Consider the following 72089-nt stretch of genomic DNA (forward strand, 5'->3'; position numbering starts at 1 on the left):
TCCAAATTATTAAATTATTGCGTTTGTCCGTGAATGTATCAGATTTTTACAACTGGAACCGTGTAAAGCTGAGATACTGTGACGGAGCGTCGTTCACAGGAGACGCTGTGTTCACTAACAAGGTAAACAACTCCTCATTTACCAGTCTTGCATTCATTCCTCTATCATAAATAATATCTTTCACATTGACTAGACCATTTCTCTAACCCAAAATTAAGGTGGTTCCCCGGTTCAGACTAAATCAGACACCGATTCAGGCTAAATAAGAAAGAATGCCGAATATAAAAAAGGAAAACAAGAGCAAAGTTTCTTTTGAATTTCTAATAACTGATATTACATTTAACACTATACGTAATTGTTTTTGTCATTGATTTATTCTTTATTTTACACACTAAACTTGTATCTTGAAAATACTCTTCTACAGTCAGAAGGTCTAACTTTAAGTTATTTAAGTTTTGTTGTAAAAAAACAGTTTCCAAGGGAAGTTACAGTAAATCAGGAGGATATTGGGTTAATTAACTTTACGGGCATTAATGTTTCATCAGCATTTTTAACATGTCTAAACCAATTTGTTGCATAGAGTAACTCTTGGTGTTTGTGAGATGAATCAGACAACAACACTTCATTTCAAAGGGCAAAAGATTTGGGAAGCCATTATTGACGACCTTCTACCACAAGGTTTGGGAAAGGCACGGAAGGTATACTTCAATTCTGTAGAGTTTGCTTTTGTTCATTCTCGCAACTCTGAACTGAACATGAGTTTGAGTCAACAAATTTTGTTATATGATAGATGGAATTTATGATACATACTATCTTGTGTGTAGGCTTTGCTTTCAGGTTGCTCAGCAGGAGGTTTAGCGACCTTTCACCATTGTGACGACTTCGCCCAGCGTTTGCCAACGGATGCTAGTGTTAAATGTTTGAGTGATGCCGGTTTTTTTCTTGACGAGTATGTTTAGTCTATCTTGAGCCATTCCAACGTATTCTTCGCCTGTATTTCTTCAAAATCTAAGTATTGAAGTTACTTTCCCCCTTTACAGAAGAGACATCAGTATGAACCACACCATGAGGTTTTTCGTCAAGAGTCTAGTTCAGTTCCAGGTAACATTCAATAAATGCGACACATGTACGGCACTTGTCTTTTAAAAATATCTTAAATAATGTGTTCATCAATAGAGAATTGAAGGCCTAAATGGTTTGTGGGTATGTGCATTTGGTTTATATGTTATACGATTTTCATCTTCTTAACTGAAAGATATTTAGGCAGTACAACTGCTATATTGCTTCACTTTTACAATTTCTCACATCTGATGACATTTCCTTCTTCATTTGTCGGTTCATTTTTCTTATATGGCTGTTGAAACTTAACAAATCGCTTTTAGGATTTCTCTTTGTAATACGCATTGCTGAATGGTTCAATTTCGTTGTAGATATCACATGTCATAACACGCCTTGGTTACTTTTGTCATTAAAATTGAGCTTAGGTAGAGGGAATTGTTTATATTTCGTATTTTATATACGCAGGATAGCCGAGCAATCGGTTATGTAAAGAATTCTTAATGAAAAGAAAATTATAGTGCTCAAACATGCCAAAGAAGACGAAGTTATTTCTTATTCATTACTTGTAATCCATCACAGCAATATGTTACAAAATAGACAAAAGAGCTAGCTAGAATGTTTTTATTCTCTACATTCAATTTTGAAATTGCATAACAGAAAGCATAGTATTCAACAGTCTTAACATGACAAAGTCTTGTGCAACAGGGGATAGAGCAGCACCTGAATAGAAATTGTACCAAAGAACTGTACTTTCCAGACTTGGTATGATTTCCCATGAACTTGCATCATTAGCTCAGGCAAATTATAATTATTATATACAATTTTGATGTTTTTCATGTTTACATGCAGTGCTTCTTTCCACAATATGCGTTGAAATACATATCAACGCCATATTTTATTTTGAATTCTGCCTATGATGTATACCAAGTAATATTTTTTTCACAATATTTTGTTCTTTTAGCATCCTATATGGCACAATTGTCCAATTATGAGATGATTACACCTTATAATGTCAACAGTTCCATCATATATTGGCGCCACCCTCTGCTGATTTGCACGGACACTGGAACAAGTGCAGGCTGAACCCGGCTGCATGTACAGCAGACCAAATTGCTATATTGCAAGGTTCCTATTTCAAACTTTTATTTCTCAGCAGTTTATGAAATTCTAATGTATTAAGAAGTCTCTAGTGTTTACAGTTAAAAATGTTTTTATTTTGTGAATGATTATACATAGTTCGCACGTGTTGAAAACTCTTCCATTATGATGTAAATAGAACTAATTTTCCTTAATCCACGTCTATTCAGGTTTTAGGCTCGACATGCTTGCAGTTTTGAGACCATTCTATATGAATTCAAGAAGAGATGGGGTGTTCATAAATTCATGTTTTGCTCATTGCCAAAGTGAACAACAGGATACATGGTTTAGAGATGATTCTCCAAGAATAAACAACAAGGTACGGATCTTACTCATTGACAGAGATATGATGATAATAAACCTGTTTATAGTATGTGGAATTTTTAAGTTTGTCTGGAGAAAAATTATATTGCATGAAAATAAATTAATTGACTTTTAATCATCAATTATATCTAACGTATATGGAGAAGCAGTTTGCAAAATAAAAGATTAACAGTATAAGATCTTTGAACAGTGTCAATATTGTAGTATTTCGTTATTTGATGTTTCATCCTTTGAACTTTTGGCACTACGAATTTTAGTCTGCAATATGGTTAAGGTAAACTATCTTTTACAGACTATTGCAGAAGCGGTTGGTGATTGGTATTTTAGTAGAAACATAAGCAAGGAAATAGACTGTCCATATCCATGCGATGGAACATGTCATAATATTATACCCTAAGCTCAGGTAAATGACTTGTATAAAATCATGTATTTGTTCTCTTGCGTATCTAGGTGGCTTTTATTTTCCATTGTCTGACTTGATTTCAAATGTTGCAGGTGAGATGGAAGATTAAACTGAACATTTTTCCTCAAGATTCTCAATTTCTCACATAGAAGCCCTGATAGTCCAGTAAAACAGAATTAAAAGGCAGTTTTTTTGTAGAAGAGTAGAAAACCATACACATATAGTGAATCCTAGGCAGATAGAAAATTCCTTGATAGGAAGTGATAAAGAAACCAATAGAGAAAATGTGGTTTGAATGATTTCAGTTATTTTTCATTCATTATAAAATATTTTTACTTCAATAAAATTAATTTGAATTTCTTTTTCCTTTTTTTTTCTTATGTCTCATCATATCATATGCACTTGAAACAGGTGATAATTAGTAACTATAAGAACATAATGTCTCGGTAATTGAATCAAACAGATAAATGGCGACTATCTATAACACCAGGAACTTCATGATTCTTCAGTAGCAACCTGATAGAATAAGAAGGTTCAGATTAGTAAGGAAGAATTCCAGGGAGATAGCATAAGTGAATACAGAGGAAAATTGAATGCCACAAGCCTGTCTTTTCATTGTTCTATGAATTTTTTTTCACATAAAACATTATGACCATTGAATTTCATGTCTAAAATATAGATTTATCATTAATCAACCGTCCCATATTCTTAAAAAATACCTCCTTTAAACCTTTAGTATTAAATTCGTTTTACTCCTATTAGGTCTCTTTGTAACTTGAGTTGATTCTTATTAAAATCTTTCTTCTCATTAAGCATAAGTTCATTTAAAAGTTAATTTTAATTATTTCACAAAGAAAGATGATAGTTTAACAAAAAAATTTGACAAACTTTTGACAAATTATCTTTTTAAGTAAAAAAGTATTACAATTATTACTTTATTTTGATTAAAAAATAAAAAATTAATCTATTTAATTCTATTTATAGAAACTTTGTCAAAAGTTTGTTAAAAGAATTTGTCAAAAGATAATTTTCTTTTCACAAAACAAGTTTCTTTAGAGTTGTCAAAAAATTAAGATTTATCTTAGAACTATTATGAGGTGAATTTAATTATAGTAAATCTTATAAATTATTGACAATAGAGTGACATCCTAAAAAAAAATATATCAACCAAGAAATAACTATAGAAAGATATCTAATGATAAATTCAATTTAGAAAAGAAATATGTATACATCAATTATATGATAATAACCATGGAATATAAATTTACATAAAATAATTCTCTTTAAAATAATTGTATTTTTTATAATTCTGAATAAAATTATAAATTTATAAATGTTAACGTTTTTTCAATTAATATTTTTGCTTTATTCACTTATTAAAAAAATACAAATAAATTCAATAAAAAGATATTATATTTAAAATTATAATTAGATATAAAAAAATTTATTGTTCATGGGTATCTTGACGATAAATTATACTCACTCTAGGTTAATAAATGACTAATTAAAATATTAGTAAAAAGGAAAGGAGGGTACAATTTTTACTTGTAAGCTAAAAAAGTAATATAATGTTTGTAGAAAGTAAAAAAGAAAGACTATATGAATTTATTATTTAAAAAAAATTAAAAGGTATTTATTGAAAATAAAAAGTTTATCATCTGTTATCCTTTACTCAAAAACTCAAATCCTAAACATATACCTGAAGCGCAAATACTCCATACTTGTGATCAAGTTTTATTTCATGAATTTTCATAATGAGTTGAACAATTCTTTATGAACATGAATGCTTTATTACTTATTAATACACATGTTTGAAAAATATCAATCTATTGAAAAAGAAAAAAGAGTGAAAGCTATAATTAGTATTTTGTGGATATGAGAAATCAAATTTTAGGATTTGTTCATTATTGTTTGTGAAACCCCTTTTATTATTTCCTTTCTCTTTTCACTCCCTATTCACCAAAAACACACACCAGCTCAACGTTCCTTCTCATCTTCTCTGCACTGGTCTCCTTCACTCCCTCAAACCAGAGGACTACAGCCCCTTCTGACCCATCCTTGTTCCTGATTGCAGCAAACAAGTCAGAAGGACCAGTCCAAGACTTTCCTTCCTAGTTAAACCTCCATCCCCTCAGCGTAAGTAGAATTTGCTTCTCATTTCTAATCATTTTCGAATTCTGGAAGTTCTTCTTTGGCTAGACCGAAATTAGGGCCCTATCCTTATTGTGTGAACCTCCATTTCAGTCCCTTAGGTTGTAAATTGGGGTGCTTCATGTCAGGTTTTACAGAGGGGGTTTCACTGGGGAGAACAACACCAATGAGATCTGAGTCTAACCACATAAGACACTGACACCACTCTCAACCAAAAACCTTAAGGCAATGGGTTTATGGGCCTTGATCCTTATATGGTGCTCTACTTTCTCAATTCTGGTCAATGTGAGACTTAGACTCACACTTGGATTCCTAACACTTCACTATGAGAAGCCATACTTGCTAGTTGGTGACCAGTTAAGGTAAGGGAAGCTAACTCTTCACTCAATTTTCGTGTAAAATGTGTCTCTGAGTGATTGGATTGCATGATCATGTGTTTAATTAATGTTTGGAACTGCTTGTTGTGTGAGATTGAGTTTTGTGTGAATTTGTGTAGCTCTGCATGTGAAGAACAGATGGGAATCCTGGTAATTTTGCCGAGGCGAGCAGCTCTCGCCTAAGCGAAAATACTCAGAGGGTTGCATCTGTCACTGCGCGAGGTCTCGCCTAGGCGAGTTGGGGTCGCTTAAGTGAGAGATCCTCTCGTCTAAGCGAACCAGCTTAGCCTGAGTGAGAATTTGCTCAGAATTGTTGAGTTGCCATTGTAAGAGGTCTCGCCCAGGCAAGAGCAGCTCGCCTAAGCGAGACAACTCTCTAGCTTAGGTGAGATCCTCTAGCTTAAGCGAGATTCATTGCAGAATTTGATTTCCTTCTCTGTGTTAGATTAAATGAAGTTGTGCTAAGTGGATTGATGTGATAATTGTCTATCCTGTACGTGAGTTATATGAATAATAGTCAATGTGATGGAATTGTGTGAATTTGGTCTGTATGAGAATGTGATGGAATTAGGATTTCAGGAGAAATTCTAAAGATGATGGTTATAGTGAATGTAAGGACATGAGGACTCAATTTGGTGGTATCATGACGCTCCTATAACCATTAAGACTCATATAGAGTATAATGGATTATGTCGGGATGAGTAGCAGGAGGTCCTAGTCTATGGACCCGATCCGTCATAGACGTGAAGGAGACTTACCCTGGGAGTGGTTTGGTGAATATCCCTTGTGCCCAAAACTCTACAGAGTTTAGGAACCGTCATAGGTGCAAGCCACCAAGAGCTCCAATATGACTTACATAATCTAGACGGATATCGAGTCTAGAATTGTGAATGCGTGTTATGATTGTAACGATTTGAACAATTCTGATAAATGTGATAAACCTTGATTGGTGCTTAATTATTAAATTGCATGATTTCTCTTTATTTAAATTAGCTTACCCTTCTTGCATATGTTTGTTCTATGTGTCTTTCTCTTTTGCAATGATCGCCATTAATGATTGGCGTGAGCAACTAAAAGTGCAGGTGAGGATACACTCCTCTTGGATATGAATTGAGTAGTGATTGAGCGCTTTCAGCAGTAGCTTTCACCCTTTATTTTGCTTAGATGGTTAGGTGTTTTGTAACCCCTTTCTTAGTTAAGGCTGTATGTATAGACAGTACATGTATGGTTAACTAAGGATGACTGTATTGATACTTTATACCGGCCTATTCCTATCATTTGCTTGAATTATCATAATATAATGTTTTATTTGATAGCATAAAAATTATTAAAACGGACGTTATATTGTTCACGCAGATAAGATACTGATGTAAGGCAAGTAGGTGATTCAGTTTAATACACCAAGGAACTACCATCACATCTGGAGCAAATACACCAAAGAACTGCCATGACATTCCAGCTTAAATTAACAAGGTAAGTAACAAGGCATCGTTCACCTAAAACCAGACGTGAAAGACACTTAAAATACAATTTTGGTAATCTCATATCCCCTTTTTTAAAACCAGATTATTCTGTATAGATTTAAAAAATATATTAATTATATTTTAAATAAAATATTTTTATTTAAAACCAATTTCTTTTTGTGTAATTTTCAAAATATATGTTAATTATTTTTTGAATAAAATAATAACAAGCAAAATGAATCATAAAAATAAAAAAAATTAGAAAATTCAATTATATGGTTCACAATTTGTTTAATTTAAAGTTTATTAATAAATAGCCTTTATAGTTTATATTATTTAGTTACTATAATTGAAATACTTTAAATTATTTAGTTACTATACAAATAAAATTGTAAAAATATACTCTTAACCCTTAAATGAGGTAAGTGACTGTGTAAAAGTAATGCTAAAAGGAGCTCTAACCTTCCTAGGAATGGATATAAATATAACTCTCCGCACAAAATTTACTCCATTCTCACAAGTGATTATCTCGCTCATCTGATTCTTCTGCAAAGCACAGATTCAGTTAACTTTGTAGAAGCACAGATTTAGTTAACTCTGTAATTACAGCATTTCTTGATATTTGAATTTTAGAAAGTTTTAGTCTTTTGCGGATGTTTTCAAAGACACATTCATTCTTTGATTGGGTGTAGGCTTCTTTGATCATGCTTGTCTCAATGTACAAGTTAAATTTTTATTCTTTCTGGCACCTTATAAGTTCTAAAGACAAGAAAGATTGTAGAAAGATCGAAGAAGGAGCAGGGGAGTGAAGAAAGAAAATCAAGAAGCAGCCAGGGTTTGTTAAAGTGGTTAATGCACTGCGCGTTCTTGATTGAGATAGAGTGTTTCAGGTTGATTCTATTTTGTTTTGGGTGTGTTTTTGACAGTTCTGGGAATGTGAAAGCTTTGACCTCTACACAGTGCTTGTGCGCTCTGTTGTTGATCCTGTCAGAAAGTTACTGAATTACAGATATTGATGGTGATTGAGAGTTATGTTTTTGTATTTGCACTTTCTTGCATTCTTTATAAGACTTTTCTGGTATAGATTACAATCTGAACTTTAAGAAGAGCTCTGTTTGCATATTTTCTCTTAGCCTGGTCATCCAAGCCCATGGACTGTCTTTAACTTGAAAATTATCAAACCCAGCAGAAAGATGACACAAATTTTTACAGTAAGAAAGAAAGACAGATAGCGAGAAACAGAGGAGAAAGATAAATAAATTAATGACATGTTTGTCATACAAGAAGACTATAATAATGTTGTTGGAATAACTCTGTGCAAGAACTGGATGTAAAAATATCACGTAAAGGTATTTCTAAACTCTAACTCTAAATTAGTCTCCTTGAAAAATGTGGTGAAAACATTCATGATCCATTTGATTCAACCAATCTTACTTTTGTTGGAACTAGGGATGGTAACGGGGCGGGTACGGGTATCATGATCCCATCCCCATCCCCATAATAAAAATTCATCCCCATCCCCATCCTCAAACCCAACGGGTATACAACTTTTGACCCATCCCCATCTCCACCGGGTAACGGGTATTTTCTTATACCCATACCCATACCCATTTTTATTGTTCCATATATCAATTAAATATTTTTTATAAAAAAATTTAAAAATCACACCAACGGAATCATGATACTATCAAAATATTCAATATTAAAATAACATACTCTTTTTGATTTTCATGATGTAGAATATTAAGAAAAATATTATAATAGTATAAATCTCAAATTAAAGTATCAAATAACAACTAAATAAAATTCAAATAATTATATAAAAGCTAAAAAATTACACATTACTAAAATTTTATAATAACCAAAATATTTATTAATTTTACAAATGATAAGTGGTTTCATTTGCATTCGATCCACCTACACATAGAAAAAAAATGAAAAATTAGATATGATATAATAATTGAAATTGAAAATTTTAATTACTAGAATATAATGTACCTTCTTCATCATATTCATTATCATAAAGGAGTAAAGATAATTAAATGTGTGACCCAAATTTGAGAATATCCATTTGAACATAACATAACGGAAAAAAAAATGTATAATTAAGATTATGATAAAAGGAAAAGTACCTTGAAGATCTGCTTAAACCTTAAAGAACAAGCCAAACAATTAAAAGAGAGTAAAAAAGTGTATAACCAAAGTAACAAAAAGAAGAGCTACAAAATAAGAGTCAAACATTTTCATGAAAATAAATAAATAAATAAAGATAATCAAATGTGTAACCTAAAAATTATTTCATAGAATGAAATTGAGGAACACCTATTTGAACATAACCATGTACAGAGAGTAAAAATTATGTAATAAGAATAAGAAAAATTACCTTCAAAATTAAATCTTGAAAAACAAACCAGACAATTGAGAGAGTAAACAAAGTGTATAACAAAAAACAAAGAGAATGAAAAATATGTTATATATATATATATATATTATATTATATTATATTATATTATATTATATTATATTATATAATATTATTATGTATATATATATTATATGTGTGGATATCTTATGTTTATATATATATATATATATATATATATATATATATATAATTATTTATATATATTATATTATATTATATATTATATTATTATTACTATGTATATATATTATATGTGTGGATATCTTATGTTTATATATATATATATATATATATATATATATATATTTATAGATATATATTTATTTTAAGTATATATTATATTATATTATATAATAATATAAATATAATAATATATTATATTATTATGTATATATATTATATGTATATGCGTAGATATTTTATGCTTTTATATATATATATATATATATATATATATATATATATATATTTCTTTTAAATTTTTATAAATTTGTAATGTTATAAATTTGTTTATAAAAGATCTCACTAGTTAAATGATTAATTTGTTTTATACGTATATATTATATATATTATATTATATTATTATGTATATATATTATATGTATATTATATTATATTATATTATATTATATTACATGTATATGTGTAAATATATATATATATATATATATATATATATATATATATAAGTATATTTTATTTATATGTATATATACTATATTATATTATACTAGTGTAAACACAGGCGCTATCGCGCCTGTGTGCACGCATTTTTTGAATTATATTAAGAATTGATGATATTGTAATGTTATTAATTTAATAAACAAAATAAAAGTATATTTATAAAAAATAAAATAAAATGTACGAAGAAAATAAGAGAAAAATAACTATTGATGAATAGTAAGAGAAAAAAAGAAAAAAGAGATAAGTAAATAATTTTATAAAAACTTATAAAAATAACCGTTAATTTTTAAAAATTTAATAAATAATTAAATTATAAAGGGTAAAGTTGGAATTATGAAATGTGGACACAAAAGAGGGAATCCCCTTTATATATAGTTATAGATTATATTTTATGTGTAAATATATTATTTATTTATATATATTTTTTAGATTATTTAATAAATTATAAATAGTTTAGTAATTTAAGCGGGGACGAGTATTTGGACGGGTATATATATATCCCCATCCCCATCCCCATCTCCAGTTGAAAATTTCGGGTATTACCCATACCCATACCCAGTCAAAGCGGGGATTCCCCGTCAAAACGGGGACAGATTCGGGTGATACCCACAGACACGAGTTTATTTGCCATCTCTAATTGGAACTAGTAGTAAATATAGACCTAATCTAATACACGTAAAACAGTAAAGAAGCGACTAGATAACAGTAGTCTTACTATTAATAATTCAAAGAAAATTATGAGATGATAATATCATGTTCAATAACCATTGATAAAGAAACAGAAGTATAGGTAGAAAGATAAAATGAAATATGACGAGGGTTAAAACTTAGGAGAATGTATATCATATTTTTGGTATCATATATAAATACTTTAAAATTGAATATAATTTTCAAAAGAATTTAATATTATTCTCAAACGAAAATTGAAATTTGCTGCAATAATTATGATGATATTCAATGTAAGTGTTGTGAAATTATAAATTTAATTAAAAATAAAATAAAAGTTATTGAAATCTTGTACGCATAATACCATGTAGCCAATCTATTGAAGGAGTTGATTGTTACTGTGACAAAGGTTTGGAATGTTACGATGTTTTCACTGGTGGATTTGTCAAACAGAAGAGTCATGCACTACCCCATATAGCTGCTGCTGCGGTTTCATAGATATAAAATGTGCTTTGGCTCGACAAGAACATAGTACTCCAACGAAGGGAGTTAAGGTATTTCTTACGTCAGTAGTTGTAACTTAAAAACGTTAATCAAGAGACAAAGCTCTGTAATGTCCCAAAAACATATAAAATGGCACCAATCAAATCACATCTACCAATCTTATCTATGATGAGTCCGTAAATACCACAGCCCCAACATCTTCACCATTCAATTCATTCACTATCACGTTATGCATAACCAACACACACTCTTACTCAGACTCCCCTCGTTGCCCTCTCACTCTCTCACCACCATTCATCTCCCCATAACCAAGACAAAGGTCATCGGCACGAGAAGGAAACGCAATCGCAGTTCTTCCTTCAGAAGAAGCAATTGGGTTGTCCCCAATGCATTGACAATGCATTGTACTTCTCGCTGTGGCAGCGATGATAACAACAACAACCACAACGGTGCCACTTTCCGCAACTCCAAGCTGAACGAGTCAACCTTCCTGGCTTCTCTCATGCCCAAGACAGAGATTGGCGCTGACCGTTTCCTCCATGCTCACCCACATTACGACGGGCGCGGTTCTCTCATTGCTATCTTCGGTGGGTACCCCTTTCTCTAAAGGTTCTCCTTTTTTGTTCATGTTGTGGTTATTGGTCATGAGTTGATGTTGGTGTTCTAATTTGAGTACTGGGTTGGGTGGCTGCGTATTTGGTTGAAGAACGTTTTGTTGGGAGACAGAAATACGAGTTTTGGCGATTATTTTCAGGCTGAATTGAGAGGGGTCACAATGAGTATGTTTGATGAGGTACATCGGGGCTGGAGGGGAAGTATTGTAGTTCTTTAGAGCCTTCAATATAATTGACCTTGCATGAGTATAATTTTTCATAGATGCAATTTTCACCATGTAGTACGGTCACTGGCATAGTGCTGATCTAATTTATTTCCTTAAAAAAATTTCATCGACTAATATCTATTATGTTTGTATTCTGATGATCAATTGATGTACTTGTTTATATGATAAATTAGTTTAATCATAAGAGCTGCTTGTTTGCAGATTCTGGTGTAGACCCGGCTGCAGCTGGATTACAGGTGACCTCAGATGGGAAACCAAAAATTCTCGATATTCTTGATTGGTAGGAATTAGCTAATAGATATTGAAGTTTTATCTGGTTTGTATTACTTTACCAATAAGCAATGATATACTTATTTCCCCCTCCAGCACCGGGAGCGGAGACGTTGATACCTCAAAGGTGGTAAAGGCTGATGCTGATGGTTGTATTTTGGGGGCTTCTGGTTAGTGCTAGCTAAGGAAAAATTATGGGAAAATTCTTCAATATGTTGTACTATTTCAACTATCTAGTGCCTTCATCTTAACATGTATCGCTTGTGATGACTGCTAGTTGCTTATCAGTTTTAAATTCTTGATTGAATTTGAAGTCACAATCCTACTTCAACTATTCTGTTTTATTTTTTATCTTTTGTTTTGTGCTCCGTTCCTAAGAAAGTATCTATAATATTTAATCATTCTTTTCTGTTTCTTTCTTCCTTCTCCCTAGTCAACGAATATGAACCACATTAAGTTCTTGTCTGTGTTTAAACATTCATGCAAAATCTGTACAGGGGCGTCTTTGGTCATCAATACTGCCTGGAAAAATCCCTCTGGTGATTGGCATGTGGGTTACAAATTGGTTTATGAACTCTTTACAGAAAATTTGACTTCTCGTTTGAAGGTAGCATTGGACATTTTCAGAATATTATTATAGTTGCAATTTGTACTTAATACCTATGGCTAATAGATTTGATTTTCCCATTTCTTCTCCTAATTTAATCATTGGCAGAAAGAAAGAAAGAAAAAATGGGATGAGAAAAACCAGGAGGAAATTGCAAAGGCTGTAAAGCAGCTTACTGATTTTGATAAGGTTTTGTAAAATTTGCTTGATTCTTCTTGTATGCCATTATTTCAGTTCTACGATATGATCTACTCATAACAGTTCAACATTTTATTTAGTAGGCACTAGGCCTTCAATATTTTAGAAGCAAGCTACTGCAAGCGCTGAATTAATTTTTTAAGTGCATTTCTTGAAATGTTTTTCTTGTTTCTCTTTTGTATGCATGCATATAACATGAATAAGGTGTTTGGAAAGACAAAAGGTATTCTCCTTCCTTTTAGTGACAGATGTACATTTTCTATTATGTTTCAGTTTGTTACATTTTTTCTAGTTTCTGCTTTCTTTGATCGGCAGAAAAATTGCCTCATAGCCTTAAAAGTATAAGTGAATAAAAGGTAGAAAGAAATTATTGCGTTTATACTAGCATTGTGGGAAGCGTGATTATGTTCATGTGGTGACTCATGTAAAACAATGAAATCTTTCTTTTGTTTTTTAGTTATCAGTTTATATTTCTAATAACTTTGTGAACCGATAAAAACCTTCTCTTGTTATAATATTCCTGTTTGCATTCCATTATATATTTCTATTCAATGTAACTCAAAATCTGATTTGTCTTCTTTTCTAGGAACACGTCAAGGTGGAGGAAGCTAATCTTAAAAGGGTTCGTGAAGACATTCAGAATAAACTTGATCTTCTGAGGAAGCAGTCTGAGGTGGGCTGAACTTGTTATTAACTTCTGTTGATCTGTATATTGCTGCCTTTTCCACTCCTTGAAACCAGTATTTTATTCCAATATCCATTTAGCTATATGACATTCTGAATTTCTGTATTGCTGAACATATTTTTTATGTGTGAAATATGGTGTCATTTTCGTGGTGAATGATGAATTATTGTTCCCTGAACTTTTGATTGGATGCAGTTGTTTTCTTTCCTTCATTTTGGGCATTGGTCTATAACTTTTTCATGGGGACATCTATAATGGTTATGGGGAGAATTGAGGAGTTGTGAAGAAGTTTATATTCTGTGTTACACTCTGAACAGTGATATATTTTTATAGTATGATTATAACCAAGTAAATTATAAAGTAATACGTTATAGACATGGACTCTAAATTTAATAGAACTAATGTTTTTAGGGTTGTTTAGGAGAAATATCATCTGCTTCTGCTATTCCTACTTTTGATACTTTTGTCACAATGATTTTGGAGTCTGTGTTGTCACACTGTCAGGTTTTGCAATGCTAGTGACGGTGACGTTTCTCACGTAGTTGGGATGCAAATATGTGAGGTTTTATCGTTAATACTGCTTTAACAAAAGAAATAGGTTTTTTATAGTTGAATACTCTTTGCTTCATAAAATGAACTTGAATAACTCAATACCAAAAACAACATAGATCAATAGGAACCACATAAAGGAACCAATAATCACATGAGCTGCATGTGCTATATTTAAAAGGCTCTTTCAAGTTTACACCCTCGAGGGAACCATGAACCTCTGTATCCTTTGTAAGAACCATAAATTTATGATGGTTCATAGGGGTGAAGGTTTGCTTAACCCATGGTTTGTAAGGTGAGGACTATCCAAGCCATATAAGAACTGGACTACATTGTTCATACATATAGTCAGTGTGCGAGGCTAAACACACTCCCTTGAGTTGCAATTGAGGTAGCCCTAAAGATGTTGCCTTAAATGTGGCTAGCAGTGATTGCAATTAAGGTGGTTTTCCAGCACACTCCCTTGTGTTTAGAGCTATGGGCCTGACATGTCGCATCTTACATTTGGATTTTGGACTTGGCTTTACTCCATAAAATGGCCCGTAAGGTGAGGATTTCTCAAGCCTTATCAGGATTACATTGATCATGTTTTAGTCGATGTGAGACTACTCCCCCCTCTCGAGGCTGCAACCATGGTGGATCAACGGAGACCACAGTTAAGATGAGTTTTCAATAGTAGCTCTACTGCTGTTAGTGATGCTCATAACTAGCTAGTAGCAATGATAATATTTTTATAAAACATTTGTTCCTGTGTGAGACAATGTTGGAAGCATTGCATTCTTCACAAAAACACAATTACTGCTTCATCTCTATCTTTCGTAAAAAAGTTCTTCTAAACTTGTGCTTTGCCTTTTATTTACTTTCTGATCTCATTCATGTTTTAGTCAATTTAGTTGTCTTACCAAAATGGCAATGCTGTTATATGTTTTAGAGTTATGATGATAGAGGGCCTGCCATAGATGCTGTTGTCTGGTATGATGGAGAGGTTTGGAGGGTTGCAATTGACACACAGAGTCTTGAGGATGATCCAGACTGTGGGAAACTTGCTAATTTTGTACCCTTAACTAATTATAGGTACATTTGGTTGCTTATGTTATTTACCTGAAGTTTTAATCTCAGTTGATTGTTTTCGTGCACAAAAGTGTTTGGAAATTGGTTGATACTCATTTTTGACTGAATGAATTTATTGCTTAAGGCCCCCATGCTATAGTTACACCTTACAAGTTAATTAAAGCTCATTCTATTTGTCATGAACTCATGATGTGACTCTTTGTTCCCCTGCCCCTTTCTACTCTTTTTCTTTGCATTGAAAATAAAGTGTGTTTTCCTTTGAATTATATATGAATTTTGTTTTCTTGTCGTATTGCTTTTGCTTCAAAACAACTTTGCAGGATTTAAAGAGTATATTTGTTGCATAATGATGTACATGTTTTAAAAGGAAAGTGTAAGATGATTGTCAAGTCATCCATTGATTTATAGTTTTTAAAGGACTAAAAAAAGTATCTTCTGAAGCTCAATAAATGTTAAGCAGGACTTGCATGCTATACATGAAATTGTTGTTACTTTCAAATCATTTCTTGCTTCTAAGAAAATTGAACAGTTTTAAATGTAAACATTAAATAATATTTTGAGCTGTTTTTTTATAACATTCTGGACAGCTCTGTTTATTTTCTTAAAAATGGATTCTAAGGTGTCTTGCAAATTTATGTATCAGTGAACAAAAACTTAACAAGAATAACTACCACACGATGATATACTATACAGCTACCTGAACAATGTGCTATTTTTTTCTATGAAAAATAATTCTTAACTTAATTTTATTATTTTTTTGGTAACCGTTTCTAGAATGTTTTATTAATAGTTTCTCCTAATGTTTTATGAGATCTTCCTCTAGTCTCACATAATTAGACTACTCAAAATTTGATAAACTTTTCTGAGTTTTCTCACTGGAGCAGAGCTATTGGTCTTCTCACATGACCAAACCACTTCAATCCTGAGTTTCTTATTTCCATCAATTGCTTCTTCAATAGGTGCTGTTCCAAAGCACCTCACATTTTCATCTCTACATCACAAATAATTCTGGTAAAATTTAAAAAAAGAAAATTATTATTTTCCAGAAATAAGTAACGTGACTATTAAGAAGGAAAAAGGCAGTGGTTTCTCCCATCTTTATTGTAGTAGTTGATACTTGACAGATGTTTCTGAAGTAAGTAGTCAAGTGGCATTGTATAAATGAATGCAGTTTAGCTATAGGAGCAATTGACATTTTAGTTCTAATCAGCGTGGTAGGTATTAAAAGTTAAAATGATTTGAATAATAACTATTACTGTCTACTTTTCAGGACTGAGAAGAAGTATGGTATCTTCAGCAAATTAGATGCTTGTACATATGTTGTGAATGTCTATAATAATGGAAATGTCTTAAGCATTGTAACAGATTGCTCCCCTCATGGCACCCATGTTGCTGGTATAGCTGCTGCATTCCACCCAGAGGTACAGTACAGATATAGTTTTATCCATATATTTCAATTCGTATGGAAAGTATTATACATTATAATATAAAGTATTGTTGGTAGGAACCTTTATTGAATGGAGTTGCACCTGGAGCACAATTAATATCTTGTAAAATTGGGGACTCTCGCTTAGGTTCAATGGAAACTGGAACTGGTCTGACTAGGGCTCTGATAGCTGCGGTGGAGGTGGTTCAAATATATTTTTTTTAATGGCATGACTATCATTCAGATTTCAATTATTGATGTATATTTGTCTTTAGTAGTATTTATCTTTGACAAAACTAATTTTGTTTAATAATTTACAGTGCTTGACATGTATTATTACGTTGTAGTGATGTGCCTTGTCTCATTTCTTTTGTAGCATAAATGTGATCTTATCAATATGAGTTATGGTGAGCCTACTTCACTGCCAGACTATGGACGGTTCGTTGACCTTGTGAATGAAGTATCTTCTAAGACTTCCTTTTTAACTGGGCCAATTATATCTTTCCTTTGTCATTTATTGTTCTCTGAGCTATGGATATTGCGTATGATTTATATCTAGGCAGTAAACAAGCATAGACTGATATTTGTGAGCAGTGCTGGTAATAGTGGGCCAGCATTGAGCACTGTTGGAGCACCTGGTGGTACATCTTCAAATATTATAGGTGTTGGAGCTTATGTTTCTCCTGCAATGGCAGCTGGTGCTCATTCTGTTGTGGCACCTCCTTCCGATGGACTTGAATACACATGGTATATTTTATTCTATGTGAGTTTAAAATTGGATTGTTTCTTATATCCTTTTAACTTTTACCCGGTTCTTCTGGATTTGCATCATTTTTCATTGCATTATTTGTGGAAATATTTACAGGTCTAGTCGTGGACCAACAACTGATGGAGATCTTGGCATCTCTATAAGTGCTCCTGGTTGTGCAGTTGCTCCTGTTCCTACATGGACTCTTCAACGGCGTATGCTCATGAATGGGACGTCAATGGCATCACCATCAGCCTGTGGTGGAATTGCATTGCTCTTAAGTGCAATGAAGGTTCTTGGACATGATTCTTATTTAGACTGTATGTTTCATTTGGTTTTACTATGCAGTTTTATGGTAATTTGTGATGTGAATGTTCCACATGCAGGCTGAGGGGATTCCTGTGAGTCCATATAGTGTGAGGAAGGCCCTTGAAAATACATCTGTTCCCATAGGTGGTTCACCCGAGGAAAAGTTGTCCACTGGGCAAGGGCTTATGCAAGTTGACAAGTATGATATATTTACAAGTCTTTGATTTCATGGAAGTTTTGGTAAATAGTTTTTATTTAAGATTTATTATTGACTTAAATCAAATAATTGATGACAGGTGTTATGAATATATAAAGCAGTCTCAAAATATTCCAAATGTTCGATATCAAATTATGGTCCATAAATCTGGAAAAACAAGTGAGCATACTACATTCTCCTGGACTTTCCATTATGCATTTAGTCATGTACAATTATGATGGTTGCTGACATTCTGATATTTGCCATTGTTGTAAAATATGAAGCATGTGCAGTATTTGTAAGTTTTGAAACTTTTTTAGTTTCAATGGGGCACAAGGGAAAACATGTTAGAAAGTCTCTTACTGTGCTAAAAGGGCTGTAAATCTCATCATTTTCCCTATGCTTAATATAGTCGCATTATCTGTATGATTAACAAAAAAATAATAATAATTCTGGGTAGAACTATTTTGTAACTGTATCATGTCCAAATGTTGCACGCCACCTGTATGTAGTAGGAGATCACCTTCCTACACCTCTCACTATTGTCATCGTGCCCATAAGTTTAAAATTGTTTGGGTGCATGCAGTAGGGACATTGCTGTCCATACAAAGGTGTTATTGGTGTGTCACTGCAAGTTTTTATCTCAAGAATAATTTCTCATAATAAAAAGGCCAAACTACTGTTTTCATTTATGGATATTTCATAAAAACACTATAGAAGTAAATATCTTGATTATATGATGACTCATATGCCTACTTGAGCTTTTGGGCATGTGTGCATTATCCAATTGACTATTTGATGCATGACCAAAACATTTTCTTAATCCATATATTACCTACAGTTCTTTATAGATCCGGTAAGGTCTAGTTCGCTTCTATATGCTGACAAATTAAAATTCATATTATAATTCAGGGGCACAACTCATGTCAATCTAACTTATAATTCAGAGGAACAAAATAGTGGGCGAAAAAGAAACTGGTGTAACCAAGCACCCTAAGTAAATGTTGCATGGCTACATATTTCTAGCAGTGACTTGTAAATAGGACAGGATGTCTTTCACCTTTGTGCAAGTGTTGTATTAATCATGTTTTAGTAGAGCAATAAAACTGACGAGTTATCGTGTCAGTAGTGCTTAATTATTGTTGGAGGAAGAAAAATAAAAAATAAAATAAAGTACTCGTTAGAGCATATACTTTGAATGTCCAAATTATATCCCTTTCTATAATTGCTGATGGCAGAGCCTTGGTCACGGGGCATCTACTTGAGGGAGGCTAGTGATTGCCAACAACCTATGGAGGTAAGATAATTCTTACATTTAGTGCGCATTGATAATTGTAGCATGTTTCAAGTCTTGTAAAATGGAATAAAGATAGGAAAGTGATAAAACAAATAACCAATGACTGATAGTAATATGTACCTAATTTTTATGTTGACGAAGAACTATAAGAATTTGTTGAGTTGACAAACACTGATTTACCTTGCTTTATATAGGGTACAATAAGAAAAAAAGGTAGTGTTTGCTGATATTTTGTTAGGAAATTGTTGGAGGAGTGTTACAAAAGTGATGAGTCTTGATGCTCGTAATTGTGCTTTGAGATTTCTTCTTACAATATTTCATGTGTGTTGTCAAATCTATGTTTATCTGAATCTGCTCATCTAGTGGGGTAAGACTTTTGCTGTTGTTGAATTTGTTATCAATTAACGGAAAAGTAATTTATAATGCAATTCTTTTTGTGTTCTGATGGGGTAGTTTTTTAATAATGTGTTGCACTTATTGACAGTGGACTGTGCAAGTTGATCCAAAATTTCATGAAGATGCCAAGAAGCTTGAGGAATTGGCTATGTTTGAGGAGTTCATTGAGTTGCACTCATCAGATCAGACAGTTGTGAAAGCTCCAGAGTATCTACTACTCACTCATAATGGTCGTACCTTCAAGTTAGTCATCCTTTATTATATCCTTTCATTCTAAGTGTACGTATAGTTTTTTAATTAGTTCATAATGTTATATTTATCGAAAAGATTTAGGGATAGAAATACATCAATGTATGTCTTATAGATATCTGAGAATGAAGAACCAACTGAATTTTTTAAAGGAGCGGACACATCTATTTTAGGCCATTTCTTTATTCTTTATGCACCCTTGTCTGTGTTGTTTCATAGATGGACTTAAGGAAGAAAGTGTCATAGATGGGGTATACTGTTTAATTTAATATTTTTAGCTGATATAAAAATATATTTCTCACAAGAAATTTATTCCATTTCATTCGTTTTTGCACTAATGGAAAAATTTAGAAAGAAATTTCTCCACTTTCCTTATTTTCTATCCGTCCAACCAAACACACCAGCACATATTTTTTATTCTAATCTAAATGAGTATTAGTGTGCGTAGGGTTTTGATATTGACTGGGTTTGGATGTAATTGTTTATATATGTAATAACCATATAATTCTGACAGGGTTTGGATGATCCAAATTTGTTTTTTACATAATGCATACATTTGAAGTAATTTAAAAGTGAATTCTTCCTCTGCTACCACATTTTTTAATAAAAAGGTTATACATAGGGTTAATATTCTTAATGTTTATGGTTAAAGATGATACGTATATGGGCATTGGCATTTATTTTCCATAAAAGCATTGTTCATGAACATATCTCTTTGTCTGAAATATTTGTGAAGTTTTGTTTATTATAATTTATAAGCTACCGTAACTTTTGTTTTAAATAATTTTTAGGAGCATGTTTAGTTGAACTTTTTCAAAAGGACTTTCAAGCATGAAAAATATGAAGAAAAAAAAAGAAAATCTCCGTAAGTTTAAATTAACTTATACATAAACTAATTTGTTAAAATTCTCTCATGTAGTTTCTCCAATTTTATTTTATTTATTTATTTATTTTATTTTTAACTTTCTACATGAGCTAATTTTAATTTGTAGACAAGTCAGTATCATTTTTTTCTTCATATCGTTTCCTCTCCTAATATTGCTTTTAAAGAACCTTGTCCAAACAGGTTCTTGGAAACATGAAATTTCCATTTACAGCGACAAAACTTGGTAGTTGTTATGCGAGAAAAAAAAGGCCTCCACGATGAATATACATAATCCCAACTTATTTTCCTTGAAATTTGTACACTATAATCTCTAATCTTTCACATGCATCATTCTTAAGCTTTTCTGCTAAAATATACTTTTCCTATCAAATAGTCTTGTTTCTTTTCTTCATTTATTTCAACTGTAAAGTAAGGGAAATAAAACTGATAATCTAAACTACAATGAAGTGAATGAACAACAACTAGTAACAGACACATGAACATAAACCTAGACATGTACTATATAACTGAATTGCTAATTTTGTTTTTTGTTTTTGTTTTCTTAATGACAGACGAATTATATTCCTTTTTCAGCATAATTGTAGATCCTACCAATTTAAATGATGGTCTGCATTACTATGAGCTTTATGGTATTGACTACAAAGCACCATGGCGTGGTCCTATTTTCAGAATTCCAGTTACTGTAACTAAGCCCATGGCTGTAACTGACAGACATCCTCTAGTTTCATTTTCAAATATGTTATTCCTGCCAGGTGCTCTTTTAAAAATGTTTCCAGAAATCTCTTTGCATTTAAATTATATTTCGCAGTGCTTTTGCAATTTTGGTCTAGTTTATATTCTTTAGTCCTAAAACCAATACTTCATGTCTTAATTTTGTGCTTCACCAGGCCATGTTGAGAGGAAGTATATAGAAGTGCCAAATGGTGCATCTTGGATTGAAGCAACCATGAACGCATCAAGTTTTGATACAGTTCGAAGATTTTTTGTGCACACAGTTCAGGTACAATCTGCAGTTTGAAATTATTGTAGATTAAGTATGGAACTTCTCTTGACATGCTCACTATGTGTAGATATGTCCATTGCGAAGACCTTTTGCAAGGAGGAATGTGATAACTTTTTCTTCTCCTGCTGCCAAAAGCTTTACCTTTAGGGTAGTAGGTGGCCAGACATTGGAACTAGTCATAGCTCAGTTCTGGTCAAGTGGCATTGGCAGTCATGAGACCACCAGGGTAGATCTTGAGGTAACAGGATTCATGTCTATATCTCCTATTTTTTTGAATTGGTCAAACTACGTCATGAGAACTTATCTAAACTCCTTTATTACGCCACCTTATTAATTTGATAATGGCTACCAAGAGTTTTTGGCTATGTGTGGCACTAAATGTGGAGGAGATTTTACCATTTTTTTTTTCTTTCTGTTTTTGTATAATAAGAAGAAATTTACTTCCACCATAAACAATAGAAGATGCTAAAAATAATGCTTCTAAAATAATTACTAGAAGAGAGCTCTTCAATCCCTTTTTGCATAACAAGGAGATCTTGAAGTACCCGTGTGCTCAGAACACTGAAAGTCTGAAGAGATGCCAACAAAACAACCACCTTCCAAAGCATTCCTCTTTCAATCAGATAGTAACCAACTATTTGTAATCCACATTAATAAGCCTGAAGAAATCTCTCATGGTAACATGTGGCATCAAGATGTCTGGGATTTGATTGGCATTGTCAGCTGAAATTTAATCTCGATTGAAATCCATGGTTAGTTATGTCCCTTAGATTAATAATTGAAGAGAAAATAACACGGCCAAAGACAAGACAATAAATGGCTAAATTAATTATAAATGACTCCCTCTGTCTAAAGGGAGTTTTGATATGAAGGTTTGAAAAGCACTGATGACCCAATACATTAATTAATTTTCAAGCAGGGCATAATTTTCCATCATTTTGAACCCATTGATGTTTATGGTTTTCAAATTTTCCCCATTTTCTTTGGCTTGTGCAGTTTTAGTAGAATTTTATTAATTAGTGGAAAAATCAAGCATGTCCTTATAAAGCATACAGATGAACTTTCTTTGTAATTCCCTTTTAAAAAAATTGTTAGAATTTAGATGTGCAAAAGTATGTGTTTGTGTTTGTATATAGTCTTATCTTTCAAGTTCAGCACCTTTTGTAACTAGGCCTTGCATATTGTTGGACGCTTTGAAGAGTAAGGGTGTCTTGTTTTCTTCTGTGACTGTAACTTTTCTCATAACTTCTGGTCAAAGAATTGAATGGGAAATTACATTAATTTTTCATTGAGATGCAATGTTGTTTAGTTATATAAAATTCCAGGTTATGTATCATGGTATAAAAGTCAATCAAGAGGAAATTGTACTTGATGGGAGTGAAGCACCAATCAGAATTGATGCTGAAGCGCTATTGGCATCTGAGAAACTTGCACCAGTAGGAATTCTAAATAAGGTTAGCTTGTAAAATTCAACTTCTTTTTGTGCTATTCCTTTGTGCTTGTGATGTGGGAAAGTAATGAGCTTTAACTTATTGTCCTAATTTATGTTAAAAAAATGCAGATAAGGGTCCCCTATCGACCAATAGATGCTACGATTAGCTCACTTTCAAGTGATCGTGACAAACTCCCCTCTGGAAAGCAGATACTAGCTTTGACGTTAACGTGCGTAGTTATAAATTTCTTTGTGTGCTTAATTTATCTTTGCAATGTTTAGATGACCTGTTCTCATTATTCTGATTTCAGATACAAGATCAAATTGGATGATGGAGCTGAAATAAAACCTCAAATACCGTTTCTAAATGATCGGATATATGATACTAAATTTGAGTCTCAATTTTACATCATTTCCGATTCAAACAAGGTACATTCATTCTGATATTTAATTTCATTTTTCTTTTGAAGATTGAAGTTTGAGGGAAGGTGGAATGATTTATCATTTATGATACTTTCTGAGGCATGCGGATAGCAAGATTTGAAAAGAAGACTGAAAAATTGTATATTATTTTCTTAGGATATACTAGTCTGGACCTAGTGATTACAGGGAATAATCTTGTTATCATAATTACTGGAAATAAAAATGGAAACAAAATTGCTTTGAAATGTTCTTTATACACATGATACACAAATAACACTCTGAATATCCCATGTCAGACCAATTAGTCGAACTAACAACTTGCAATTTAATTTTAAACAATTGACACATTTAAAGACGGGTCAAACTAATCCAAATCCAGGAAAAAAAAACATTGTAGAAAAGTGGTTTGAACTAATATTTATTCTTTTTACCTTTCAATTTTAGTCTAGAACATTTTAAAGATAAATAAAACACATGTTTAAGAATTATATCTAAGGTTGAAATGTGGAAGTAGAGTCCTTCAAGATTGGGTGGGAGCTATATACAAAATTTAAAATGGACTAAAAAACTAAAAAACTTAATTATTTTTTTATCAGTTGCGTTCAAAATTACATTACACTAGTTCTAAACTAATATTTACCGAGAAATGACCTTGCTATTATTAACAGGGAAATAAAAATGACACATGTTGAATATAAGAACATGATAAAAAATGACCTTGCTATTATCACATGTCATTTTCATATTTATCGATTCTGATTGTAGAAAGTATATTCAAGTGGAGATGCCTATCCGAACTCTACAAAACTTCCCAAGGGAGAATACAATTTACAACTGTATTTAAGGTACAACTCTTTCTTAACCATGTACTGGGATGACCAATTATGTTTGTTTCTTATGGTGTTTGATCTTTAGTTGGCATAAATAAACTTTGAATAGTCCAGTTGTGTTGTTTTCTAAGGACCTGAAGGTTTAGTTGTTAATGTTTGCAAAAGAAAGATGGCGTATTTATTACAAGGGTAATAGTTTTAGGGTTTAAAAATATTGAGAATGAGAGATGTATCAAACATGGTCCTAGACTTGTTGGAAAATCGCCTTATCATCGGGGAAACCTCTAGCCTGCTTTTCTTGTGTGGTCTCTTTGTGGGTTGTCTTAATTACAGCTTCAACGATAGTAGTTTAGTCTTACATTCACTAGAGACACTTAAAAAGAACTTCCGAAGTTTGGATTCCCCTTATAAGTTGGATTTATGTTAGTTTACATTCTAAGTCCATATTTTAAGAATACTCCATATAATTTATTGTTTCAGGCATGACAATGTGCAGATTTTGGAAAAGATGAAGCAGCTGGTGTTATTCATCCAGCGGAATTTAGAAGAGAAGGTAGTACATGAAATTTTGAATGACTTTGAGCATCCCTTGTACCTTTTGCTTTAGCAACAGTCTCATTTGTCTTTACATGATTGTGAGTTTTTCAAACGGTTTTCCAAAAGCTCCCCCCAAAAGCTGACCGAAAACAAGAAAAAGTATTTTCCCACCATAAGCTAATACAAACTTTCAGTAGAAGAATTGATATATAAAATTCTATTCTGATGAGAGGTATCCATGAACCCCCCACTATAACATTGTGTATCACTAATTTCTTTCTTATTAAAATTCAAAGTATATATATGTATGTTCTTCCCACATAATAAGACGGGTCTGTTATTTCCTTGAACAAATCAACCTCCTCAAAACCTAAATTGTTTATTCAATTCTATAAATGAGTTTGTTATTTCCTTGAATAAATCAACCTCATCAAAACCTAAACATTTCATCAATTCTACTTTCTTCATAACAACACATACACTCATACACAGGAACCCCAACTTCACATCACCCAATGTCCTCTTTGTTGGAGATCCAACATTGAATAAGAATAAGGCTGAATTATAATATATAAATAGAGTGCAATCCTCACAAATTGGTTTTGTAAGATTAAGTTAGATTTAAAATTCAATTTCTTAAGATGATATATGAGTCTATCCTTTCATTCCTCGATGCCTCTGACTTCAGATGCTTAAAGGACCTCGTTGAAATCCTTTACCACCTTCTAGAAGGTTTTGAAGCCCACCAAATTCAGAAACAAGACTGGCATAACAGAAAACGTGGCTACAAACAAGAGTCAAAACCAAAGCATAAGAAGAAGCAAACATGGAAAATGGAGGCTTTGGACCAAAGGATCGACATGGCGAAGGACAAAACCAAGTCTTTGGAGAAAGAAATTGCAGACGTGGCCAGAGAAGAGAAAAGAGGCATTGGCAAAGAAGCTCACTGATCATTATATGAGCGACCCAGATTTTGGATTCCTTCATGATCATTTCTCTGATTATTTTGTAGTGTTTGAGGAAGGAACTCGAGTTCTTAAAATCTAGGTCGGTGACCAAAGTCTTGCCGCAAAATGGTGTCGCTCTATGTACTCATCTTTTGATCGTCACATTTTGTTGTGTGAAACTATTACAAATAGGATTTTTCCTCATAAGGATTATAAAGAGCGTGAAGGGGTTGAGGAGGCGTATTATGCTTATAGGGTTCGCAATCGATTAAGGAAGAAGGTGTTGGTGCCTTTGTAAAAAGGTGTTGGAGTTGCCTGAGGCGTTAATTTGGGCCAATTGTTGGGATTTGATTCCTTACAATAGGGTTGTCTCTGTGGCTATGAAATTTTACAAAGAGAGGGTTTGGAAGCATATAAGGAGAGGTTTGGGGCTTACTTGGAGAATGTGAAATGAAGAGCACTATTGTTGCTGGTGCTTTGCTTCCCCATGAGATCATAAGGTCATTGAATGAGGATGGTGGGGATGTGGCTGAGTTGCAGTGGAAGAGGGTGGTAGATGATTGTGTGGCAGTGGGTTGTTGGTGTGTGAGTTATGTGAGGAACCTTGGAAGGGGAAGGTTGTGACTTTGTCTGCTGACCCTCAATTTCATTTGATTGAAGGGGATGATCTAAAGTCCAAGACTGAGTTTGTGAGGGAAATGAATTGAGGGATGAACACTGATTTCCAGAATGTGTTTAATCTGATGTTGGAGGTGGCTGTGCACGGGAATCTGAGGCCAGATCAGATGATAAAGAGCTTTTTTGCGTTCAGTGACATGGAGTTTGGTGAAGTCTCAATAAACCCTTGGACTAGTTGTGCTGGATTAATTAAGTACTCAATTTTTATTTCTTTCTCTGCTTCAACTAAATAATATAAAAAAAAGTGGAAACACAATATACCTGGTACAAATTTCTTATTCCTATTTTCTATGACATGTTTGCGGTTTTATTTATAATGTTTTAGCTTCTATTTGGATGCATGGGTCGATTTGTTAAGAAATGTAAAAAAAATTGGTAAACACCCAACATGAGATGTCGAACATAGCACATATTACACTAACTTATTTTCTATAAATTAATAATAGAACCTTGATAATAAGAGACCAATTCATCCTTATTATGCTGCATAACGGATTAGACTTTGAATTCTGAGAAGATAGACTTATACTCAAATGCTCTATTGAGGGATCCTCGGATACCTCTCGCTGGAACACAGTCAAATACAGAGAATTAGAATGAAGCTTCTTATTTGGTCAGTTGTTCCTAAATTTGATTTTTCTCTTGGAATCTTAATGTGATCTCATGATTAACTTACATTTCTTGGAATGCTCGTGGAAGATATAAAATTTATATACATTATCAAAGCTCTGGCCACTTATTTGATTCCTTCTATATTTGTTTAATCACCATTTATGTATGACTTTGTTTCCAGGAGATCATTCGGTTATGCTTTTTCTCTGAACCTGATGGTCCTGTGATGGGAGATAGTTCCTTCAAGTCCTCAACGTTAGTTCCGGGGTATGTTACTGGTTTATAGTCCCTACCTTGTTCCTTAAGGTTTAAATGTTAAATTGTGCTGTGGTACTGATGTTTGCTTATTGATAGTATAAAGGAAGGATTTTATCTTGGTCCTCCACCAAAAGACAAACTTCCCAAGGTACATTGTCCTCCTTTCTTTGTGTATCTCCATTGGAGTTTTGTTAAAATTTAGTAACTTTTGTAATTTTACTTTGACAGAACTGTCTACAAGGATCTGTGTTGGTGGGATCAATATCATATGGTAAACTATCATTTGCTGGTCTACAGGATGGTAAAAGTCCAGAAAAGCATCCTGTGTCACATCGGGTTTCTTATATCATTCCCCCAAATAAGGTTATCATCTACCTATGCACTTACCCACCTTAAGGTCTTCCTTTGTGCTCTGTAATTGTACATATCAATACGTTCTGATTTGGACAAGCACCAAGCTTGCTGATGTATCAACTGTTATAAAGCGTATGCTATACATTAATCTCTAATCATATTTTCCTTTTACCTTCTGCTGAAAGGTTGACGAGGACAAGGGAAAAAGTTCTTCCTTATCTTCCAAAAAGACAGTTTCTGAACGCTTAGAACAAGAGGTATGCAAATATTCTAGTAATTTTATAAAAATATATTTATAATTTACTTGAAGAGTGATAGATAAGCCTTGACTTTAGCTATATTAAGTAGAAGATGCGAGCTTTTGTTCTTATCATTAACAGTTTAAAAATATATGTAAAATAAATATAATAAGTTATTGTAAGAATATCTTGTGAGGGAAGGTCATAATTGTTTTTACTTTTCTATCTCTCCAAATCCAGAAAACATTCTCTTACAGTTCTGATTTATCACAAAGTAGATATAAAAGATTTCAGATCGTATATCTTTTGCCTTAATTGGTAAGAATCCTAGTGTAAGATTGAGTTGGACATTGAGTAAAAATGATAATGATAAAGTTGAGCAACATATGATGAAGAAAACTCATACACCAATACCTTAAGGTTTTGGGTAGAAAGTAGTGTTGTAGTCTCTTATATGGATTAACTTATTGGTGTCAAATCTTCCTATTGAATCTCCCTTCATAAGACCTAATAATGGTATTATTAAGCTGGCATTGACTTGTCCTTTCAGGTACGAGATACAAAACTGAAAGTGTTTGGCGGTCTAAAACAAGGAAGCAATGAAGAGTGCCTTGAATGGAAGGAGTTGTCTGCCTCACTCAAAGTCAGTATATAATTCTCCCTCTCTCTTTTTATATGCGTGTGTGTGTGTGTGTGTATATATATATATATATATATATATATATATTGTTTTACTGTTATTCAAAACTGTATCCTGCTGTTTATTCTCTAGGTTGAAATTAAATCATTGCAAAATTTATGTTTCCTTCCAGACTGAATATCCAAAGCACACACCGTTGCTTGCAAAGATTTTAGAAGGTTTAGTTTCCAGAAGTTATATCAAAGACAAAGTTCTTCATCATGAAGAGGTACATATTGTTCGAGTCAAATGTTTTACTATTATTTCCCCCCTTCCCCCTCTCTCCGATTTTCCTTTACAAGCCTATATTGATGCAATTTTGTGTTGATAAAAGTATTGCTCGATTTAGTAATGCGTGAATGAAATGAAGAGGCTAGTTCTTTGACAATTTTTAGTACACTTCGCAGATAATTGATGCAGCAAATGAGGTTATTGACAGTGTTGATAAAGAAGAGTTAGCAAAATTTTTTGCACTAAAACATGATCCAGAAGATGAGGAAGCAGAGGTGCTTATCCATGTTCCCTATCCTTTTAGTTACCCCTGCCACTGACATGGCATGTGAGTGTTGTTTGTTCAGAACATTTTTCAATATTACATGATTAGTTGTAGTTTTGGCACTTGGACTTTTATAATTATAGAAGTTGGCTGTGCAATTGTTTGTCTGAAAATGATAGGATAGTGAAAACAAACATTTATACCCTGATAATGTATAAAATGTTAGAACAATCATTGTCAGGTAAAATTACTTCCGAAGTTCCATCCCCTAGACAATAAATTTTGGCACTACATTACTATCACCATGGATTTTCACTTTTCAATTTGTTGGCAATCGATGATATTTAATCCCACTGTAGAAAACCAAGAAAGAGATGGACTCAACCCGTGATCAGTTGGCAGAGGCACTTTACCAAAAGGGGCTTGCACTGGCAGAGATTGCGTCTTTGAAGGTTAGAGCTTTTATGTTCTTGAAAGCAATGAGCGTACACTATCAACAGTCACAGTATTCACATTTGCAAAACAGGGAAATACCATGTAGATGAAACATAGATCAATTTTTATATATCCTTACCATCACTGGTCTATGAAATAAGGACAAGGGAATGTTCTTTTAAAAATCTCAAGCACATTTTAATGCAGGTTTTTTAATATTGGAAAGATCATCCACATATTATTTTTTTGATTGGAGAACTTGATGAAAACATATAGGGAACTTGATCTAAGTTTTGTCCATTGATAAATATGTTCTGCCTGCTTCATTTTCCATGCTAGTTTATCTAAAACTTGTTTAACCTAGTAGCTGTTTAGATCGGTTATAATCCCTCATTGGCTAGGTATATAGCCAACAGTAATTGTTGACTCAAACAAATCCACCCCAATTGATATAGCTTTGTAGATTCAGTTAAGCCTAGTCCATTCACAACACTAACATGGCATTGGAATATTCAAACTCCATGCTCCTAATATGTAATCCTGGGCATGAAGAGTGTGTTTAAAGAGCTCATATTTGCTAGGTGTATGGTCGAAGTACTCTTAGGTAGCTTTAGTTGAGCCCAATGCATACTCGATTCAAATAAAATCAACATTTGATCTTGTAGATATTCGTATAGTCAGGTAGCTGTATATTTTCCTTCTCAAGTTCAAACTTTGGATGTCATATTATGTGAAATAGTAAAAGCTACTCTTTTCAAGTTTGGACTTGCGTTATTGGGTTAGTATGATGTTACAGTGTCAGAATAAGTCAAAGATTTCCATTATGAAAATAGTATCACTTAATTATTGTTTATCAAGTAAAACTTGACTTGTATATTGTCAAAGGAGGTAGAAAAGTCCTTAGCTTCGGTTGCTACAGAAGGTGCAAAACAAGATGTGGAGAAAACTGATGAGCAATCCAAGGATGATGACGTTCATCCAGACTTGTTCAAAGAGAACTTCAATGAACTGAAGAAATTGGTTGATGTCAAGTGCAGAAAATATGGAATCCTGTTGGTTACAAACGAGAGGCGTAATCAAAGGCTTGGAACAGCATTGAAGGTATTTTCATTTTGCTAAAAATCTTGTGTAAGTTTCTGCCATTTATGACCCTCTTATTAAGTTCTAATGTAACAAAATCTTTAGTTTCCTTTCTCCACAAAAATCCTCTTGTTGACACAAGTTCTGTCTCAAACTCCTTACACATACAATTGGCGTACTTCATTGTTTAGGAGTGTCCAATAAATTATACTAATCATATATGTGAACCTTATTCAGGTACTGAATGACATCATTCAAGATGATGCCGAGCCTGCCCAGAAGAAATTCTATGAACTGAAGCTCTCTTTGCTTGAGGAAATTGGATGGACTCATTTTTGTACATATGAGAGGGAATGGATGCTTGTGCGTTTCCCCCCAAGCTTGCCCCTTTTCTAGGCTCTTCCCATTGTGAAGTTTTTTAACAGCAATGCAAGGAAATGTCCTTCTACTTAGTTATTTATTGTCATGGCAATCATTCATGCAGCATTAGATTGACCATTTTACTCCAACAACCTCCCAGCTTAATTGCCAGTTTCAAAACAACATTGGAGTTTCCATTCTCTACCAAGCTACCTTCATCCCATCATTGTCCAGGTGTGCTTACAAACTCTTTCTATGTAAAAATAAAAGAAAACAAGATATGACTGTTTTTGTTTTATACATCTTGTAATTCCATTCAAGTGCCTCACAATCCTTCTGTGTGGATCATCCCTTTTGACATTAGCAATTACAGAATTAATGTGGTTTTCAGTTTTTATTTTTTAATGTTTATTGTTCTTTCTTAATAGTTATGTTTTGGTTGGATACCTCCGAATTCAAATATTACATTGAATTCAGACTAATCCAAGCCAAACTGCGTGGAAATACATATTTAAGTGTAAGCAACAATTGAGATCTTACTATTATGCTCTTTATTGTTTGGAATATTTAATGTTGGATTTAGTATCTATTGAGTGAAAAATATGAAGTAACTGAAGAAATAGAAGTAAAATGTTGGGAAAAATGCATCATCAATCAAGAACATTACCGTTTTAATCCCCAAGAATCACCCTATTAACAGATAAATAAGATTAACTCAGAGAACACAAGAATATAGTGTGGAAACTCCAAATACAGAGAAAAATCACGACCACAGAGAATAATCACTATGTCCAAATTTGTACAATACACAGAAAACACTCACACCCTTCAGAGTAAGAATTTAGCTACATCTCACAACACTCTATCACAAGAGAATAAGAAAAGTCAAACACTGGCTCAAAGTGTCTTCAACTTGGGGCAAGGAACATCATGGACTTAAAGCCCATTATATAGTTACTAACATTCACCCCTTTAGTTATCCTAGGTGATGTAGGACTTTTCAAGACATGTTATTTTCATCAGCCCAACATTCTCCACCATAATTAAAATAAACATATTTCCATTACCTATACTAGCAATCATACTCCATCATAAGGAGTGTCACTTGGAATCAAGTCGTCTCGAGAATTTTCACTTGGAATCAAACTATCCCAAGAATTTTCACATGGAATCAAACCATCCCAAGATTTTCTACTTGGAATCCAACTATCCCAAGAATTTTCACTCGGAATCAAACCATCCAAAGAATTTCCACTTGGAATTAAACCATCCCAAGAATTTCCATTTGGAACCAAACCATTCGAAGAATTTTCACTTGGAATCAAATCATCCGAAGAATTTTCACTTGAAATCAAACCATCCCAAGATTTTCCACTTGGAATCAAACCATCCCAAGAATTTCCACTCCGAATTAAGTCATCCCAAGAGTTTCATGCACCCTGCATCAATGTTAATCAATGTCCGTGTGTAATCACCACACACCTTGCATAAATATTAGCCAATGCTAACACCATACACCCTTCGTCGGAACCATGTCGTAACCTACGACACAAAACCACCGAACATTGCGAAAAGCCACAGATTGAACATCTGCACTTCGCAAGTACCGTGCCATTTGACTCCCTGCCGAAGACGCAACACTCGTTGACGTAACGCCTGTTGACATAGCACCACCATTGACTCTCGTTGAAGCAGATCTGTAAACCGCAGAGCACTTCCTCCACGCACATGCCGCAAATTGTGACTCACAAATCAGATTTCCATCGTACATCACTCACCGGGCCATGCAAGCACCAACTGCAATGTCCTCCGCAGATCCAGGACCATCTCGCCACACACGAACTCCACTACAGATCTACACCTCCACGAACCCAGCTGCAGATTCATTGCATTAACACAACACTGACAATGATTCTTTCATCAAATTTCTCATTGCAACTTCAGCAACTTCAGCAACCAAGGATGATTTTTTAACAAGGAATTAATCTTTTCTGACATGGAAGATTATACTACGTTGCAACCACATAACATACTAAGAACATCCTACCGAACCATAGCTTTGATACCACTATTGGAGAAAACGCATCATCAATTAAAAACATTACCGTTTTTATCTCCAAGAATCACTCTATTAACAGAGAAATAAGATTAACCTAGAGAACACAAAAATATAATGTGGAAACTTCAAATACAGAGAAAATCCACAATCACAGAGAATAATCACTATGTGCAAATTTGTACAACACACATAAAACACACAGAATGAGAGAAGTCAAACATTGGTTCAAAGTACACCCACACCCTTCAGAGCAAGAATTTAACTACACCTCACAACACTCTATTACAAGAGAATGAGAGAAGTCAAACATTGGTTCAAAGTGTTTTTGACTTGGGGCAAGGAAGATCATGAACTTAGAACCCATAATATCATGAACTTAGAACCCATCATATAGTCACTACCACCCACCCCTTGGTTATCCTAGGCGATGTTCGACTTATCAAGACATTATTTTCATCAGTCCAACATAAAAACGTTTAATAAATATATGTTATTACCGAAAGTTAGTCTGCCCTTTGTGCAGTGAAAATTGTTAATGACAAAAAGGTCACACTTTCTTATTTCCTTGCTTGGACGAGACATTAGGGATTTGGTCACACACGCACTCAATCTAGCAAATATGTTAATAAGTTGCCTAATTCCAGTATTAGAAGTGTTGGTTTTATTTGGTGGAAAGGAACTCTCCAGTTTTAATATGATTATTGATAAATGATATAGCCTTAATAATTCAAAAAAGTGTTATTTTCATTTAAAAAAAAAAAGTGTTGCAAACCTTGATAATTCAATGTAAAGGACGTTTATAAATATTTCTCTCAAGTGGAAATAAATATTGGAGATCCAATATCGAATAGAGATAAGACGAATGTAAAGTATATAAGTGAGTACAAATCTTATCTTACAAGTCAATTTTGTAAAGTTGAGTTAGGTTTAAAATCTACTTCTTAATATAATATCAAAGTCATGAGTTTGAGTCTATCTTAGCGATATTTATTATTTATTGAGCTTATTATGACACCTGCTATTGAACCGTTATCGACTGCTCATTAATTTCTAGTTCCACACTTAAAAAGTATATGTCTCGGTGTGAGGGAATATATTGGAAATATACATCGATCAAAGATAAGATGAATTTAAAATATATAAGTCAGATAAACTTTATCTTACAAGTCGATTTTGTAAGATTTAATTAAACTTAAAACTTTTTTTGTTGAAAAATATAAGACAAAACATATTTGTTGAAAATTATTCCAATGTTTTCACTACACCGGTTTCTTAAGACAAATCTACAAAGATTTTTATTTCCTAGACATCCATGTTTTCTCTTTTATACCCTTGATATAGATGCTTTATTTCTTTTTTCTTTTTTTTTTTCGTGAGGCTACTAGTAAAGACCGTTGGTAAAAAGGTGCAAGTTAGTTGTGTGGTAACTCTTAGCATATATTTTAAAAAGCATTAACAATGAAGATCTCTACATTAGCTTTCGTATTTCTTTTAAATTAGATAATTCAAGATACAAAGTCACGATTTAGTTTTTTTTTTTTTCTTTTTTAAATGAAGATCACATCCTAGACTTGCTATGATTTATTCTTAAGAATTCTATCATAAGCACCAAACATCAAAATTAAAGGTTGATCTTAATAAAAAAAAAAAAATCATATTTTCAAAACTTGTGGGAATCCAATACCTCTATAAAAGCCTACAAAAGAAAATCCAAGACTTAGTCATTGTTTGGCATAGGCTATTTACTATTTGTAGATATTTGTGAGGATTGATATGAGATGATTGACAAAGATTGTGTATACTTATTTTAAGTGGTTTGCGATGATTTGTAGTGAAAACTTAAAGAGGAGATAAGTGTGAAATGAGAATAGAATAATTGATTTGTAGGATGATTTGGTAAATTACTGATTTACCCTTATATTAACATTTATTTATTTTTCCAAATAATTCTATTTGTTGGGTTTTTCTTTAATCGATTTGTAATTTTTATTGAAAATTATTAAATAAAATTTGTAATTTATTCATATTTTAAAAAATAATTTATTTTCAATTTCTCAACCAATATTTTTTAACCAAAAAAATTTATATACGAAAATTTACATCCTAAAAAAAAGTTACATTACATTGACCAAAAATATTTATATATTTTGTTTTCTTTCTCAACTATCATCATATTTCTTAGTGGAAAAATGGATACCCTTTCCAACTTAGAATTTTGTAAACATAAATATTTACACTTTTTTGTCACATTAACATAAATTAAATTTAGCCAAAATGTATATTATATATTTTTACCGTTTAATTAATGTTAATGCCAATTAATTTTAAACCTATCATTACATGTTTGTTTTTGTTTGTTATCGTGCAATATCTTTGAACTAAATAATCCAGCTGTTTTGTTAATGTAAACTTTTATTAATAATTATATCGGTTAATATAAACACCTTTTTAGGAAAAGGTATTCTGAACACTATCCTTATTTTATATGTTCTTTCAATTAATTAAAATCTTCATTTTAAGTTATTTCAAAATAAAGTTTAAATACTTATTTGCATTAAAAATATTTAATTAATAATTTATTTTTTATATTTAAATTTATAATTCACTTTTGTTTAAATACCTTTTTTTCTCAATTAAATTTTTATATCTCTTTAAATAGAATTAATGTTGTTGTATCTTCATAAAATCACAAAAATTATCACGTGTTAGTCAAAATCCTCTTATCCCTCTCTAATCTTTTTCTTCTCCAACAACACAATCTCATTGTTTAAGATACCTATCATCACCCATTATCATCCATCCTTCTCCATTCCTTCCCTTCTACGATTAACTTTTCATAAACATTTTATATAAGAAAATCAATATATTATGTTCAATCTAAAGTATTAAGATAATAAATATATAAGTTTTTTTTATATATTATTTTTTAGACTTATTCCCACCAAAATCTACTTATAACCTTTACAAGAAAATCTGATCCTAAAACCTAGAAGGAAGATTATATTCTGAAAGCATGCACTCAATTTTTGTTTATCTTATCTCTATGTTTTTCTTTTCACTCCCACAAACCTAAGTTTATTATTTTCCATTCTACAACTCGACGTGAAGCGAATCTGGTGAAAATGCCTCTCAAAAACAACATTTCAGTGCTCCTTGGCCAAATTAGGTATCCATATCCATATCCAAGCCCCCAATATATTCCTTTCTTTTCATACCAAACAAAAAATAATTAGTGGACGTCAATTTTATTGAAAATGACATTAGGGTTTTTTCATGGGTTTTATCGAAGTCGAAGGTACAATAACCTAAACGACGTAAGCGTATCAAAATGTACGAAATCATTTCACAAGTATACAGTAACAACAGTTATTACACACTACAACATTAGCCTATCAAAATGCGGCTTCTCATTTGTTCCCATATCTTTGTCTTCATTTTTCACGCTCTATATCAATATACACTCGTTCACAAGGACAAAAACACACACCACATGCATAATTTTACACATTTTGAATCATTTGAATTTTTACAACATTTTGTTTTTTGTGGATTGGATAAAATTCCACTTAAGAATGCATGTAGGTGATCATCAACTTTCAACACGGAAATCAGAAGACTTCGTGTCACCTTTTTCATCAACATTATATGCATGCGTGAATCTTCTTTATTTTATGCACACTTCTTCTTTTTTTGTGGACGGGGGACAAAGTTTTTTCTTTAATAAAGTGTCTGTTTAATATGATGAGTTCAATCTTTGCTGCTAATTTCATTCTTAATTCATAATTGAGTTAAATTAGTAAGACGTAAAACGACATAACCGTACGTACTTCAAAGTCAAAAAACTTCAAAAGAAAAAAAAAAAAACTATCATTAAATATAATTTTTTGTAAACCTCCAATGAGAACCATCACAAAGCTAATTCTAAAAGTGACTCTCTATTCAAAGAATTGAAATTAGGTCAACAAGGATGGGCTTTTAGTCAACCACACGGTTTATGAGAAAGTATGAAAATAAAAGTGTGAAGCATAAGGTTAGCTGCGTAAACAATAACTCTGCCTTTAACAGCAGATAATCTCTTACTTGTTTCAGATTTCAGCTTTCTAATTAAAGTTGTTCAAAAAAGGAATTAAAAGAAACACAACTATAAATTCTTTATGTGATTTTTGTTACAAGTCTATATATATAAAGATTAAATATTATAATTTGATTCTATATGTTTAATTATGTGAATTTTCAACCCTTTAAACAAGTTTTTATGTCTGCATTGCTGCAAAAGCATTGATTTCGAATCTGATACATGAGTACAATATTATAATATGAACACAAGTACTAAATTAAATTAATTATGACCGGATTGAATATGAATTTAAGGATTCTAGAGTAGGGATGTTAAAAAAAATCTGTAATTGCGGGTATCTGCGGATAAAACCTGCAACGGGTAAAAAATGGATATTAAAATTGGATATCCGCTATCTGCGGGTCCAGATATTTTTGATACTCGCATGTTATCATACAGGGCGGGTACAATTATCATAATATCCATATCCGTAGATACATGTACCCGCTAAACTTTAATTCACAAAAATACCCTTATATATATATATATATATATATATGTATATGTATATGTATATATATGTATATGTATATATATATATATACATATACATATATATACATATACATATACATATATATATATATATATACATATACATATATATATATGTGTATATATATATATATATACACATATATATATATATATATATATATATATTAGTAAAAAACATTTTGACCTAATTTCTGTACATCTTGTCTTCTGTCTTCATTCTTCCAGCTTCAAGTATTGGTACGTTGTCTTCTTCCAGGTACACTCCTTGACATTCTTCTTTTTCCTTTCTTTGAAATTGGGCATATTATAGTATGCTTGTTGTCAAATGATGAATCAAAATAAGAATATTTGGCACGTGACAATTGAGGTTTATTATTTGTTTATTGTGTTTATTTTTCAGGACTCAATCGGATAAAGTGAGTTTGTTGATCAAAACATTAATTAAATAATTTTCATTGTGTTGAACGTCATTTTATATTTATTTTTATAATTATTTGGACTTGAGTTTATTTAAACTATTTAAAATTTATGACAGTGATATTTTATTTTATTTGAATATATTATTAAATACTTGTTTTTTAAATAATTTTGTAAATACTCGTGAGTACCCATGGATACTCATAGAATATGAAAAAAATAGGCGGATACCTACATAACGGATACCCGACGAATATAAGTACAGGTACGGGACATATATTTATCTAACGGGTAAAGTATGGAGGAATTACTATCCGTACCCTACCCGCTCCATTGACATTCCTAGTCTAGCACATTTCGAGGCCTAATTTAACTTGGACCAATTATATTGTTTATGATAATTAATGTAGAAAAGGCAACTTTAATTTTAGCATAAGGTTCTAAATTCAAAGATTAAGAAATAATTGTACCTTTTTATGAGCAGGACAAAAAGTTTATATGAGTGAGGGCATTATATCCTATAATTAGAGCCTCTACTTTTTGAGAAAGAACAAAAAAATGGGCACTTAGAAGATATAGCATTGGATATTGGATATGAGGTGGGTACGAGTTTGTAGTGATGATAGATCCTACTCATACCTTCTCCAATCTCAATGCGAGTAAAGTTATTTAATGATTATAGTCATCACTTCATCAAATTTATTGCTTGATTTTCATTATTTATATAAAATTCTATAATTTAGATTTTGTTTATTCTCTAATACAATTTATTTTACTTAATATATATGTGTTCATATATGTATTTTTATCTTTTTTATCTTCACATACGTTTGCAATATATATCTTACTCAATTTTCTTAGTTGAAATTCCTTAACAAGATATATAATCAATATATTTTAAGATGATTTATTATAATTTATTAATATATTTTAAAGTAATGATAAAAAATTTGTAGAAACACTTGCTAGTAATATACCTTACTTTTAAAAAAAAAAAATTAAGCATATTAAAAAGTTGTACTTTTAATTGATTAAATAAATTTGTGTTTTCATATATATATATATATATATATATATATATATATATATATATATATATATATATATATATATATATATATATATATATATATATATATATATATATATATATGTAGCTAATAGCTTGTTTTATATATTATTAGTAATTTTTTTCTTCTTCTATGGTGTATTCAATATATTTAAAAAAAAATTGATTAAGTAAATATTCTATATAATTTTTGTCAATATAATTACGTTTTAAAAAATATTGATCAGAAAATATTTCTCCCAATAATAAATTTGGTCCTTTCTAACTCATAATTACCTTTCAAATTTAAAGAACATAATTTATAATATATCTACGTCTTGTCATGACATTTAATGTAAGAGTCATCTCTTTCGAAAGTTGATTGTATCTTTCACGTTCAATTTTCACACATGATTAACTATACAGTGTTATTCGTATAATAAAAATTTAAAAAAATTAAAAATATTTATCTTGGATCAGTATGAAAATGTAACCAATACTACTAAATATGTATTGTACAATAACATATTTGAAAATATTTGAAAACAAACACCTATAACATTCAATACTCATAAAATATAATTGTTATTTTATTACTGACATATTTATTTGTTATTTATTTCTATCTCAAATCTAACTTCGTAAATGTTTATCGAATAAACTTCATGGATATTTACAGGTTATTCATAATTGCTTTCCATACGAATTATGCAATAATAAGTTTGAATAAAATATAGTTAAATATTTAGAATCTACTACTTATTACAATAATTTGTATACCTTATTTTTTAAAATTTTGTTCCTAACGATTGAATTTATTTAAAAATATTGAATTGTTTATTACAACTAATATGTAACGAATTTTTCGTACAAGTAATTTATTTGTTGAATCTATTTTAAATTCATCACATTATGTTATGTGAATTCATTATGAAAAAGCATATTCCAATAGTATTTTTTAGTGATTTTTCATTATTTATTACTTTAATTATTAGTATTATTATAATTTAAAATATAATATAAAACTAATCAATTTTTTGTACCATAAAATTATAATATGAAACTTTTTTTCAGAAGAACTAACAATAGCTGATGAATGGTGACTTATGCTTCTTAATTGTAATATTTTTTTAATATAAAAAATGTTTATTTAGTTCATTTTTAAATTATTAATCATGATTAACAAATCATCAAACACTTCATAATTATTGACACGGGTACCCGAAAAACAATACAAGTACACTGACAAATATATTAAAGAAATTGTTCTTTTTAATAGATTCATTAAACCTATTGCAATTTTATCCTGTATTGAAAATTTTATACAAATTGGACATTTGTCAGTTTATTATATACATTTACATTTTAAATAGTAATTACTTCGGTGTGTGCAATAAAACAACAACTAATAGTTTATTTGATTAATTTTATACTATATAACTTTTGATGCCTTAAGCGTAAAAGTTTGACATTTGGTATCAACTATAATATAGAAAGTGACGGGACGGGAAATGATGAAATTACTCAAAAAAAATTATTTCAGGAGAAATTATCAATCCTCTAATTTAATGGTTTTAAAATTATTTGTAGGTTAAATGCTTGACATTACATTTCTTATATATTAATTTTTATATGCAGTTTTTAAAATTAGTTTACAAACTATAATGCAAATATTATTTTCTTCTGTAAGATAAATCACAGTTCTGAACCAAAACTATGGATAATTACCAAAATATGAATTTTGTTTTATGGTGAACATAATTATTAGTATAGGGCCGAATCCACTAATTCAATTGAGTACTATTATTCCAATCATTAGCTAGAAAGTGAAACATCATCCATAGCAATTAGAACCAGAAATTCATATATGAGATTTTTGAGAAAAAAAATAATTATTCATTATAATTTTTGTCCGTGTATAAGATATATACTTTGATATTATTAATTAATTCAAAATTATATTTAAGCTTTTCTTAATTTAAAATCAATTTATTATCGATATATAACTTAATATTAGAAATATGATTTATTATATATTATTAATCCGGAATCATAAAGTTATGTGAGATCATACTTCTTTTATTATCATTTGATACCATCTTCACTATTATTTACTTTCTTTTTTTTAGAAATATAAAATTAACTTTATTTTTATAAAAATTATCAAATAGTATCAAATAATTTTTTTCTAAAGTTAATTCAGTGATAAAATTAGAAGAGAAGATAAGAGTAAGACACAAAAATGATAAGATTACTTTAGTGGATAAGTTAGAAGAAAGGACAAAAAAAGGTCGCTGAACTGTTTTACTAAACATAATATTAATGTGTGGTATTTTGAAAAGTTGGATTTACACGGTATTTTTCTCTATTTATTTTTACTTGGATCGGAAGTGCTTGAATTTAAAAACAAGTTTCAGCACGTGCTTGATAAATGTAGGGATCTATATCTAATGAGCTAGCTAGATTCCATGCATAGAAATATATTGATAGACAAATCAGAAATGCACAGGATCAACGGTACACAGATCTATGAATAAATTTGGATGCATCATGGCCGGTGGTGAGGGAATTAATCCCGATTCTTCAAACCAATGAGTTAAATTTTGTAACATTGGGTTGAAATTTTCTAAAGTGGATGAACAATGAGTGGAAGACCATAGGTAGGCCTTAGGGAGAGCATAATCGCTGGTGAGTGATTGTAACCAGGGGAAATCTTAAAAGTGAACCTAGAGAGAAGAAGGGTTAGCACTATCTTATACTCCATGAAGGTCAAATTTCTACCAACACACATTCTCCCTCCAAACCCAAAAGGCAAAAACCCCATCTTGTGCTTGCATCCACCATTCACATCATCCATGAACCTCTCTGGCCTGAACTCATTCGCATCCTTTCCCCACAATTCAGGGTCATGATGCATCGCCACCACGTCTATCCACATGTTCGTTCCATTCGGCACTGTTACGTCATCAACCTTTATGTCTTCTCTTGCTTGCCTCTGCACATTTGGTGCCGGTGGGTACAGTCTTAGAACTTCATTCATCACGCACTTCATCTGCATGCAACAATTTTCAATTAATTAACAGAAAAGTCGTCCTAGTAAAATCCAAAAACGTGTCTTGCCTTTTTTTTTTTTTTGCGTCAACATAAATATCCTGTTCATTTTCTAATGAGCACGTGCTGCTTTTAATTTACTGGTTATTAAAAATGAAAAGGAAAGAGACCCTACGTATGTGTTTAAAGTCATTGTTGTAATCAAGTGTCAATTATAAAGACAAACCACGTCAGGGTTGGAAAGGCTCCCACTTCACTCTGTAAACTAAATAAAGTTATAAAGAAAGTGACACTTTGTTGTGTGTGGCATCTCAATTCTCACGAGTTAATAGTGCGATATTGACCCAGGGATAGGGAGGTACACAATATACCTGCATCCCAATTATTCAAAGGAAAAACAATAAATGGAAACAAAATTTTTTATACCTTTTTTAAACCAGCGAGCATAGAGATATCAAGTTCTTGAGTGTTCCCCACCACCTCTCGTATCTCGTCTCTCAACTGGTTTTGCCAATCTGGGTGCATGGCCAGAAGCAGCAAGGTCCACGTGATGGCAAGTGCTGTGGTTTCATGGCCTCCGAAGAAGAAGGTCTTGCATTCATCAACAACTTCTCGCGATGTTAACGTCTTCCCTGACCTCCCATCAACCTCATGATTTCCTTGCAGCAACAGACCTAACAGATCTTGCTGACCATTTTTCGTCGGTGACTTCCTCCGAGATTCTATGATGGACAACAAGAGTTTGTCGATTTCTTTGCCCAGTCTCTTGGCCTCTAAGGTTTTCCTTACGTTGAAATACTTGCCAAAGGGAACACCCACATATCGATTTGTCTTAAAAAGTGTCATTTGCAAGGCTCGTAATTTGTCGAAAACATCTCTCGCATTGTCATCTTTCATGCCAAAACTTGTTCTTGCTATGATCTCTCCGGCTGTTGCTATGATCTCTCTCTCCACGTCGATTTCGGGGTTCCCAGAGTTTATTCGGGTAAACCATCTGTCTATCATTTGATTCGTGGAATCAACCATCATGTTTGCCATGTCCTGTGGATAAAATGCAACAACTAGTCAGAATATATGCTTTTGGCCAAAGCAGACATCAAACGTTTGACGTCAAAGCAACAATAGAATATTAATTGAATTTGTTTGGTGGTGAGTCATTGATTTCGGAGTAGTTTCTGTATCCTTACATGGTTATATTTTATGTTTTAAACGTGAAAAACATATTAACTAGTTAATGGGATTGAAGTTGTGTAGAATTGGATGAGTAAGTCTTGAAATTTTAGGATACCTTCAAGTTAATGGGATTGAAGGCAGGGGCAACAATGTGCCTGTGACGAACCCATTCGTTGCCCTCAACCATGACCAAGCCACTCCCAAACATGGGGTCTCTGTCAGTTCTAAACACACTTGGTTTTCCCCATCGCTTCGCCATCACCACCGTCGACATTTTCTTCAAGAACTCTGGCTCTGCAACGTACAGGAATGGCTCCGTCCCCAACCAGTACACGAAAACTTTACCTACACCAAAAAAAACAAAAACCTAAGAGGGGTGTTTGCGGGAAAAAACAAAACAAACAAACAAAAAATTGCAATGATATATGACACAGTAGGCTTACCATGTGATTTCTGCCAGCTAGAAAAGTATGGGAAAACGTTAGAGTGTATATCATGAGTGAGATTTGAGGATGCAACTGAAATGTTATTCTTTTTTTTCATCTCGTTAATGTTTCCAAGAGGAAAACTTGGGATTGGTCCTCCCAACCCACATTTCTTAAGCTTGTTAAGCGTTTGGTTAGGGAAAACCCACCAAGAAAATGTTAGTATCAAGAGCAAGAAAAGGCAAAGTGCTGCGGAGAAGGCAAGAAGAATCCCAGCTAGCCCTAGAAACTCCATCTCTTCCTCTCTCTTTTTGTGTATTTCTGTATTAAGCTTTGTAGCACTATATCTCTTATTTCTGTGTATCGGTTCAATATAGTGTTTGGTTGTGTTGTTGGAAGCAAAGTGCTGTATTGGTATTTATAGGAGGCATATTGAGTAGTAGAATTCGTGGATTTGACTTCGTAAACGAGTAGTAGCACATTTGTGATTACTATACTTTGAGACACTTCGAACATTTTGACCCTTTCATTATATTTGAATATTTTCTTTCCGTTTCGGTCCAACTTTCGTTTTCGTGTCAAACGCATATATTATTGGTCGTAGTTTTTTTGCTTTTGAACATTTTTAGCCATTTTTTGCTTTTGAACATTTTCGGCTGGACCTCTACGACTGGACCACATTGGAATTCAGATAAAAACTGAAGTGGGGTTTTTTTTTTTCCTTTATCGGGCATGGGCATGGTTACTTGTTACTATTTTGTTTTGTTAGTGAGATAGTTGAATCTATATCTTTCCTAATCATTTAAAACTAACCTTATAACTCCCGATTATTAATATAGAAGTTAAATTTACACCATCTCATATCTTTACAACTAAACCTTAGCGTTCTCATTAAATAAATACATAGAGGTAATCATTAAATTATTTGTATTATTCTCTGTAAATTAAAGTTGAATTAACTAGATTGTTGATCAATGGTTTTCTTCACAGAAAATATGAAAAACTTTTAAGTATATATGCTTATAAAAATGTAAAGTAACAACATTATCTTCTTACGAGACTCTTAAAAACTACTTATTGATCCAAAAACCTAAGACACACTAAAAAAAATAACTCTCCAACCAAAATTTTGAAAATCTTCCCTCCAAACATACTCCAAAATCAAATTCCTTTTGATCTTTACTTTTATGATAAATAATAACAACATATAATTTGTAAACATTTATTAATAATTTCTAATTTTTAATTATAAACATTCATATTAATATTTCATTTATGATGTTTACTTATATGTAAGTATTCATTTTCTAAGTTCATACGTTTACAACCATTAATTATTTACATTGTTAAAAAATCAATTAATTATATTATTTATTTTGAATCTGTTTCATTATTTTATTTTATTTTATTATATTTTATTCAAATATTGTTTATACTATTATCATTAAAATACCTGTATTTTTACTGTATAATATTTCTCCAAAAATAGAATATAAAGTTTCAATGTCCATACGTTTCTAATCAGAAAATATATATATATAATTAATAAATTATTGAATAATTAATATCTTATTTTAATTTTTTTCGTAATTATTAATACAATTCTCATTACTATTAGTATTATATGTTTCTTCAATAATTATATTTGATCTTCATTTTTTTATCATTATGTTATTAATGTTATTATTACTATTATAATTATGCAATCATTAATTATATGCTATTTTAACTTATTTCTTTGATTATTAATTTTAATATTATTATTTAATATATATTTATATTATATTCAAATATTTTCTATAATTACTAATTAGTAGTAATAATAATAATATTATTATTATTACTATTATTAATTTTCTTTAATTTAAATATTGTATTAAAAAATTATGTGTTGAAATAGAATATATAATATATGTAAAACTATTAATTTACTTTATTTAAATTATATTTTTCTATTTTGATTAACTCAATTATCATATATTATTTAAAACAATTACCTAATAAAATATATTTTATTAAAAAATATATAAACAACCTAAATATAGTTTTATAATCAGAATATCATTATTTAATTTCACTAAATAAAATATTTATATAAACATAAATTTATTTTAGAAATATTAGGATAAATACAGATATGATCACATTTGTCTGTCTGTATGTATTTTTTAAATATATTTAATATTTTATTATCATCTTTAAATATATTTGATATTTTATTATCAGAGATGATGATGATATTATAATCTCATTAAGTTAATATTTAAAGTGAGTAAATTTATATTTATAGGAATAAAGTAAAATGAAGAGAGAAAAGAAGAGAAAATAATTGCTTATGAACGGAAAAGAAAAAGAAAAAAAGTATTAAAACAGTGTTATAAAAAATATATTAAAGTAATTGTTATTTTTTTTAAAATAATAATAATTTATTGTAAAAGATAAAATAAAATAATAATTATAAACAGAAAATAAAGAATCTTCTCCGTATATAATTATAAATATTTTTTTTTTAAATCTCGTGAAATGTTCAAGTTAAAATACTAGTTGAGATAAAAACGGAAAAATAAAAAAATTGACGGTTTAGTTCTTGCCTCATCGATTGCCCCCCATATTTTTTTTCTTTTTTCTTATATACAATATATGAGATATTTCAAACATGAAATATATGTAGCTTCAAAGTATATCAATCCTCAGAATTATAAATAATGTCATTTTAATATTTAAAGTAGTCCTTTGAGTGTTTATTATTTTTATGAATAATAATTTTGTTACTCGGCCGTTGAATAGTAATTTGTGATGAATGATAGTTTATAAAAAACAAGTTTTTAAAAAAAAAAAATTAATTGATAAAAAATAATTCATTCAAAATTAATATGATAATATTTTAATCATTCTGTTCTAATTTAAATTAGGATGTAGAAAGTGCAGATATCTACGGATACGAATACTATAATACTCATATCCACCCTATTAACATGCGGGTATAAAAAATACTTGTTATTCGTAGATATCTAATTTCTACCCATTGCAGAATTTATCCGTGAATACCCACAAATACATATATTTTTGACATATATATATATATATATATATATATATATATATATATATATATATATATATATATATATATATATATATATATATATATATATATATATATATATATATATATATATATATATATATATATATATATACACACACACAGAAATTTGAGATAGATAAAAAAAGTGTTGTGAAAAATATACACTTCAAACATGTAATTGAGTCTCATCTAGATCCATTTTTTAGTTAAAAATTATGCCAATAAAAAGAATATAAGGCCTATTTTATGCAGTAAATTTTATTTTTTTTATTTCAACTTTTGTTATATAATAATTATTATCTTGTTGTTGTGTTTCTGAATATACTTGTTCCGCACTCGTATGACTCTTTAGAACATGTGAATGTTACTTCATACTTTCTCCTAACATTTTCTGTAAGTGAGATTATTAGACTGTATTAGTTGTTTTTGGCAGTGTCTCTTCTTTTTCTTATGTTGTTATCTCGGTGTTCATTAAAAATAATTATGTAGTCATAGTATACCATATGAGAAGTAGTTATTATATTTCAGAAGACTCAGACAATATTCAATAAATGAATATTTAAAAAGCGTTTACTTTTAAAAATACATAATATTCATGTTATATATAGAGAGATGTGTAGCACGATCATCTTCCTCTCTTTTTTTCCTCTTTATGATCTCGATATTTAAAATGAACAAGAGTTTAAGTATTTATTTTTGTAACTTAAGGGATTAAACTAACTTAAATTTATTGTTTCAGCACTTATATTAATTACTTGAAAAAAATTGATTACGTTTGCCTCAAAATGAAAAAAAAAAAAAAAAGTGTACTTAGGTACTATGTTTTTGTACGGAAGTTGAGGAAACAAAAGAATAATGTAGAAAACAAATTGAATGAGCTATGTTATATGGTCGGTGACACTCAAGGAGGGATGTCAAAAATTAATTTGTAGATAAAATTCGCAAATGAAAAATTAATATTGAGTATTATTTATGGGTAATGAACCATATGTAATTTATTAATTGTTTATAAACCGGTCAAGTTATTTGTTATTGGCAAAAAAGTTTAAATTAAGATTTAATGTATTTTATTAATTTAAATTTAATTTAATTTTAAAATTAATTTATATTTATTAGTTAAAATTAAAAATGTATTTAATTAAATTTATATTTTTTGTAATTTTATTTTAAAAATTTATAAAATATTTTTTTAAAATATTTGTGGATATATACAAGTATGGTAAATAAATAAATAATAAATAAATTGTTTTAAAGTGAATGAAATTATATATATATATATATATATATATATATTATTCGTGTTTATTTCGATCGTTGTCACTTCTATCTGGAAGTCAGCATCGCAATATTTTCATATATTTTATATATAAATTAAAGATATGTATGAAAAAAAAAAAACAAGTTAGTTATATTATTGTACAAAAGTATCCAGGTTCTATTATGTTGGGTAGGATGAGTAAAATGTTATTAGTTTAGAAAAGAAAAAACGTGGAGTTTAACTATGGTGAAGTTTTTTTGACATGTGAATAAAATTTGATTGTGGATAAAATATATTTAAGTAAATTAAAAATGAGAGTTAGAAAAGAAGTGATGAATAAAAATGAAAGTTTGAGTTGACGAATGGTAATAGAGTAGTAACGTGAGGTCATAATGTGGTCGGCCAAATCACCTATTTTACCGGAGTGGAGTGGAAACGTTTTTATTTGGGAACTACTTACTTCAGATCAACTCCTATCTATTACAACATTACAAACGTGCTTTTTTCTTCTTCTTCTTCACACGCTTATATATATATATATATATATATATATATATATATATATACATATATATATATCTATAACAATATATAAAGGGGATTCTCCTTTTTGTGTCCACTTTTCAAAATACTGATTTTACCTTTAAATATAATAATTTATTAAATTTTTAAAAATTGACCATTACTTTTATAAACTTTTTATAAAATCAGATGTCTCTGCTTCTTCTCTTTTTCTTTATTTACCAGTGGTTATTCTTTTATTTGTTCTGATATATTTTATTTTACTTTTAATAAATATAATTTAAATATATATTAACTTAATAACATTATAATATTATCACCTACTAATATAATATCATGCATATTTAAAAAATACATACACACATGCGCGATAGCGCCTGTGTTACGCTAGTATATATATATACATATATACATATATATATATACATATATATATACATATATATATATATATACATATATATATATATACATATATATATATATATATATATATATATATATATATATCTTACACAAAATCAAAAGCTGCATCCTTAATAATATATATTCTTTTAATATTATTTTTCAAAACATAAATTAATTTGTATTTTCTGTTTAGTAAAGAAACATAAACTAATTTCGTTGATAATATCATTGCATGTAAGTTCCTTTGCTTTGTTGTTATTATCATTTAGAGAGCACTTCTATCGTTGGCCACAAACAAATTTGTTCAAGCAAAAACTTTCGTAGTACAATAAACTTTTTGCTCAGTTTTCTTAGGAGAAATTATTCTAAAATCTGATACCAATGAATCATAGTCGTATAAGAAAGTTAAAACATTACTTTCGATTTAAAATTTTTAACTACTAAATATGTAAGTTATATTTATTATATACGAGTCTTAAGACTCATTCTTACTTCATATAAAGCAAATTCACATTTAAAATCATAACACTTTCGTTCTTCAAGCTTTTTTTTTTTTTTTCATACACTAACTCTAATTCTTTACTGGAAAGACATCACCAAAATTAAAATCAATCATAATGAAATCATAATACTTTAATATTAAATATAAGGTGACTATGATTTATGAATGCCAACATTTAAGTGATATTGAATTTAATTTTTTCAAATAAAGTAGTAAATTCAAATTTTGTGAATAAAAGAATATATGGAAGAAAAAGTTAAAAGATAATCCGTCAAATTTTTAGAAACATTAATTACATTGAAAAAATAATATATATTTCACACCAATAATCCAATGATAAAAAAAAAAAAAAAGCTATTTATGAATCAATATTTGATTAAACTGTAAGAAAGATCAAACCGCGACTAAAACGTGTGCGTATATGGTTTTCTAGAAAAACTTGTTGCCAAAACTACAGTCAATTAGGTTGGTTTTTTTCCATTTTAGCAGATTTTGATCTATATTTTTTAACTAGAGAGAAATTTCGGATAATTAGTTCATATTACTGTTTATTTTGTTGAAATAAATGTGTCGTGCATATAAATAAAAATTAGATTAATTCAAAAACCAGTAGAGTATTACCATTTTTAGTAATACTATCACAATCTAATAAATAGGATGGATATTCTTCTTTTTTATTCATCTATACAGTTAGGTTTTTAACCATCCACCAATATAAAAATAGGTTTAAATAATATTTTATTCTTCCTAAATTTGAAGATTTTATATGATGATCGATATAGAAGACAGTTTTTTGTTCTTAATAAAAATTTTATTAGATTCATGGATATGATATGTTAACTAACGTGTTAAAAGTTAAGTAGGATTGTCATTCTTTTTGTTTTTTATTTCTAATGAATTTTTACATTTTAATTTTGATCTTCTATATAAAAAGACTTTGTTGTTTCTTTTATATATATATATATATATATATATATATATATATATATATATATATATATATATATATATATATATATATATATATATAAAGAGGAACTATTTCTATTTTGATTTTTATCTATTATTTACATCTTTAAGTCACGAATTATTCCTTAAGTAACCGTATGTCAATATCTGAATGTGATGCAAATTATATTATTTTGAAAGTGAACTCATTTTAAGGAAATTGATTAATGTGATGCAAATATTTGCCTTCTTTAAGATTTTGTATCTCTTATTCATTTTAACATTTCCTTTTTGAGGGTGAAACATAAAGAAGGTGAAGAATTTGAGAAAAAAAAATCCTCATCTACAAATTAGAGTCTTGAATAAGGAAGATTGAGAGATATACAATAAACAAACTCTAGAAGGAAAAAAAACAACATTGTTTTCCTCGTATTGAATACTTTTTTTCCTTTAAAAATTACAATGTCATCCTATTTATACGAAAAAAATAGATGTTAATAAATGAAAAAATTAAAACAAAAAATGAAAACTTTTGTAAGTAACCAAAGCAATATTCATATAAAAATCAAAGCAATACGTTGGCATTTATGTTTAATTTAAAAAAAAAAATACGCGAAATTTTATTAATGAAAAAATAAAAATTGGAACTAATCAATCTAATGTATATTTATTAATTTGTAATCGATCACGTTGGTCGTGTTTAATGAAATAATTGTTTGTTACGCAATAAACCCATTAATTAAGCAAAAGCTTTCATAGCCAACACAAGTGCTCCTACTTTATCCAATGGATCTTTATTTTACGAAATCTGCATAGAATAGGTCGCGTTTGTCATCATTAAAATTCCATAATTCTTACAACTTAAATTATCATATTCAAAGAATTATTTTAATTAGCAATAATGAAATTAATAACCCACCACACAAAGGTTGGCCAATATGTTAGTTGAAGGGACAATATTTGTAGCTTAATAGTTTTGGCTCCCAATTTTAATTTTTGACAGAAGCATATAAGGTTGACTTTGACCTCCAATATAAGTCATTTTAATGATTACATTTAGTAAAATTATTTAAATATTTGCCTTTTTCATCTTTCACAAACCTTAGGTGCTCCTTCATCGATGTAATTAACGTGTGCAAGCATTTATTTTAATGTCTTTCTAAACAAAAATGTGAATTTGTAGTATGTTAAAGAAGGTTTGTATATGAATATTTCACACTATTATATTTTTTTTCTTTTTAAATAAATGTTTATTAGGATCAAATATTGGTGGAAAGTCTCGTATCTCAAAATATACTTATTAGGAGTTTTAAAACTAATCTTATATAAGAATGTCAACGGGTTTAAACAGGTCAGACACAGATAATTTTATACACAACTCAATCCATAACAAAAGAGAACCTACTCATTATCCGTCTTACTACCGTTACGGATATTTGTTTATAAAATATCTGAAAATTTTAAAAAAGTTTACGATATTCGTGAATACCTGCAAATATTTTAAAAAAAATATTTTATAAATTTTTAAAATAAAATATAGTTAAAATTACAAAAGAAATATAATTAAATTATAACTTTTTTAATTAAATTTAATATAATAAAATATAAATTAAATTTTAATTTTAATTTTAATTAAATTTAACTTAATAAAATATAAATTAATTTAAATTTTTTGTAAATAATATATATTTACGAGTACAGATTTATAATATCGATCATCGATCCATTTACATATGAATATTAAAATATTTGTTATCAACAAATAATAAATATATGTGGATAATATTTACCATCATAAATTTTAATATTTACAAGTACTAATATTTTTACTAGCCTCAATCTTATATTTCTTGAACAACTTGATATAAAGTGAATTGATTATAAAATGAAATTTAATAATAATATCATTTACTATTCATGTTCACTGACAAGTGTGTCATTCCCCAAGAATATGCAAGTTACCCATTAATCATACATATATTAATCGAGTAATTCCATGGTCAAGATTGATGACCAGACTCCAAAATATTGTCTTTGAGAAGGAAAATGTCTAATATAGAAAAGTGAAAACTTTCTCAACAATGGACAAATCATAATTATGATTAATAAATAATTCAATGGTCAAAACTGATGACCAGTAAAAATTTAATGTTTTAAGTATGAGTTTTTATAATTGCATATAAGGTATGCATGAATTTGAGTTTGAATTTAATTAAAAAAAGGTAAAATTCAAAATATTTTCTTATAAACTATATTTATTAAATTTGGAAGGCCTTTTTGCAATTTCCATTCCCACGCGTATCTCCATAGAAGTCGTGTCTCGTGTCTTTCCAAGGTAATGGTGTTCTTGTGACATACAATTCCATGAATCCTTTGGTCTGTAGTATCCATATTCGCGATTGTAAAAGTATTTAAACCTTAATATTACCTAAATCATTTAAATATAACGTACAATAAGACTGATATATTGTCCTATCATATTATTTAGCATACTAATAATATATGATTTTTTTCATTTCTTATAATATGGCTTTAATGAAATATACTCTTTTTTATCATTAATTATAAGAAGGTGTTAGGTTAAAAGGCAATATAATAAAATAATCAAATTTTGTTTGTGGTGGATCATTTTCTGTGTTACAATTATTTTCATCAGTTATAATTGTTTTTATTATTATTTTAGTTATCACCTTATCATTGTTCTTGTTGACTTTTTAACTCCAATATACATCTCATTCATTATCATTCATTTGGTTGTTATTACTTTCATCCATTGATCACTGTAATTTTATTCTTTTTTTTTCCTTCCTGATATATAACTATCATATTCGTATTGAATAAACTAATGAACTTTTTATTACCTATAAATATATAAGGGCAAAAACATGAATCAATGATATTAGTTATTCATAAATTTATATTTTTAATATCTTAAATATAACATTCCAAAAATTATTACAATTAATTAATAAAAATACTGAAAACAAGTTTTACATGGTAAAAATATATGGTTATTTTATTAATTTATTATGGGAGATGAAATGTATAGACGTTCGTAACCAATTAAAAAAAAAGGATTAAGTATTGTCTATGCATATGTCCTTATGTGATTAATACAATCATTTTTCATCAAATGTAATAAATTCGAGTTTTAACTGCTACCCTTTCAAAAATCATTATTTTGGTGCAATTTATTTACACAAAGGAAAGTCTTTATATCTCGTTAAAAGGTGTAATATCAATAAATATAATTTCTAATACTAAAACATTAGTCAATTTTAGAGTAAAAAAGTAGTCATTAACATAATCTAATAGAAGATTAAAAACGATTGTTCTAAGGAAATTTTTCATTAATAAATAAGTTATTAAATTTAAAAGTGATGATTCAATTTAATTTATATTTAAACATTAATCTATTAAAGGATTTATGTAATGTAGTATATAATTGAATGTGTAGTATAGTTTGTAAAAAAGAGTTTCGGCTTCCCATGAGCTGTGAATTGTTTGAGTTTACGGTTGGGCCGAAATAAATTAGTTAAAAGAAAATGTAGAGGTGGTATATATGGATGGGTGCACAAAAATAATTAAAAAAAAAGTTTTTTAATTTCACCAAACACAATTCTCCATTCTTACTCACTTTTATGTTGTTCCTTCACATTAAGAGAAATTGCAGAGGAATCCATCTTGGTTGCTCTAGGATTAAACCAATTGAAGTAATAGACAATTTTTTTTTAGTGTTTTTGTTTCTTCTTCACATTTTTTTAATTAATAAGGAAAATCAAAACAAGGGAAGTTAATTTACAAAATGATGACCATAGGCAAATGGAAACAATAAGAGTGGGTGTCGTTTGAGTTGACTGGGCCAAATTCTTTTTTTTTCATGGGCCAACATTATTATTATTATTATATATATATATATATATATATATATATATATAATAGATTTATTTTATAAGTTGTATTTTTTGTTAAGTAGTATAAGATTTTTTGGATCTTGTATTTGGGTTGTTTTGAACTTTGAATCTAATAGTCTAATTTTGGCCTAGAAAGATGAACTTTGGTGTGGAGGATAAAATTATGATTAACTTAATTTAATTATGTGCTAGCTTGCTCTCCAAATAAGATTAGGCTTCTCCTTATGCACTCTTAAGCATTTATGAAGCCCAAACATGTCTCATGAATGATGTGTCCCGTGTTCGACATTTATAGGACACCGACACTCGTACGACACATATCAATAAAGTGTCCAATTTAAAAGATATGTTTTGTTTTTAATATGATTTTGACATTACTACAACACAATGTTAATAATCTTATATTCAATGATTTTCTAAAAAAATTCATAAACTTGTAAATTTATTACATCAGTTTTTATTATGATTATAAAAATAAGGAAAAAATATTATATGATCACTATTTTTTACCTTTTTGGATATTAGATAGATAAATTAGATTTATTTTTGTTTTAGTTGACAATGTGTTAATTGCAAGTTTGAAACTAATATGTATATGTATGTCGTATTCGGTGTCTTATGTTTTTCAATCTAGTCGTATCTTCATGTTCGTGTCCGTGTCATATTCTTGTCCGTATTTGTGTCTGGACTTCATAACTAAGCATAACCTTGTCGTGGCAAGTCACACTAGAAACATGATTCTTTTGACTTTCAAATCCTGAGAGTTTGAATTTGAATGAGTGGAAACTTCATTTCTAATCTCATTTCGAGCTTCTGCAACCATGCTCACTCCATCAACCATGCATGATGCAAGTCTACTTGTAGGAAGGCTATGACAAAAAATGGGCTGGGAATTCTAGATTAAGAAACATAGAGGTTAGAAGTATTCTTGCATGTGGTACACTGTGAAGTTTGGTCATGCTTCTCAAGTTTGGATTTGAAATAGTTTTGGTTTTAAGCATTTAAATATAATGTTAACTTTTGGTTTATGCGATAGGAGTTTGGACCTGGCATGTGAATCAATTGAAAATCAAATTTGTGTATTAAATTTGTAGTGTGGATAAATCTTGTTATAGTTGATGCATTAAGGTTCAAATTTTGATGAATATGTTTTTTATCCTTATTTATGCTTTTGAACTTACGAGTATCTATATGTTTACACGTTTTTTCCGTAACTCCGGAATGTTTGATGAACTAGATTGTAAGGTCATAGCTAACACCAAGCTAAAATTTGGTATGGGAAATTAATTGGACAAAGACATTAGGACCAATAAGTCAAATGAAAATGGAGACTAGAAACAGAAACACAAGATTTACGGAAAAATATTGTAGAATCTAAGAACAGATGATGGAGATTCTTAAAAGAAGAGGGTATTACTAAGAATAAATCATTGTGGTGGAGTGATCTGAGATTGCTGAACTTAAGACAGAAATTGAATCTACATAGCAGAGGTAGTGACGTTGATGCAAAAACATTACAGAGCTTCACCATCACCACCTCAAAATTTCTCAGTGATTCCCAACATTGACAAACCCATACAGCTAACCTTGTATGAACAATCGAGTTAAGGAACCTAATTATGAATGTCTACACGTCTCATCTCTGTAAAATTGATGAACTTCTGAAATCTACGAGGCTGAACATAATGAACTGTCACTACGAGAGTCCACAAAAATTGGGTTGAATGTCTAAAGGGGCTCAACTATGAGTGGAAGTCCATGACTAGGCCTGAGGGAGAGCATAATAGATGGTGAATGTTTGTAGTCAGGGGAAACCTTAAAACTAAACCTAGAGAGAACAAGACTTAACACGATCTTATACTCCATGAAGGTCAAATTTCTACCAACACACATTCTCCCTCCAAACCCAAAAGGCAAAAACCCCATCTTGTGCTTGCATCCACCATTCACATCATCCATGAACCTCTCTGGCCTGAACTCATTCGCATCCTTTCCCCACAATTCAGGGTCATGATGCATCGCCACCACATCTATCCACATGTTCGTTCCATTCGGCACTGTTACATCATCAACCTTTATGTCTTCTCTTGCTTGCCTCTGCACATTTGGTGCCGGTGGGTACAGTCTTAGAACTTCATTCATCACGCACTTCATCTGCATTTTTGGTCAAAGAGATTTTTAGTTTTCTGCACAGGATCATACCAGAATAAATATCGATGGACAAAATATTATAAAAGCATCAAAGAACGTACCTTCTTTAAGCCAGAGAGCAATGTGATATCAAGCTTGTCACCACCACCCATCACTTCTCGTATCTCATCTCTCAACTGGTTTTGCCAATCTGGGTGCATGGCCAGAAGCAGCAAGGTCCACGTGATGGCAAGTGCTGTGGTCTCATGGCCTCCGAAGAAAAATGTCTTGCATTCATCAACAACTTCCTGCGATGTTAACGTCTTCCCTGACCTGCCATCAACCTCATGATTTCCTTGCAGCAACAGACCTAACAAATCTTGCTGACCATTTTTCGTCGGTGACTTCTTCCGAGATTCTATGATGGACAACAAGAGTTCGTCGATTTCTTTTCCGAGTTTCTTGGCCTCTAAGGTTTTCTTTACGTTGAAATACTTGCCAAAGGGAACGCCCACATATCGATTGGTCTTAAAAAGGGTCATTTGCAAGGCTCGTAATTTGTCGAACACATCTCTCGCATTGTCATCTTTCATGCCAAAACTTGTTCTTGCTATGATCTCTCCGGCTGTTGTTATAATCTCACTTTCCACGTCGATTTCGGGGTTGAAAGAGTTTATTTGGGTAACCCATCTATCAATCATTTGATTCGTAGATTCAACCATCATGTTCGCCATTCCCTATACATCACATAACACAAGATAATGCAAAACTAATCAGACGCGTGCTTATTAACATCAAAAGAATAATAGAATCACCAAACATTGATTTTATACGAGACAAACATCCAAAATCAAATAAAATGTAATGGAGAGATACCTTCAGGTTAATGGGATTGAATGCGGGAGCAACAATGTGCCTGTGACGAACCCAATCATTGCCTTCAACCATGACCAAACCACTCCCAAACATAGGGTCTCTGTCATTTCTAAACACACTTGGCTTGCCCCATCTTTTGGCCATCACCACTGTCGACATTTTCTTCAAAAACTCTGGCTCTGCAATGTACAAAAATGGCTCCGTGCCCAACCAGTACACAAACACTTTACCTACACAACAAAAAGTAAAATGCATACTTAACAAGACCTCATTATGACCGATCGAGAAGTGAGTTATTATGTTCTGTTCAATAATATGAACATGAATAATATACATGACATATAGGAAACCTACCATGTGACTTCTGCCAGCTAGAGAAGTAAGGGAAAACGTAAGAGTGTATATCGTGTGGGAGATTTGAGGAAACAACTGAAGATTGAATGATACTCTTTTTCTTCATCTCTTCAATGTTTCCAAGTGGAAAACTAGGGGTTGGCCCTTCCAACCCACATTTCTTAAGCATCTTAAGTTTTTGGTTAGGGAAAACCCACCAAGAAAAAGTTAGTATGAAGAACAAGAAGAGACAAAGTACGATATAGAAGGCAACAAGAACCCCATAGAGCCCTACGAACTCCATTTCTCTCACTCTCTCTTAGTTATACTTGAGCTTCTAAGATTGTGGTTGTGTTGTGAAGTAGGACATAGTGATGTCTGTATTTATATGAGATGGTTTTGAATAGAAGAATTGATGGCTGGCTTTTGACTATGAAAGGAACGAGTTGTTAAGCTTCTGCTTTTAATACTAGTTTTTCTTTTCCTCGGGGTTGACTTTTTGACCATCACGACATGTTTGAACATTTTCCCTTTTTGGTCCATTTTTTTGGTCGGTTTTTGTTTTGTAGTTTTGTCCACATAGCTTAATTATGTTTAGAAGTTAAAATTTGCAACTAAGAAAGAAACAAAGGTGTGAGAAAAACGCAATCATTGTCGTCATGTTTGTAGTCAACGCGATATGCAAAAGCAACAAATATCAGGTCTTCACCGTCACCGTGTTCGGATAATAAAGAAGCCAAACGTGGGAGTACATGTTCTGTGAATCCGCGGTTAACGTATTCAGTTAAAATATACACAGACCAGCCATCTAGAATATCACACTTTATTTTTTCACTATTCTTTTTCTTTTTCTGATAATTTTTTTTTATCACTACTACGACAGACACATGAACTAGAAAAATAATACCAACTTATAATGTATTTATTTTAAAGCTTTTGAAATTAATATTAATTTTTTTTATCACTACTACGACAGACACATTATTAAATTTTAATAGTAAACTTACTATTTTTTAATTTTTTTTCCAATAATTTACACTACTACATTTAAGGTAATTGTTTTAAAACAATATTTTTAAGAGTCTTTTGAAGCAATTTTTAATATACTTAGTAAAATAATGTATTTTGTTTTAAAGCAATTTTTTAATTTGTTAATAATTTATTTCACTTATAATATATTTATTAACATTATTAAATTGTAACAGTAAAATTAATATTGTTTAATTTGTCAATAATTTACACTGCTACCTTTAAGGTAATTGTTTTAAAACAAACATATTTAAGACTCTTTTGAAGCTTTTACTTCATGTACAGTTATTTTACGCAAGAAAAAGGACTTTCTAAACTTTCAAAAGAAAAATCAAACATAAAATAAATATAAAAGAAATAATGGTTAGTGATTTGGAAAAAAATTGATGAATATTTTACTTTGAAATAAAAGTCTCTAATAAATTTAAACAAAATTATACTTACATAAATATTTGAGCTTAATTAAATTTTAATTATTTTTGTAAATTTTGAATACTTTTAAGTGAAATTTCGTTTTGTTGAATGTAAATAATAATAATTTTTTAAATACTTATTATTTGATTTTGTTATAAATAGGATAAAATATCCGTCTTTCCATCTTCGACGACTATTATTGAAAAGGCTTAAATATTTTTTTGGTCCTCATTTTCGTAGTGTTTAGTGGGGATGATCCTCATTTTGACAGGATGTTTAAAATGGTCCTCATTTTCGCAATTCATGTTTTATTTGGTCCTTTTCTGTAACGCCCTTTAAATCATTAACAGAGTATTGTACAGGTGGCACGGTTTGTGTTAGAGTGTGTTACATATACTGTATATATGGCTAATTAAGGTTAATTTTTTAATTTAGAGGAAATTTTGCAATTAGGGAAATTTCTTCATCTTCGTCTTTCTTGAGCTTGGATTTGCAGAGGAAGCAGCGAATACTTGTCATTTCATCATTGGATTGCAGTTGCAGCTAATATTTTGTATGAGACATCTGTATGCAAATTTTAGAAAAAGATTTTCTGGCAAAAAATTAAAGATATTCATGTGGAAGGTTGCTAGGATCACACACCCAACAATTTGGGGAAGAGTGATGTTAACAATTAAATAGTTAAATATTAATGCTTACAGATACCTTATTGTTATATCTCTGCAATCCAATGATGAAATGACAAGTATTAATTGCTTCCTCTGCAAATCTGAGCTCAAGAAAGACGAAGATGAAGAAATTTCCCTAATTGCAAAATTTCCCTTAAATTAAAAAAATAAATTTACGTTAACCGTACACGTAACACACCCTAATACAGACTGTACCCCACTTGTACAATGCTCCGTTAATGATTTAAACGACGTTACAAAAAAGGACCAAATAAAATACGAATTGCGAAAATGAGGACCATTTTAAACATTCGGTAAAAATGAAACCATTTTAAACATTCTGTCAAAGTGAGGGTCATCCGCAATAAATACTATGAAAATGAAGATCAAAAAAGTATTTGAGCCTATTGAAAAAACTAAAAATGAATTGATTGATCAATTAAAAGAAATTATGAAAAGAAAGAAAGAACTAATCAGTGAGTTAAAATTAAAAACGAAAAAAAAGAGAGTAATAATATATTATTCCATTAAGAACAAAAAGTAAAAAAAAAATACTTAAATAAAAAAATATTTTAAATAATCAATAAAAGTAAAAATTTATATGGAAATATCTAAATCTATAAAATAATTAATTTGTTTATTTAAATATAAAATTACATAAAAATATTTTTTTAATAGACGGCGAAGAGGGATAACAGCAAAAAGTACAAAAAGATGATCCAAAGATATGGACGAGATTTAAAGCACTTTAGGTAAGATGAGCAGAGGAGAAAGTTGTAGTTTATTTTAAATTATAAAAAATATTATTGTAGCAAACAATTATAGTGTTGTGCGATCGTTTTGTAATAATAAATTACTTATATTATTGGTGAAATAAATGACTTTGTTCTTTTCCAAAAACAAAAGTACTTTAATTGATGAACTAGATAAAACACTTGGACGTTCTTAGAACAGTAATTTGATTGAAAATTAAATTCAATGAATTTTCAAATAAAAAAGCATGAACGAACAAGATTTAATTAAAATTGTAATATATACCACTTTATTTTTGCTACCTGTATCAGGGCGGGTCAACTTAATATTATTATAATAAATTTAGAATATATGGGTTTAATAATTGCTAAAGTTTAAGTTGTGTGTATATAACTGTATTAAATATTTTGCTGAAAAAAATATTGCTTTTATATTTCATAATAATTTTCAAGTGATGTCTTCTATTTTTTTTACGTTATTTTGACGTCACCCGATAGAACATTGATGTTTGGACAAATGTCAAAAGTCAAAAATATCAAACGTTAAAACATTTTTTTTAATAAGAAACTATTAAATCAAAAATTATAATCGTCATCAATCATATCAGAATAACTTTTTTTATTTGAAAATATAATAATCTAAACACCATGTTAAATTGTGACCTGATTCACTTATTTTTTTTATCATAAAATAATTAATATCAATTACAACAGTAATTTAATTTAAGTGAAGTAAAATTATCCGAATAAAACAAGAAATAGACGCGATCTATGTTGTTGATCAGTGCCCTATTTTGCTTTGGAGGCTTAGGTATAAACGTTTTCAACGGGAATTTAATCGGTGCCTATTTCAAAACATTATAAACGTGCATCATCCCATCCTACTTTCTTCTAGAAAACCTATTCAAGTTCCCAAATTAATCCATCTGTTAACATTATTAATGTTATCATGATATTTTATTTTTAAAAAGTAAAAACTTTAATTATGGAATAAATTATAATGTAATAGAGAAATGAAAAATAATTCAAAGTATTAAGAAAAAGTCTTAATTAGATAAGACATTATATTACATAACGTGATAGATAACTGTTTTATTAACGGCTCACTATATCTTCTTGTTTGTTTTGAGTATCAACTTATCATTGATTTGGTGTGTCTGTGTGTGAAGTGACAGAGGAAGTAATTGTATTAGATGAATTATTTTTTAATATAATTATCTTTTAGTTTTGACATATTCATTTTAAAATTTGTCATTAAATTTATATAAAAAAATTGAAACAAAGTGATTAAATATTTAATGAATAATTTATTTTAACTTCAGCATATAATTTGTTTTAAGTTTTTTTATGGATATATTTAATAAAATAAATAAGTATATTTTTCTTAAACAAGGATATACGTAAAACAGGTAAAAAAACATAAAGTATTTTGAAAGATTACTTTACATGATACTTAACAATATGTTATAATTCAGAACTAAACATACTTTAGTTTTAATGAAAAAATAAATAAATAAACGTAGTAGAGGATATGTATACGTATGTATCTATTTGTCTGCAGAATCTTCTCCGGTGACACAGGCCACAAAAATTTTATTTATACTTCTGTACATATTATCAAAAGAAGTGTGATGTAGATTTTTTTTCACCCAAATAATTTTGGATCGTCAAAAAAAAAAAAGAATGTACCGTAAATTTGAATACTTCTATACTTAATTTGTATGATGTTACCGTCTAATACGTGATTAAAATAAAAAAAAATGTTGGACCAAACAAAATAATAAGTCTTGAAAAATTTTATATCGTTTATAATAAGTTAAAAGGTAGGTGTCACTCACTATGTAGCATAATTTATGGGAAATATGTCTAGTAAGTGTTGAAAGTATAGACCACTCATTCTCCTTTTGTAGATCATATTAAAGTTAGGGAGAATTTTAAACACTAATATATTGTAATACTTAATTCTAGGTAAAAAGTAGTTTGGAGAGACATGTGATTAACAACTCTGGAGGAAATTTGGAAACATAGGAATGAAGTAATCATCAAGCAAAGGAAAGTTGATCCTGAAGAAATATTTGGTCTTGTTCAAGTGATAACTTGAACTTGGATGAAACATAAAATTCTTTCAATAAAATTTTCATATAGTGATTGGTATTTTTCTCCACTTTTATGTTTAAAGTCTATGTGATATTTCATCTAAAATAGGTTTAGTAAAGGCTTTAGTGATCATTGGGTTCATTATACTATATGTGTAGTCTGGTCTATTCTTTTACAATGAGATTTATTGTATCTGTTTTGGGCTTGTAATTTGAGCCAGGAGTGTATGGGTCCTGCTTTTGCAATTTTAACTTGTTGGATTTTAGGTATTTTGTTGGCTATCCTGTTTTGTATGGTTTTGATGTCAACCTTTTGCATCTTTTATACAGAGTATGTATTTTTTGTAAAAGGGTTAAAGCACCTAATAAGTGTTCTGGTATGATTTATTCATTCATTGCTGATAAAAAAAAAATCACTTCATCACCATTTTGGATCAAATGCTAAATTAATTGCTTGACTAATTAATTTTTTTTTAATTATTTGAAAACCTCTGTTATAAGTTAAGGAAAGCAAAATAATACAATGAATAAGAATGTCATGTGTAAATGCATTTTATCTAAGTATACAATTATTATAAAGTAATAGCTCGTCCAACTAAAGAGACGTACAATCTATAAATTTCTCTACCAACATTTTATAAAAACTTTATAAAAGCAATAGTAAATTTATAATTAAAATTAAATTATATATGTTATAGATTATCTATCTAAATGTTTTTAATAAAATGTTATTACTTTTTTATTGTTAAAAGTATCTATAAGAAAGACTATTAAAAAGAAACTTATCACTATGCATAAAAAACCGTATAATGATTCGTTTAAACCTTTCGTCTTGGGAATGATAGCAAAATATTGAGGTTCATGTATAATACAAAAAGGGTTATGTTTTTTTATCCTAAAATATAATGCAATTTAAAGGAGAAAACAAAAAAAAAAGTTAGAAAAAGAAAAAAAGTCTCGTGTTAACGTCTATAAGAGCACATGTCCATAAAAGAAAAGTTAGTATGACTTACCGTTTAGTCATGAGATGAAAAAGACTACACCTATACATTTTTTGAATTTAGAAACCTAACAACATCAAACTTTGAAATAGATTCAGCAACTAAAATCACTTTATATTTTAAAAACCAAAAAAATAGTTAACCAATACAAAAACAGTTAATATTTCAATCAAATCATCCTTGCTTGCACAAATGTAAAATTTCGGTTCACATCTCCCAATTAAAATTTGCAAATATTGTTTCATCAGTGATCATTTCATATTTAAGAAAAGAAATGAATGTGTAAAGAATTGGATTTTATATCCATGGAATTAGTTCGAAAGACTTTACTTTAGTTTTATATAACAAAAATATGTACTGTTTTTTATATTAAAAAAATGTGTACATTTTGTAGGTTGCCAAAGTAGTGATTTTGTATTAAAATATCATACTGTGGCTTTGAGAAAAGATTACCAACATGGTAAGTGGTATTTTCATTCGAGTGATTTCGTTTTGTTTCCTATATGCGAGTATCTAGCAGTTTGTTAACGGCAATGAAAGTTAAATTTGTGGCTGTCAGGAAGAGTTAAAATTTGTCATTCTTTTAATAAAAATAATTACAATTATCCCAAAATTTGGTATTCAGAAATCATGGAAAAGCATGAGAGCTTCATCGAGCTTCGTCAATGATGATCCCAGGAGTAACCAGACATTTAGTAGGCGTTTGTATTTCTTCTGCAGTGGCCCTGGCTCCTTAAGCTTGTCTTTAGGAACATTTAAAAGCTGAAACAAGTAGCAAGAACACTTCAGTACCAACCAAGCAACATATTAACGCAGGAAATGTAGTAATAATGCAAAGCATTGTCATTAGCACCAAAAAGTACCAACTACATTATATATTTTGTTTTCGAGTATCAGACTAAGTCAACAATGGGGGAACTCTATTCTCAACTGAAACTGTCATTACGCCAACAAGTCCATGGAAATTGGCAGCAGCTTAGATGATGAAATATAGCACCTATGACTACTTACTTAAAACTGCCCTTTTCTAATAGGTAATACAAGGTAGACTCCGATAACTATTACTTCAGACTGGAATATTTGATAATGGACAAAAACAATGTACAATGCAAACTTTATAGCCATTTGCACCTAAAAGATTTACAAAGACATGATTATTAGTTAAGTTGTAATATATGTATGCCTTAAAATAGACGACAAATCCGTATGGCTGTCTACATATCAGAAACTTGTCTGACTTATCTTCAACAGTCTCAGAGTATGTTGGGAATAATTTAAATTGTTGATCTTTAGCTGGTGTTGTGGAAAAGAAACTGTTTTTGGAGAGTTATAGATGGTTTTTGGGGGCATTTGTTTAAATTTACCAAAAATAAAAAATAAAAAGCTAATTTTATGTATCTAACAATTTAACTTGGGATAATTTTTTAATGTTTATTATATGTTAATTTTCACAGCTATCTCACACGTCCTTAATGTATCCCTTTTTACAGATAATAGGATCATTATAATTATCTGAATATAACATTTTATCAATTCAGCTATGATTAGGAAAACATATTAGGAATCAAAATAAAGAGATGAAAGACTCCTTAAAAAAACTCTATGGAGGATGGGAAACTACAAGAACCACATTCGTGTCACCACGAGGTTTACACAAAAACCAACACTTGCTTAAATATTATAAGCTAATCTTATAAAAATATTTTTATTTAATGGAGGACAATCAATTTATGAAAAATTTTAGATGTACTAACCTCTTCATCCTTTTCCTGCTCAAAAGCCATTCTTAGGCTCAAATTTAAGGCAGCGTGGTACATCTCATCCAGTACATGTTCCCAAAGCAGAGGTTTATTGACTTTCCACATCAAAATAGTTATTTGCTTTACTCCCGTCGCAACTACTTTCTGTAAGACGATTAAGTTGTGAAAAGATGAAATATCAAGACACACTGGTAAACTCATTTCTAAAATGTTTATAAATATTGAATAGATAGACCACCTCCATATACAAGTAATTGTCCTTCCATAACCTATATAGCAACTTTGGAGCCTCCTTTTTCTCAACCAGAGTAGATGCTGCTATCTACAAATTAAACAGAAGCACTTAAAGGTCACAGCAACACTATAGAATGAGTCCATTGAATTTCTTTATTATTAGATTTGAAAAAAAAAAAGGAGGATTATGTAATTCCTGGCAGAAACATCAGTTTATAAATATTTCATTGGATTTCCGTATATGCGAAGCATCATGGAAGACTGTCAACGTGGATGAAGTTATTACTCATCCTAATCTAACAGCTTTTGCATGAGATAATTGGTTATTTGTATCTCAATTAGAAGTGGTCCATGTCTAAGCGTCAATAATGGAATCTCTTTTATTTTAATGAATATTTGCTTATTCATTGTAGAATATTAGCTTTCCCGATTTTTGAATAAATAAATTAGGAAATAGAATTATTGTGTCTTAATTAATGTCATGGGCATGTAATATATATAGACATAGAATGAAGGAAATCTTCAAAGAGAAAATTTTTGACATAGTATCATCCCCGGTTTCCTTCAGCGAGATAGCCACTCTTTTCTTTCTTCTTGGTGGCTCCTAGTTCCTGTGGGTTTCATGCTCTATGATTCTAGTTCATGGGGTTTCTCTCTTCTTTCTCGGTTATTGAAAATTCGATGATTCTACAGAAAATTTGATGGTTCGCTTTGACAGGAAAAATGATCCCGCTTGGGCATTTTAATTCCAAATGTTTGTGCAAAGGAAAAGATTCTTGGGTCATCTTGATGAGTCTTCTACTGTACCCGAGGCCCAACCTTAGTTGATTACATAACCTATATAGAAACTTTTTATGGTAACTTGGACGAAGATATTTACATGACTTCTCCTTTGGTTTTGTTCTCCTCATCTATGTAAGAGCAAACGTTATTGAAGGGCTACCTACAAGCTCCTCAAGCATGGTTTGAAAAGTTGAAAAGTTCCATTCTACTGTCCTTGGTTTTTCTGTCTTGTTTGCTGATATACATTGTATATATTGGGAATAAATATCTGCTCATTCATGGTAGTATATTAGCTTTCCTAACTTTGATTAAATAAATTAGGAAATAGAATTATTTCATCTTTATTACTATCAATGGGTATGTATTATTTAAAGAAATGAGCGGAATAAATGAAATAACCAAAGGGAGAAATTCTGACACTAGGTGCAAAATGTTGACGTGGGAGGTTTGATCCTCCATCCATATTACATTAATATGGGTACAGTACTATAATCCATTACATAATAGAGCAATTTTTAAAACTAAAGGTATGGGTGTACACTAATATAATTTTTAAATAACACAAATGAAGATATAAAATATTTAGAGATAGCTGGGAGAACATTTATAATATTTCAAACACCCCTAAATGCCATTACTCAGTTCAAACTTTAAAACTCATATGGGGTTACTGCAGTGAACAATAATCCAAAGCATCAAGTTAATTGGAGTAAAATCTCAAACTGTCAACATCAATGAAAGAAGACTGACAGAATTACAATATTTATTAGCAAATTTAATTTTAACTTCATTAATGAGTAAATCACCTGATCTGTGTCATGAAAACAACCATCCTTTGACAGTAGCCTGAACATTCTGTACGCATCCCTTCCATACCTTTTCAACACAATTGACTCAACCTGCAACACACGGAACATAAAATTAGACAGTTTTACACAACCAAAATATGTATGTGTTTGTATGTGTGTGTAGTGCAATTACTAAACAACACAAAGATTAAAACCTCTTCATTTTGAGCCCGTTCAATAATTTTCTTCAAATCTGAAAAGGGAAGAGTTCTGAATTACAAATCACTAAAGGAATCATAAACCAGGACATTAAAAGAGTTCTTCGAAATTAACAAATAAGAAAAAAAAAAGATAGATGTTTTATATCAGAAGTAGTCTTCCATGAGGAAAATATCAACTTTACCAATACTATATGCATCATCTACAATCATCCTCTGTGAACAGCCCAACTGACTAAGGGAAGCTCTGATACGATCTATAGTCATCGTTCGTCCTGTATCGGTCTTCATCACCTCTGCTGTAATTGTATCAAGCGACAGGGGAACTGAAACATAGGATAATACAGCATAAGTCAATACATAACCATGAGATAACGGTGGTGCCATGGACGTCTTTCTTTTCTCTATATGGTCAAATAAAAATCCGTTATAACAGAAAATTTACAAAAGTGAAGGGAGGTACGGAATCCTTCTTAACAAAAGAATAAAACAGAGAACAAGGGAGAGAGAATCAACAGAACAAACTACATGATCCAACATATCTACTAGGGAAACCCATTTAAAGAGGCCGTATGCCTCCATCTATCTAAAACAGAAAAATTACAAAAGAGAAGAAATGATAGGGAATCCTTAATAAAAGAACAAAATAGAGAACTAGAGGGAGGGAGCAAACGGAACAAGATGCACCATACAACAAAACTACTATAGAAACCCCTTTAAAGAGGCTAGGCCATATGCCTCAATCCATCAGTTCATCCATCCATCTATCTATGGCCTCATTACTTCCTCCAAAATCCCAAGAAAGTGAAAAACACGGATTAGTTGTTCAGAGACAGTTCACACACAACAGCAATCTTGTCACACTAGATGGGTCAGCTACATAGATTGGGTTCAGTTAAAAACTAAATTACCGAGTATATTTCACCATGAGATAATTTCCTCAAAGGCCTTTTGTGTTTTCCCTCTATTCTTTCTCAACAGTGAAAAAAAAAACCCAATCATAAAGCAAGGAATCTGGTTCACCTGAATTCTCCATTTTCACCTTTTTTTCTACAGTTTTTGTGGCCTCCAATACTGCACTTAAGACAGTAGCAGTTCCATCATCATGCTGAGTTCTTATATTCTCAATCAATGCCTACAATATGCATAGAATATTTAATTGTAAGCTTCTGAAAACAGTAAGCAGACAAAAGATTAAAAAAATCATCTCAACCAATTCAACACAATAGCTTATAAATATGATATCCATGAAAGCTTTACAATCGTTTACTAAAACAATTAAAAAGAAAACAAAGAGCACATAAACAAGATAACAAAACCTCTATCGTCACATTTATCGCACAGGCAACAGCAAATATAGTAACATCAACAAGGAAAAATAAGTAAATGTCAAACTGCTTTACAGGAAACAATACATAATGATACATTCATGTAAATATAGCCGCCCCCCAAAACAATGAGCTTCTTCCTTTAGCTGATTCCATAAATTCATAAGTAGGAAAGGTAACATGTGATACAGATTGATGCTAACTTTTTATCGCAAAGATGACTATTGAACATAGGTTCAAAAATTTTGTCAACTTAAATTTGACCAAGCCAAATGTTAAAGAGCAGTTTCAATCAACAAGCAATCTGTGTGATTTCATGCTTTGTTTATCCAGATTAACATTTATTATTGATTTTTATTCAAAACTTTTGACTATCACTGACAATCTAGTATGCTTTTATAACTCCGAAGCTCAATACCCTTTCACAGTAAGTTAAATAAAAGAACTGTACAAAAAAGGTCAAAATTCAAGGAAAAAGGTAGACTGGGTAGTGATAGCACCATGTTCAGATAAGAAATCTATTGTAATATCTACCTTATGTCTAAGATGACGAATAAACTCCTCAAAATTGGCACGCCAAAGAATTTCCTCCTCTTTTTCTGCACCAAATTTTGTATGACTTAAAAAAATTATAATTGTACGAAAATTTTGTTAACTGAAAACAACTAAGTTGATCTGATCACATAAGATGACAATAGTCTTACCATCATTCTCTTGAACGCTAGCAATTTCATCATCATCTGAATTTGTTTCTCTGTCAACTTTAGATTTCATATCTGCAGTGAATGAAAATCTGATTGCATCCCCAGGCACTGCTGCTTCTACAACACGCTGTTCTAATGTCTCGGGTGGTTCAAATATCTGAAAGGTATACATTACAAAGTTTAAAGTGTTCTCAGAAAACTTTATTATCAAGCTTGCAAGAGTGAACACATTGCAGTTGCAACTTCAATAAAATGGTAGCAGAATATTTGTGAATTTTGAACTTAATAGCACTTATTTTACTAAAAGTAACTTAAACAAGAAGAAATAAATGAAGGATCATTGTGCATACAAAAATCAACAATTAATTGGTAAATTGATCTCACCACTATATGTTAGAGATCTCTAGCATCGACTGGGATATAACTAAATCATAATATATATATATATATAGATATATATATATATATATATATATATATATATATGTATGTATAAAAGTGGAGTAAATGTTACCTAACAAGTCAATTTTGTAAGGTTAATTTAAGTATAAACTCACTTACTAAAATGATATTCGAATCATTCAAAACCTATCCTGGTTAAATTCAATAGGACTGTTGTGTCACTTCTATTAGGCTCCTGTTAGATCACTTCTAATCTCACACTTGATTTAAATAATAATAATAATAATCAAAGGAAAAAAAAAAAAAAAAGCGCTTCACTATTCCTCAACATAGCTGTTAGTGGAACCCCATTAGAAATCTCACGTGCTCACACCCAGTAGACAGCAAATGCCTCTCACCCCAAATCATTAACCAAAGATCACCCAACTTCCTAAAGAAATTGACCTGAGTGAGCAGTTATTTACCTTGGCAGCCTTAGCACCCCGCTTCCTAGTAGTAGTTTCTTTAAATGAGGTAGAAACAACCGGCTCAGGGGCAGGGCAGCGTTCGACAAGTCGAGCTGTTAAAAGTTTACTCAGTATCTCTCGTACAACTTTTGTATCCACGGCATTTTCTGCAAGTATATCATTTAAAATAAAATAATTTGAAAGGATTCCTGATTTTGCGAGATCCAGGTGAGCTCAACCATGTTTTATATACAGTAATTTCAACATATTATTGAGAGTCGATTATATGTTTGATTAAAATGAATATCCTGTTCAATTATAGGCCCAGTAATATATCACCCTTTAACATAATTTAGAAAGACTCAGTGTAGTTCTTTGTGTATCATTACCTCCAATTGTAAACCAACTACGCCCTCTCTTTATGTACAACAAATTTAGTAAGTTGTATAAGATGTACCATTCTTATAACCCAACCCAAAGCAAACTACACTGTTAGTACATGTACCTTGATCCAATCCAAACATACCTTTAGTATTCATAGTTTTAAAACCTACCCGCAGTTCCCTCATCTGATTCACAAAAAGGAATTATGACTATATGATTTAGTCGTTAGGTTACACAAATCTTAAAAGAAAATATGTGCGGATTTGTGTAAAAAATATACCTTTTGTTATAATTAAATCGACTAATATAAGCAAAACAGCACTCGACCTATCAAATGCATCATAAAACACTTGCCTTTCCCTTGACTTGCTCTGTCAACCATTTGTTTCAGGGTAAGCCTACCATCGCGAAGCAAACCATCGAGAAGTTCCACACACTGCAAAACAAGTGGACAATACTGAGCATTTTAAGCCATAAAACTAAAAGCTTCAAAGAAACCAATAAGGATCAAACCGACTTCTTCATCAAGCTTCCGCGACACAGTCTCCAGGAATTTGGGAAATCTCAATCGGTGGATTATGTTATCAAACAACACCAAGTACTGAGTTCTAACTCTCAATCTGTCTGCGCCATCATCTGCATTCATAATAATTCAGAACATCATAATCAGCCAATGACGCCCTAATGGAGAAGTATTCGTTGCAAACATTATCACTACAGCTATGAAGTCTGTTTTTTAAAAATTATTTTACTCCAACATGTTTATTGCAAGTATACAATGATAATTAAAAATAAAAAGAAAAGCAAAAAAAGAATACAACAATGGGATTAAACAAAAAAAAGTGTTATGATACCATCATCTTCAGGAGCAGAAACAAATGCTTGGCAACAATTGTGTTGAACTAAGACGAGTAGGGAGTTCTTGACTTGGTCCTTAGTAAGCTCCGAGTAGCGAACCAATTGATCCAAAGTGAGGACTCCATGACTAAATAGATTTTCGCATACTTTCTGCACACACAAAACTTCAATAT

The 72089-nt window shown here is 30.5% G+C and overlaps 5 protein-coding genes across 7 annotated transcripts in view; 2 read left to right on the plus strand and 3 right to left on the minus strand.

Annotated features, from left to right (window-relative positions):
- LOC114190356 (pectin acetylesterase 9) overlaps positions 1-3296 on the plus strand; it is a 12000-nt gene extending 8704 nt beyond the window's left edge. Inside the window, exons 4-13 of the mRNA XM_028079205.1 lie at positions 43-122; positions 612-698; positions 825-949; positions 1041-1101; positions 1765-1821; positions 1909-1986; positions 2079-2184; positions 2367-2515; positions 2813-2923; positions 3016-3296. Of these exons, the coding sequence (XP_027935006.1) occupies positions 43-122; positions 612-698; positions 825-949; positions 1041-1101; positions 1765-1821; positions 1909-1986; positions 2079-2184; positions 2367-2515; positions 2813-2917 (848 nt within the window). The 3' untranslated portion in view covers positions 2918-2923; positions 3016-3296. The remainder of the gene's footprint in view (positions 1-42; positions 123-611; positions 699-824; positions 950-1040; positions 1102-1764; positions 1822-1908; positions 1987-2078; positions 2185-2366; positions 2516-2812; positions 2924-3015) is intronic.
- An 8018-nt stretch (positions 3297-11314) lies between these two features.
- Positions 11315-31689, plus strand: LOC114191906 (tripeptidyl-peptidase 2-like). 3 transcript variants are annotated; one of them, XM_028081358.1, is made up of 34 exons: positions 11328-11780; positions 12236-12314; positions 12401-12474; positions 12802-12911; positions 13020-13100; positions 13696-13782; positions 15275-15417; positions 16685-16835; positions 16919-17041; positions 17217-17300; positions 17400-17587; positions 17706-17880; positions 17975-18096; positions 18194-18273; positions 19332-19390; positions 19875-20029; positions 21495-21673; positions 21809-21921; positions 21992-22162; positions 23250-23378; positions 23486-23586; positions 23668-23785; positions 24545-24624; positions 25090-25162; positions 27565-27650; positions 27738-27789; positions 27870-28004; positions 28181-28252; positions 28785-28877; positions 29047-29142; positions 29321-29419; positions 29769-29861; positions 30730-30945; positions 31162-31689. In XM_028081358.1, exons 1-34 carry the CDS (start codon positions 11423-11425, stop codon positions 31318-31320), a joined length of 4134 nt encoding a protein of 1377 aa, XP_027937159.1. In that variant the 5' UTR covers positions 11328-11422; the 3' UTR covers positions 31321-31689. The 3 variants fall into 3 exon arrangements, 2 of the variants coding, with proteins under 2 accessions (XP_027937159.1, XP_027937160.1); XR_003606033.1 differs by lacking the exon at positions 31162-31689 and having other exon boundaries at positions 11315-11780; positions 29321-29472; positions 30730-30915; XM_028081359.1 differs by lacking the exon at positions 12401-12474 and having other exon boundaries at positions 11494-11780.
- A 10174-nt stretch (positions 31690-41863) lies between these two features.
- Positions 41864-44367, minus strand: LOC114190937 (cytokinin hydroxylase-like). The gene is made up of 4 exons (XM_028080020.1): positions 44091-44367; positions 43763-43992; positions 42901-43515; positions 41864-42475 (listed from the first exon to the last, which is right to left on the minus strand). The coding sequence occupies exons 1-4, from the start codon at positions 44365-44367 to the stop codon at positions 42050-42052; spliced, it is 1548 nt and encodes a 515-aa protein (XP_027935821.1). The 3' UTR covers positions 41864-42049.
- Positions 44368-56100: 11733 nt separating this feature from the next.
- Positions 56101-58440, minus strand: LOC114190548 (cytokinin hydroxylase-like). Its single transcript, XM_028079481.1, has 4 exons — positions 58073-58440; positions 57719-57948; positions 56965-57579; positions 56101-56866 (listed from the first exon to the last, which is right to left on the minus strand). Exons 1-4 carry the CDS (start codon positions 58353-58355, stop codon positions 56441-56443), a joined length of 1554 nt encoding a protein of 517 aa, XP_027935282.1. The 5' UTR covers positions 58356-58440; the 3' UTR covers positions 56101-56440.
- A 6130-nt stretch (positions 58441-64570) lies between these two features.
- LOC114190410 (DNA-directed RNA polymerase III subunit RPC3) overlaps positions 64571-72089 on the minus strand; it is a 7840-nt gene continuing 321 nt past the window's right edge. Inside the window, exons 2-14 of the mRNA XM_028079280.1 lie at positions 71913-72066; positions 71576-71694; positions 71413-71494; positions 70693-70841; positions 69827-69983; positions 69657-69721; positions 68818-68929; positions 67980-68120; positions 67792-67829; positions 67595-67687; positions 66010-66093; positions 65766-65915; positions 64571-64773 (exon numbers count right to left, since the gene is read on the minus strand). Of these exons, the coding sequence (XP_027935081.1) occupies positions 64633-64773; positions 65766-65915; positions 66010-66093; positions 67595-67687; positions 67792-67829; positions 67980-68120; positions 68818-68929; positions 69657-69721; positions 69827-69983; positions 70693-70841; positions 71413-71494; positions 71576-71694; positions 71913-72066 (1485 nt within the window). The 3' untranslated portion in view covers positions 64571-64632. The remainder of the gene's footprint in view (positions 64774-65765; positions 65916-66009; positions 66094-67594; positions 67688-67791; positions 67830-67979; positions 68121-68817; positions 68930-69656; positions 69722-69826; positions 69984-70692; positions 70842-71412; positions 71495-71575; positions 71695-71912; positions 72067-72089) is intronic.

This window comes from Vigna unguiculata, chromosome 7, assembly GCF_004118075.2.
Source record: "Vigna unguiculata cultivar IT97K-499-35 chromosome 7, ASM411807v1, whole genome shotgun sequence".
NCBI lineage: Eukaryota > Viridiplantae > Streptophyta > Magnoliopsida > Fabales > Fabaceae > Vigna > Vigna unguiculata.

What these genes read in the sequence shown, in the direction of transcription:
- LOC114191906 (XM_028081358.1), top strand. Translation starts at nt 11,423, where the DNA reads ATGCATAACCAACACACACTCTTACTCAGACTCCCCTCGTTGCCCTCT. An exon ending in TCATTTCCGATTCAAACAAG is followed by an intron (nt 23,786 to 24,544) that starts GTACATTCATTC and finishes TTCTGATTGTAG; the next exon opens with AAAGTATATTCAAGTGGAGA. An exon ending in CAGAAGATGAGGAAGCAGAG is followed by an intron (nt 29,420 to 29,768) that starts GTGCTTATCCAT and finishes ATCCCACTGTAG; the next exon opens with AAAACCAAGAAAGAGATGGA.
- LOC114190937 (XM_028080020.1), bottom strand. Translation starts at nt 44,367, where the DNA reads ATGGAGTTTCTAGGGCTAGCTGGGATTCTTCTTGCCTTCTCCGCAGCA. An exon ending in TCAATCCCATTAACTTGAAG is followed by an intron (nt 43,516 to 43,762) that starts GTATCCTAAAAT and finishes TTTTATCCACAG; the next exon opens with GACATGGCAAACATGATGGT. An exon ending in TGCTCGCTGGTTTAAAAAAG is followed by an intron (nt 42,476 to 42,900) that starts GTATAAAAAATT and finishes TGTTGCATGCAG; the next exon opens with ATGAAGTGCGTGATGAATGA.
- LOC114190548 (XM_028079481.1), bottom strand. Translation starts at nt 58,355, where the DNA reads ATGGAGTTCGTAGGGCTCTATGGGGTTCTTGTTGCCTTCTATATCGTA. An exon ending in TCAATCCCATTAACCTGAAG is followed by an intron (nt 57,580 to 57,718) that starts GTATCTCTCCAT and finishes TGTGATGTATAG; the next exon opens with GGAATGGCGAACATGATGGT. An exon ending in TGCTCTCTGGCTTAAAGAAG is followed by an intron (nt 56,867 to 56,964) that starts GTACGTTCTTTG and finishes CCAAAAATGCAG; the next exon opens with ATGAAGTGCGTGATGAATGA.